Source organism: Cygnus olor, chromosome 1 (genome assembly GCF_009769625.2).
Source record: "Cygnus olor isolate bCygOlo1 chromosome 1, bCygOlo1.pri.v2, whole genome shotgun sequence".
Taxonomy (NCBI): Eukaryota; Metazoa; Chordata; class Aves; order Anseriformes; family Anatidae; genus Cygnus; species Cygnus olor.
In genome coordinates, this window is record NC_049169.1 from 181,037,337 (window position 1) to 181,101,542 (window position 64,206).

At 39.9% G+C, this 64,206-nt stretch overlaps 1 protein-coding gene across 7 annotated transcripts; it reads left to right on the top strand.

Annotated features, from left to right (window-relative positions):
• The first annotated feature begins 16,632 nt into the window (after positions 1–16,632).
• Positions 16,633–60,431, top strand: RNASEH2B (ribonuclease H2 subunit B). Of its 7 annotated transcripts, none has more exons than XM_040542682.1 (11): positions 16,633–16,787; positions 29,047–29,118; positions 32,083–32,190; positions 34,999–35,075; positions 37,647–37,767; positions 42,937–43,001; positions 44,221–44,326; positions 47,304–47,382; positions 48,066–48,108; positions 52,804–52,881; positions 54,833–55,532. In XM_040542682.1, the coding sequence occupies exons 1-11, from the start codon at positions 16,724–16,726 to the stop codon at positions 54,938–54,940; spliced, it is 921 nt and encodes a 306-aa protein (XP_040398616.1). In that variant the 5' UTR covers positions 16,633–16,723; the 3' UTR covers positions 54,941–55,532. The 7 variants fall into 7 exon arrangements, with proteins under 7 accessions (XP_040398616.1, XP_040398626.1, XP_040398636.1 ...); XM_040542692.1 differs by having other exon boundaries at positions 37,650–37,767; XM_040542702.1 differs by having other exon boundaries at positions 32,083–32,172.
• Positions 60,432–64,206: the final 3,775 nt, after the last annotated feature.

The following is a 64,206-nucleotide window of genomic DNA, read 5'->3' on the forward strand; positions in this document are numbered from 1 at the left end:
TGAAGAGCCAGATATATGAAACTTGGTTTTGATATTGGTTCTGATAAAAATTTTATTTATTATTCCATCAGAAGTAACCAGGCAATATTTTGGGGGGTGGGCTTTTAGTCACATGAGATGTTTTGTTTATTCTGAAGAAACTGAGAAGTCATCTTTATGGGAGACACTCTACTGGAAACTATAAATGTGCAACAGCAGAGTTCATGTGGCTGGGGTAGCCCCATAAATACACTCCCCATCACCTCACCGCAGGACCACACCAGCACAGGACTGGCCTGCTCCGGTGCCTCCCCCCATGCAGAGCTGCTCTGTGCAGCGACAAGAAGCTTCCCTGCTTCCTACTGTCTTGTAAACAGAGGATAACAGTGAATGTGACTTTCCCTGATTTCTGAGATAGACGCAATGCATATTTTCAAAGACGGTTCCTTCCTCTGGCCATCCATGCACGGTGTCTGAGAGAGTATTTATATCCGGGTGCGTAAGATCAAAGAATCAGGCAAACAAAGGCTTCAACAGAAAAATAATAAATAGAAGACACTTGCAAGAGCCAAGCACAGTTGAAAGCACAATGAATAAGAAGATAAATACAGGTTCCTGTGCAGCTGTATACACCAAGGGAGAGACCAGCCATGGATGCAACAGCTAAGTACAAAGGCAGAGCGCTACGGACTACCAAGTGTTTACAAACCCATGTTCGTCAGGGAGGGATCAGAACTGGGTACAGTGAAATCTTGGCATACAGGATCTCATCCAGCACTCAGAAAAAGCAATGTGATTTCCCACTGAGCTTTGGAAAGACCAAGAACAAGATTTCAAAGGACAACTCTTCTGCATGGTAAGAGAGCCCGTGGCATAACCAAGATGTGATCTGTCAGTGGATTTGCAGCAAATATTTGCTTGTTGGCTCTTCGCCATAGTAGTTTACCTCTGTCTCGGCAGAGTCTAGTTGCAAAGCAAAGCTGCAATGAAGTTAAACAGAAAATCAGTTAGGAGGAAAATCCCTCCAAACCCCATGTACATATTACATTACCCCTAAGCTACCTCTTAAGTTATAGTGCTTCATTCATCCCCCCCCCAAAAAAAATAGCATAACAATTTGATTCTCATATTTTTCTTGTTAAATCTTCCAATTCACTTATCCCAGAGAAGAAAAACTCCTTTGCCTTGGCAGTAAATAAATATTTTGTGTGTACCTGCATGGTAAACCAGTTCTCTGCAAATCTCTACCCAGTAAATTTTAAAGAATGTTGAATTTAGCATTAGATTAAGAAGAGGGATATAGAAATGCCTGAATTCATGCACTTTCAAGCTCATAAAGGACCAAGATGAACAATGTTACCAGAAATCATGCTTCAAACAGCAGTAACTATTTTCACAGAGCAAAATAGTGGAAATAAAGGAGCTAAAAGCACACAAAAGCAGACTGAGAAATGATTGTCCGAGTGAATGCAGAGCACAGCAAATAATGCATGTTGAACTGAGATATATACAAAAAAAAAAAAAAAAAAAAAAAGGGTGACCAGGAAACAGGGGAACAGACATGTTGCAGGAATTGTATATTTTCCAGCACAGGATCCTACACAGGTCACGTACCTAGGGGCTACATGCTTCGCAAGAATCTGCAAGCTCGGTGCCTTGATGCTGATGGTTCTTATCTACACGCTGCTGGAACGGCTGGTGGTTCTGGTTTTCAGTTCATAAAAGCAGGAACGCTGAGAGCAACATTTTATTTGTGACCTATTGTGTTCCTGTTTTCCCACCGAAAAAGCCTAAAAATACATTACGTCAATTTAGCGGGGGAAATTGCAATATCTAATCACCTTTATGCATTTTCGCTACCTTTTTTTTTTTGTTTTTTCTCTCAAATATCTTCTGTTACACAAAATGTTGTGAAAAATACCAACAGAATACAATTTAACAAATATTATGAAGTGTTCAAATAAAAAATACAATGAATATACAGCTCAGTGTCAGCCAAATAGCAGATAAACCCTGAAAAATATATGAGAGTAACTTAAGTTTTGGCTAGTTTACTGTACAAAGTCACTGAAAGTCCAGGCTCACCCAATGTGACCTCTTAATCAAGCCCTTTGAAACACTGCAGGTATGGGATTTGTGATATAGATGGGTGATGAACACAGTATTCTTTAACACAGTGTTCAAAACTCTTTTTAGTAACAGCCTCGTTTGCCATGCAGTGTAGGACATGGCTCCTACAGGTGCCTATATGCAGGTGGTTATCTGTGAGCATGTTGTGTAAGACGCTTTTAACTGGCCCAGGCTGCAAGGGAACCCAAAAGATCATCAGGCTCAACATTTCATGGGAAAAGGGAGCCTCGATGAGGTTATCTTGCACCCTGTCCAATTGCATCTTGAAAGCTTCCAGTGACGGGGCTTCTGCCACATCCTTGGGGAGGTTGTTGCAGGGATGGACTGCTCTCACTACACGTTCCAGCTGTAGTCAGCTGAAATCTACTTGGTACCATCAATGGGGCTTTTCTAAGTGCCTAAACATAGGGGTCTAATTGAGATCCCCCGGTACCATAAGGATTGCACTAGGCTGGGCTGGGATAGAGTTAATTTTCTTCATAGTATCTCATATAGTGCTGTGTTTAGGATTCATGATGAAAACACTGCTGATAACCCACCGATGTTTGGTTGCAGCAGAGCGGGGCTCACACAGAGCCAGGACGGTTCTGCTCCTCGTGCTGCCCTGCCCACGGGGAGCCTGGGGGGCACCAGGAACTGGGAGGTGACACAGCCAGGACAGGTGGACCAAACTGGCCAAGGGGATATCCCACAGCATGTGGCGGCATGCTCAGTGATAAAACTGGGGGAAGAAAGGAGGAGAGACTTTCGGAGTGGTGGCCTTTGTCTTCCCAAGAAATTGCTGCATGTGATGAGCCCTGCTTTCCTTGGAGTGGCTGAGCACCTACCTGCCTGTCAATGGGAAGCAGAGAATGAATTACTGCTTCATCTCAGCCCACAGATTTTCTCACTTTTACCCTTCTGATTCTCTTCCCCACCCCACTTGGGGATAGTGAGCAAGTAGCTGTGTGGGTCTGAGCTGCTTGCCAGGGTTAATCCACAAGAAGGAGGCTCCTGTACAGGGCTGGCAGATATGACAGACCGTTTTGATGGGACATACGGCAAACCAGAACCCTGCTGCAGCAGCAGCTGGATGCTGCAGGGATACCTTTTGCTATCTAAATCGGCAATTGACTGTGTTTCAGCAACTCCATGGAGCCCAGTGACTGATTTTGAGTTTACCTCAATCTAATAATTGCACTTTTGAGTGTTACACACTTTATTGCATTTATTGAGTCCCATGACCCTGATTCTGACATGCAGGATAATTCTGGAGAAGCTTTACAACAGCTATATGATACTCTGTGCTGTGGAGCAGGGAGTATGGATATCTCCTAACATCCAGAAAAATAAAAATAAAATCTCAATATTCCTTTAAACCAAAGGCTGCCCGAGTGCTGGTGGTGGTCCTGCTCTGAGAGAGAGTTTGGACCAGGCATCCTCCAGGCATCTTTTCCAACCAACATCTCTGTGATTCTGTGGGTCTGGTTTACTCAGTCCTACAACACAGAGCATCTTCCTAATCTCATTGTGAGGTCTGCTCTGTTCCTGAGTTGAACCAGAAGTCAGTATTTATTTTTTCCAGGGCTGTGTGAGTTTGAGTTGGTTCATCAATTCCACAGGACGTGGGCTGTGTCTCTATTTACATTTATAAAGGGTCCAGCACACCCTCTGTGCCACACAGAAATCAGCATCTCAAGAGACTGCAACTGTTCTTCAACCGTGTCAAATTATATGGAGGTTTTATATCAAGAAATTGCTTAATCTCATTGACTGAAGGAAAAGTTAAGAGTGAGTTAAAGCTGAAGATGTATTTAAATGGTTTTCAGAACACAGAAAAAAAAAAAAAAAGTGAGTATTGCTTTTCAATCAGACCAATACACTTGTTCTGTTCTCAGCAAAGCCTTCCTTATCGTGACAATTCATTGGATTCGTATAATCTTATGACAAGTTTGAGCTGCTAGGAAGTGTGGAGGTGGACTGTGCAACTAATGGAAGGACAGAAGGATGTGAGCTTGAGCACAAGGTCCCAGCTGTGCCCACTGCTTCTGTTAGCTCCAAACAGCTGTCCCCAAAAACAAACCTACAAGAGACAGGAGAGTTGTACGCAGGGGAAATTGGGGGGCACAGAGGGTTCCTCACCCTTTTACATTGTAGTGGAAACTACAAAGAGAGACTGCTTAGAAAAGTCTAGAGAAGGGCTAAGAGGTGTCACAGGAGTGCCCAGAAACCACAAGCAGCAGTGGAATGGGAGAAGGAAGGGATGGGTCACACCAGAGCAGCAGGTCTAGTAGGAGCCCCCTTGCACAGCATCACGGTGAGCGCTGGTACGAAGAAAAGAGCTGCATCAGCAGTAATGCAACAGAAAGGCCGAGACTGAGAGATTTATATTTCAGTTATCCTTTTCACCTGAGGAATTAATTGCAGAACAGAATGAAATAACCGTACGTAATTGAGCAGACATCCAGCTTTATACTTGTCTTTATAATATCTGATAACGGTATATTTTTTTGGAGAACATGGTGTTGGATTCTCAGTTGACTCATTTGTTGTGCAAGTATCTATTAGATTTCCAACCACTGAGATTTATTTCTTTTCATTAGAAGTCCGCATTATTATTTATATGGTCAAGAACATAAGTAATGTTGGAAAAAATAAGTATTAAAGTCTAAGAAAAAATATTCAAGTCAATAATAACAAAAGAAAAGAAAAATATGTAGTACATATTAAAAAATGAAAACAATTGTTATAAATATAATGGCCTTAAATGTTTGCTTTTATGTGACAGATGTTTTTAACAAAATGTCTATGTTGGCAGTTTGAGCACACTTATGATTTTAATTTGTGTAATATTCCGTTCTAGTATTGATGTCTATTTACAACATCTGTGAAGGGTCTGTAACCTGAATGTGACAGGGAAAAACTAACAGACTGCTATTGGAATCTTTCCACTGGGTCCATGTAACAGACTATTAACAAAAATCTTAAATAGCTCTTCTAATCATCAACAGCAATCTTACGCAAATTATATCAGACCCAGAGGACCCGATTAACTTTAAAATGCCTTGCAGACCTGAAACATAAATTTTGCTCCTCCTGCCCTCCTCTGCAGAGTCGAAATGGGATCGTACCATGTGCACCAGTTTCGGCTAGGCACAAACAAAATCAGCATGCAAGGCAGGCTGCAGGCGGGGTTCCACTTCTATGACAAGGAAAGCATGGTTGTTGGCGGTGTTTTTTTTTGTTGTTGTTTTGTTTTTTTTTTTTTCCTCTGTTGCTCTGTAATCCCCATTCTGCAACAACTCCTTTTGTCAGCTGGGGCCTGGCACGGGAGGCATTAACGTGTCGGCGCAGTGCTGCTGTGATGGTGGTGCCACTGGTAGAGGTAGATGCAGGCTCTCTGCTGGAGGGAAGCCACATCTTACTCACCGAGATGCTTTCCGAGCACGTAGCCTGCTCACGAGGAAGCATGAATGAGAGAACGTGAGCTGTCCTTTGCTATTAATTGCTTAATATTTGCACCAAAATTTTAAATGTTAACTATTATTCTTATGTCCCAGAGGCCTTATCCGGGGAGTTGAGCTTGTTCTCTCCTTCTAAATCAGGAGCCAAGATTCCCCCCACCTTTTGCCACTTAGGCCCTCTCTTCCCCTCCCCTCCCACACATACCCTTTGTTTGACCCCATCTATACTACAATAACTATTTAATTAACAACAGTTGTTAAATTTGCTTATGGCCTGACCTTATAACACAGTTTGGCTGGCCAGTTAGGATGGAGCCAAACTGTTTTATATCTAGGTTAAGAAAAAAAAAAAAAAGCCTAGGTAGAGACCTAAGCTAAAGAGCTTTTTTATTTTTTTACTTTTTATAATAAATAAAACCCCAAACCCAACAAAAAATATCATTCCATTTATATCACCCCTTAGCCTTGTCCACACCGGCTGTCCAGGCTGTGAGCAAGTCCTGGTGTAAGCAAGTCCGTGATGATGGAGGCCAGCAGCCATTGCTGATGCTTGCTGTTTTTCACACACAAGAGAAGAAGAGGGGACAGTCCATTGAAAGCTTTTATTTAAGGCAAAGCTTTTTTAGCTAGGTCAATGAGCTTTCTTCATCTTTATCGGTGTTTTCCTTGGCATCTGGAGGTTAGGTCCAGCTTCTTTATTTCCAGTTATTTTTTCCTTCCTTCGCTTTTTGTCCCTGAGGATTTCCACATTAACGCACTTAGAAGTAGAACAGCAAAGTCTTAGTTTAAATAATAATAATAATAATGTGTTAATTTTTGTTTACCACTCTACTTCTAAGTTCACTGAATGTGTGAAGCCCATGAGGCAGAGCTAAGATATCCCCCTAAAGGTTGATTCTGTTCTGGATGTATTCTATAGAAGTCACAAATTCCACATTACACAAATAAAACTGGGGATGTTTTCTGTATTACTTAGGTTTCCTTCTTTTTCATAAACACTTATATAATGTTTTTAGTACATTAGTATCTTTGGTACCTCAGTGCAAACACCTCTCTCTGAGTCCAGGATGCTTCCCCAGGCATTCTTCTGCTGAAACAAAACTGGCTTTAAAAGTTTTATTTCATCCCAGTGAAACAAAATGTAGATCTAGAGCCAGATCATGGCAGCTTCTGAGCACATTTGCACATCAGAGAACCAACATGGCCCCGCTGTGTGTGGGTGGAAGAAGCTGAAGGAGCTCACCAGTTTGCCCACTGATGGGAGGTTGGCTATTGGCAATGGGGAGGACTGCTCTCCATTGTTCCAATGTCACGACTGAGAGACATGGATGATTAATGATCACTTAGCATTTGTCATGAATGCATATCCTGGCCAAACTGGCACTCAATTTATTAAAAAAAAATATGAAAACGCTAAGAATGAGTGGACAAATATTCCGTACTCTAAATGTAAGGGTCTCGGAGTAAATTCCTCAAACATTCACCAAAGAAAACTTCATGTGCTCACTCCCAAACAGCCCACTTCTTTTGTCTGCACAACTGAGCATGAAATGGACTTCCTGCGAGATTTTTTTTCTACTTCCCATTCATGCTTGCTTTCAAGCTAGCACAGCAATGGAAGTGGTATCAGGGTATCTCCTCATCCCAGTTTCACTCCAACAGAGAAAGAAGGCACAAAACTGCACTTCAAATCATGTTCTTTGCTTACTCAAATGTGAAAAATGTTTTCAGCTTGAAACTAGTCAGATTTTTGGATATTGGTTCAGCCTGTTTCTTATTTTATTTGAACTGACTTATTTCAAATTCTGTTAATGTCCTTTTGAACTAGCTGTTCTCCTGCTCTCCCTGTGTAATGAGCTGTATGCATTCCAAAACAGTTGAGTGCAGTTAAATCACAAAACAATGGATCTCTGCTGAACCTGAGCGTCAAGCAAAAATTAAAAACATATTTCAGAGAAAGGTTAAGGGATCACATCGGCCACCAATCTGGGTAGATTCAGGAGATTGAGGAATATTAATAAACCTTCTGAGTTCAGTTGGTAATGCACAGCTTTTTTACAGAAGTTTGTGTTCAAAACAGTTTAGTCTTCTGTTCAATTCACTTATGATTTGTGCAGCAGAATTACTTCCCATACCTGAAATGAAATCATGGACTGAGCTTTTCTGTATTTCTTGAATTAAATTGTTCCAGGTAGACACAAGTTTTGGACTAATACCTGTTTATAAAACATTTTAATGGAACTAAATGAGAATTTATTGAATTCTTCACAATATTTTTCTACATTGGCCATATCAATATTAAAGCAGATAAATCACTATATTAAATACACATGCTCCCTAATTGTTATTAGTTTCAGCCTGATTTCCCGTAATTCTTGCCACTGGGCAGTCTGTCCTCCTCTCCTGACCTTCATGGCCAGTTTCAATCAAAACAGAAAAAATAAGGCTCAAACTGGAATCTTATCTTAGGTTCCTAACTTGAACTGAAATTTCAGACAAGTGGAGAAGAAGCCCTCCTAGAGAAAAGCTTCCTTCCATAGTCAGTGGAGATAGGTAAACATCTTTGGAAATCTCTAAAGGAAGACCTTTGCCAAATTTAGATGTCTAGTATTAATCAGACAGACATCAATGATGTTCTGTTGTTTGTGGAAGGGGACAGAAGCACTGCAAGAAGACTGGCTCACTAGTTTCCTTAAATTTAAGCTCAAGTTAGGTCCCTGTGTTGGGCGGGCTTGATCCCATCTTAATTGTCTATGGATCAAGGAAGATCTTCTGGAGGATGGAGCTCTGGAGACAATTTGCCTCACTGAGATGGAAATATGCTGAGCTCAGCTATTGCATGGTCTGTCTGTCTGTGGCCAGGGGGCCGAAGCACATGCACGGCTCTAGATAAGCTGCAGCGTGTGATGAATCTCAGCTGGCTGAAAGGCTGCAGAGAACCAGAGCAGGGGAGCTGGAGCTAGTACGATGGGGGCTAAAGAATGAAGATAGAAATCCATAAGATGCAATTTGTTCCTGTTAGGACTTGTTTGTATGCATTAGTTCTGCTGCTCACAAAACAGCTTCTTTAAGTATGCCATTTGCTTTTGTTTACTCTTTTGAACACCAAATGCATTCCAAATTCAACTGTGCTGGAGCAATGGGTAAGCCCGTCCTCACCATACCAAATGGAAATCCTGCATTGTAGGAACATATCTTTTGTGGGAGGATTTGCTGATATTGCAGTCCAAATGCCTAACTCTTTCAGGAACAACCATTGCACTGACTCTTACTTATATTTTTAATCTTTCTTTGGCCCCTGGCCATTTCCTAAATAAATGAAACATGTCTGTATTGTTCCGTCCAGCAGACAGATGATAAAAAGTCTGTTTCAGACTATAGGCAAGTCAGTCTTCAGCCAGTCACTTCTAAAGATATGGAACAAGTACAGCAGTCTTTAAGTTTAATACTACCCTTTCACATTTTAAATCAATTTACAATCTTTCTTTGTAATCAGTTTGGTTCCTTCCCAAACCCAGTACAGAAGATGCTTTATTGCCAATTCTTCATTTCTGGTATGATGTACTTGATAAGGGTTATGTCAAAGACAACACTTCTTGATCTGTACAGAATTTTTGGTATAGCATCTCACACAGACCCTTTGTTTAAATAAAGCCATGGATGGTACATATACCTTAACAAGTAATTTTTCTAATGATCGCCTTTGAAGGTCACAAAATACTGTTAATGAGGTTTCAAATAACAAGGACCTTTTGCCTTCTAGAGTTTCCCTTGAGTACATAGTTGGCTGAAATCAATTTTTATGTATATTAACAATATAGTCTCTTTGCAGCGCTCACAAAAATAATAGAGTTACTTATATTAGTGAAGACACAACACTTCATAAGCCAACATATAATTCAACTGAGAGCTCTGATTTTCAGCCTGATTTAAACGTAACTTTAGAATGCAGCTAGTTTCAACATGATTAACACATGTAGCAAGCTAAGAAGTCACCAAATACCTAATTACCACTAAGATTTGTTCTGCACATGAATTCAGAAGACTTTTAAAGACAAACGAAAAGCTTGTGAAATGAAAAGCTTTGTATACTATGGGAGCTGAAACCATTGACTCAAGAAGCAATCGAAAATCTTAAATATGTAAATTAGGTATACCTGATTTTTTCCACACACACACAAAAAAAAAACTTTTTTTTCTATTCTAAAAATTTTGTATTGTCAGGAGAAAAAAAGAAAACATGGTCATTTGTCAAAGGTTTCTGCATGTCTGGCCGTTCATTTGGAGCAGTAGCAATAGCTTTGCCCAGGCTGTCAGTTCTGGGCAAATGGTCGGCGTGCATGCACCAGCAGCCACACGCCAGTGCAGCTGTTAAGCAGCCTATTTGCACACATTACAGATGCAGGTGTGTGGAATGCCTTCTGCATGTGCAATAAGCCCTGCACTTCCAGAAATGTCAAGATCACACTGCATAAACTGGCCATCCCTACATGCTCTTCATCCACAAGAGACCTGGAGCAGCCGAGCCTCATAAGGTTTATTTGAATGTTGACTTCTTGTGCCTGCTTGCAGAAGAGACCTGTTTGGCAAAAATTCTCACTGGCCACAATGTGACATGCATACTGAAGTATGGCTGTGTCTATACTCATAAATAACTCAGGCCAGAGCCCCTTCCATTGTCCTAGGGGAAGAAACAGGCGTATATGTCCATGACGCCTTACTCTGTCCCCAAAATATGGTGGCCCTCTTCCTAACACTCACTGGGGGCAGTCATGTTGTCCCTTAAAGTGTCTGGGGGCATAATATTTGGCACAGGACAAAGCTGATCTTTCTAAATCCACTCATACGAGTGACCTCTGCTTACAGATCACCCTGCTTCTGCCTGTAAGCAATGCTCGGCTCTCCCACGATCACTACACAGTCAACATTTCTGGCCCTGTGGAGGTTTATGCATTTTTATGCATAACAACAGGTGGGATGCAAGCAGACAGACACCTTTCCCACTACATTTGACTTTTAGGGGGAAAAAATACAAATAATCTTCCAAATCTACCAGTGAAGCCTTATTTCTAGTGGATTTGTGTCCCATAGCTGTTTGAGTTTTCTTTTAATTATGGCATAAGGCCACCTCATAATCCTTTCCTCCCCCATGAAGGGCACTATCATCGTCTGAGATACCTTAAGATATCTGACAGATGCATATGGAACCAGGAGTATGAAAAAAGACCTGCAGGAGACCAGTGCCCTGCTGGGCCAGAAGTGGGTGACCAGGTGTTCCCACTCAGCAACCACATTAAACCTGCAGTAAGTAAATGTCATGAACTTTAGAGAGTGGTTGGGTTGTCCTTCTGCTTTGAGAGGAGCTGACTGGCTGTTGGTTTACTCTTGTATGGTTGAAAGCAGAAGTTAGCTACTAAAGTTTCATAATTAACCACAATGGACCTCTGTAATGATTCCTGGAATGTTCAGTTATTCCTGGATATTAGAACGATGGATGTGTTGGTTTAGTGACAGGATTGCTGTCAGGAAAAAGCAGGGAGGAAAAAAAATTTGGCAGAAATTAAGCCATTAAACCCACAGTGATTTTTCAGAGAGTATTCCTCAAAGGGGAAAAATGGGAACACAAAAGATCAAAGAGAGTTAAAGCTGTTTCAAGATGGATGAGGGGAAGGAGAAGAGGCATCTTCTGGTCTATCTAGATAGCATTTTAAGACAAATAGTACTGATCTGTCTGAGACGTCTAGGCTTCTATTCCTCAACATCAAGAAGATGAAGCCTCAGGTCCAATAGACTGGCATAGAGACTTCTGAAACATTTCAGTACACACAAAGAGATAGATATACACATATGCACATACATTTTATATCGAAAATATATAGATACATTTGAAATGGTTGTGCCTGAGAACACGTATTTTTTGAAGCATGTGCTAGCGTATCCTCTCCTCTCCTCTCCTCTCCTCTCCTCTCTTCTCTTCTCTTCTCTTCTCTTCTCTTCTCTTCTCTTCTCTCTCTTCTCTTCTCTTCCTCTTCTCTTCTCTTCTCTTCTCTTCTCTTCCTCTTCTCTTCTCTTCTCTTCTCTTCTCTTCTCTTCTCTTCTCTTCTCTTCTCTTCCCTTCCCTTCCCTTCCCTTCCCTTCCCTTCCCTTCCCTTCCCTTCCCTTCCCTTCCCTTCCCTTCCCTACTCTTCCCTACTCTTCCCTTCTTCTCTGCTCTTCTCCTTTTCTTTTTTTTTCTTTTCTTTTTCTTTCTTTCTTTCCTTTTTTTTTTTTTTCTTGCTAGTGTCTTACTCATAATCTGGAGGATATTTTGCAGTAACTCACTGCTGTGGATGAATGTATCACACACATTAAACAAGTGTTGCTACTGTTCACTTGAAGCCAGCTTACAATCTGTATACTCATTCAACTTTTTTCTCCAAACAACATACATCACTCTGAGCAGCTTCTATAAACAGACCAAGTTCAGCTTGCTATAGCAACACACCTCCAATAAGTGAATGTTCTGTCTGATTAAACAGAAGAAAAATAATCTTTTTCTGTTTTTCTGAGAGAAAATTGTGAGATCCCAGCATACTTGTGTCAACAAATATCTGTTTGTGCTAAACTCACAGTAAGGTCATCATCCATCCATCCTTAGGTTGTGATGGATGCACAAAAAGGGGGTGTTGGGAGAGGAATTAAGAGAGAATGATAACAACTATTTTTAAATGGGTTCTGTCCTGGTACATTAAAAATGTAATGAAGAAAACTTCTCACCTGCTGACCTGAGATACCTACAGTTTGCATATCAGCCTTTAGGTAGATGGGCTAATGCAGAGATAAACTTACAAAATGCCTCAGATGAATGCTAGTCTGATTCCCTCATTTAACTAGAAAAAGGTACTAAATGATCAGCCTGAAGATACTGAAGATAGGCATTTATGGTATAGATGTCTAAAATTAGGTGTTGTGAATTAAAAAAAAAAAAAAGAGAGATTGCATATTTCAGTTACAAATTCAAACGTAACTTTGAGAGTTTTATAAATCTGTAATATTTATGTTAGCGCACATATTTTCTGGACTTGCATCTCTATTTTAGAGTTCTGCATATTCTTTTGAGGTGCAACAGAACCCTCTGAGTTTGCTAGGATTTAAATGTAGGGATTTACCAGCTCTTAAGTACTTTTGAAGTCAAGAAGATTGAGATGGGGAAATCATTTTCTGAGGCAAGCAAACCTATTCTGTTGGACAACAAGGCTGCACACCTGGAACTACTTCCTCATATGTGCCAGCACGTGTGTTTCATGTGACCAAAATGGCAGTTTTTCCTGCCACAGAATGAGACTTTGCATGTGTGATGAGACAATCCCACCACATGTGATGAGATGATCCCCTTACCTGGACTGAGGGGGATGGATGGATGGATGGATGGATGGATGGACGGACGGACGGATAGATGGATGTCACATTTTGGTCACATCAGAGACTACTTCTGATCACAGAATGAGAAAGGACTATGATTTGTTTTGGTGGGTCAGAATGCACATACTTCATCCCCAGCTTATCCTCTGTTAAAGCATGCTAAGAATATACCATTTGTCATTTAAATGAACTTATTTTAATGTGCAATAAAGCATGATTCATGTTTCCTTATACAATTTTATTAGCCTTTCAAGTTTTCATATTTATCTGTTGTCTACTTTTTTTCTGTTTGTATCCACCATTAGTCATGAGAACGAAGGAGTGTGATTCTTGTCTAATAGGAAGAAAAATAAGAAAAAAAATGAATAAAATATTTTCAATTTGTTTCAATGCCAGGAATATTTTTGTTTTAAAGAAAACCAAACAAAACAATAATTTGACGGGTATGGAGAGCAATATTTCAAACTACATAACTTAAAATGAATTACAATTATTTTTATATTCTGGTACATCAGCTAAAATTGCATATATCAATAGAGGTTTTACTGGGATTAAATATAACACAATTGAGTACATACAGCTGACCCTTAAACATGCAGATCAATGGATTTAAAGTTATGCACGTAACTGAACCACTGAAGCATGAAATAGCTAAACTTGGCCATAATTGTAATTTGTTTGTTGAAACATTGTAAAATGAAACATAATCATAAGTGGAAACATTTTTGTCTTTTAAATGACAACCTTGACTTAAAAATGAAACACGCTTCATTCTAAATTTTGGTTCAATTCTTGCTCCAAGCAAGATTTAAAAGTTGCTTCACTTCAGCTTGTGTAGCAGAGGAGGAAGGGATAAATTCCACAGCTGAAGGTGGACAAAGGTAGCATTTCTTTGGCAGCAGAAAGTAATTTTTGTTTGGCAAAAAGGGATGCTTGCATTTGCACAGACATTTGGATTATTGGAAGCAGCCCTAGCAAAACTGAATGAATGGACAGCATGCAGGTGAAGTTTGAATGCATATCAAATGGCTCTGAAATGTGTAAAATGATTGTCCTCTGATAGGATGCAGTCCCATATTGCATGCATTTAGCTTTCTGTACGTGATGAGTCATATGGACCCAAATGAGAATACCCATGTGTGTAAAATTAAGATGTGAGTATTCACAATGATATCACCACAGCAGTTCAGACCAGTCTAGAGTTTTAAACTTCAGCTTTCTTTCTTTTTTTTTCTTTTTTTTTTTTTCTAGGCTATATCAGTAAGATTTAAAAGTGCTGGCAAGCCTGGAGGGAAAATATTTAAATCTTAAGCAAATAAGATTTTAGTACCATCAGTTCCTGACAGAAATCCCTAATTAGTATATCTTTTATTTATAATGATATAGTGTATCATTGGCTTATAAAGACAGATAGTATATCTCAAATGTGCATGAGTAGCAACAGAAAGTTTTAAATATTTAATATGTATAAATTACTGCATTATTTTTATTCCAAACTGATGTCATTTTAAAACCTTATTCAGGCCCATTTGAGAATTCCAGTTTGGGGCATTTTGAAATATCTGAGGAAAACATTTCTAAGCAGAAATTCCTGAAAAAATGCATTATATATCTCAGGGCCAATACACATCTAGAGATTGTGGAAGATGCTAATAAATCCAATAAATAAATAAACAAAAAGGACATCTGGAATATCCATTCAGTTCAAGTGATGCTAGGAGTACTCAGCACCTCTGAAAATTAGCTTGCTTATCAGCTTATCAGGTGCCTAAATTAGGATGGATTGGTGCTTTGAAAAGCACGAGCTTAACAAGTCGGTTTTGCAAATGTACAGCACTGTTTGCTGTAACATTTCCATCACACACAGTCTTGCACACACCACAGCCAGGGAGGAAATGGGATGTCTGGAACAACTGCAGGTGATGCCTCTGGCCTTGACCTTGACACACACAGCAGATTGGGGCTTGCAGGGCTGGAGTCCTGTCTTTTCCAGAGCCTTGTTAGGCTCGGCAGTGTACAACAGCCTGCCATGCATTTTCTTTTCAAGATTGGAAGCCAAACTGTTGTTATTTACAAGGAACTATTTCTCTGTATGGGAAGCTTTCCTTCTGAAAAGGTTTCAAACACAGGAACCATTCCTGCTCTGCTCTCCCAGTGCTTTTGCATGGATTACAGTGGAACAGTTGGGATCCTCTTTCTCTTTGTTAAAATAAGTACTAAAGAGGGTTTTACTACATCCATCAGCGAATGTTGCAATCCAGGCACATGCTATAGCAACTTGCAGTCATTCTGAAAGCAGAATTTCCCTGTGATTTCAGTGGGGACTTCTCCTTCAAAACACGTGGTGTGGTGTGGTCTTTGGCATTTATACCCTGCCCCACTTCAGGCAGGAGGAAAAAAAATCAGGAAAATTAAAATAAAACAAATTTAGATTAGTGTAATCTCAGAGTTATGAATGTATATGCTCAGACTTCAGGAAATTATTTTTTTTCAGCCTTACATCAACTCAGCTGTTTTGCATATGTTGGCCTTAGTTAATTCTGTTCTGTTTTGGAGCATAAATGTTAGTATGTTTTTAATATTTGTTTCATACCTCTGAGATTTACAATTGATATGTATACTTTAATACTTTTGATAACATGTAACGTTTGTCTTCTAAATCTCTGGGACATTGGCCATCAACCCATTCTTGTGTTGGTGAAGCTAAGTTTATGTACATGTATATATATGTATGCGTATGCATGGGTCTTACTTTTTATGTACATGTATATGTGTATGCATATGCATGGGTCTTACATTGGAGGACTAAACCAGGGGAGGTTCAGGTTGGAAATGAAGAGACATTTATTGTCAGAAAGAGCAGTCAGGCACTGGGACGGGTTGCCCAGGGAGGTGGTGGAGTCACCGTCCCTGGGGGTGTTCAAGGAGAGGTTGGATGTGGTGCTTAGGGACATGGTTTAGGGGGTGACACTGGTGGTAGGTGGATGGTTGGACCAGGTGATCTTGGAGGTCTTTTCCAAGCTTAATGATTCTATGATTTTATGACTAGAGCTCCTTGGGGGCTACCTGTAGATATAGGACACATTTAACATGTTATTACACACGAGCGGGGTGACTGCTAAGAAGAGGCTTTGGATCAGCCTCCACTTCTCAGGACAGCTTTTTCCAGTGTTTGACCACCCTCACGCTACATGAAATGCTTTTTATTATGCTTAAACACAATTTCTCCTATTTCAGTCTGCGCCTGTCGCCACAAGTCCCGTCAGTAGGCACTCCTGAGAGGAGCCGGACACCATCTCCTTCGCTCCCCCACAACGTGAGGCGTTTATTTAGCTGGATGAGATCCTGGCAGAGACAGCGGGCCGTGGGGCAATTACAGCCACCCCACAATACGACGGGCCGGGGGCAAGGGGCAGCCCTCAGAGGGCGAATGGCCAGCTGCCTACGCCAGGGACAGCCGTGAGCGTCATGGCACTCCCGCTCCCCTCCCACACGCCCACCTCCCGCTCCTCCCGCCCGCAGTGGCCCGTACCATTCCCCTCACACGGCCGGGGGTGAGCGAGGAGGGGGAAAAGGGGAGAGGCGGTACAGCCGCCGCTATGTGAGCGCCGTGCTGCCACCCGCTCCCCCCTTCTAGCACTCGCGCGGTGGCGCCGTCCTGCCGCCGGGCTCTGTGGCGGCGCTTCCCGCCTCTCCTCGCCGCACCGCCCCGGCCGCCATGTTGCGGCGGCGGCGGCGGCTGTGGGAGCTGCCGCCGGGGGTGGCGGAGCATGCACGGCACGAAGCAGCGTCCCGCGGCCGCGCACCCTGCCCAGTGGGTGCTCGTTGCGCCAGGTAACCCCGCGGGGCTCCGAGGTGGGGCGGGCTCCGCCATAAGCGCCCCGCTCGCTGGTCACGGCGGCGGAGCCGGGCAGGAGGCGGCCGCCTTCCCTGTGAGGGCTGCGGTGCGCGGCCGGCCCTGGTTTTGTGACACAGCCCCGACACAAGGCCCTGCAGGGGATCTCCCTCCTCCCCGGGGACCCCGTCTCCCTCATCGTCTTTTATTTTTTATAAATTTGGTTCACCCCTGGTTTGCAGGCAGCGCTGTGAGCCCTGCAGAGAGGAGCTGTGGAAGAGAGGTCCTGTCAGCAAGGTCCTCCATGGAGCCTCAGCATCGTCTCCTGGCTGCTGGCCTGCCTCACCTCTTTCCCTGTTATTTACTTATTTATTGAGGAAATGGCTTAATCCCTAAGCTTCCGCTTCAGAACAAACTCCTTGGAAAGCATAAATCCTAATCCACACTGAGATCTCCTCCGCTCTTCTTCCTGTAGGCAGAACGAGCAGACCTCCACGTGGCAGCTAGCGCACACGAGGCCATAAGCGCTGTGTAGGCTTAGCTTCTCTTGCTTCGCACAAAGCAAGTGTGAAGATGCCTTTCCCACCCTTTCAATTTATTTCTGGCTAGTATCAGCTCTTAAAGCCTTAAATTCACAGGTCACAAAAGGGTTTTGTGTTAAGGAGGATGAGGCAAACAGGTTGTGTTCAAACTCCAAGACGCTCAGAGGAAGGAGGCATTTCATAAGCACCTTTTTATAGCCTGATGTCATACGGCAGTGAGACTTCCACAACTGTTCGTGGGTCAGCCTCATGCTGTGCCTGTTTCTTGTCCTACCCAAAATTACAAGCTTGTTAGTTAATTTCAGCCAAACCTGATAAAAAGGGGGAGCTTTTTGGAGTATTTTTATAGTTTTCATGAAAATGTCTGTGACAATGTGATAAGTACTGTAAATGATACCACCAACGGAAAGGTAGAGAATCAGCTTAGTTCACCAAGGCTTGAAAATGAGGCGGGAGTTCAGTGTTGAGGCATTAAGAAACCAGGCTTCTCTAGTTACAAGAGCAACAGGACCAATTGTTATGGTTTCACTGATTCCTCGCTTCCTCTGGTTTTAGCTTTTCATTTCCAGCCTTTGGTATCTGACATGCTTGATGCCTAAGAAAGGAATTTATAAGCGAGGAATTCCTTTCTCTGCAGACTAGGATTTAAAGCTGAATCTTGTATCAGATGACTGGCTATGCCAACAGATGTCCATACTGTGCAAATATTTACAAATATGCTTAACTTATGCATGAGTAGTCAGTTCTGTGCAGTAAGTTAAATTCTTCAGTAAGTGTTTGCAGGATTGGAGCCAGAGCTTGTAACTTTCATGAAGCCAGACAGTTTGTATTACCAATTATGCCAGCACAGCTCTGACAAAATTTATATAGTACTCCAGACCCGTAAGAAAGTTTATTAAGCCTTAGTAGAACCTCAGAGCACACAGTGATTTTTAGAAAAAGTGTGTGGTTGATAATTTCAGAATTCCACAGCTGATGAAACTTGCATAGCATATAAATAGGACCACTAAAATTAAATAGATTTAATTATTTTAGTTTTCTTTTAACAATTTTTAAGTTAGTGTCTGTTGTACTTGTTAAAGTTTTATATTTCTGGACTGCTCTGTCTGATGGAGCTCAGAAAGTCTTCACTGGCCATTTAGCAGAAATTGTAATCAGAAGACCCGATTGCTCTTAGGAAAGAGGATAGACAAAGTTGTCTGTATAACCAGAGATGCCTTTTTCTTTGACAGTGTTAATTTTTATTTATATGGCAATCTGTACCTTCACAAGACCTGCATGGTATTATGCTACATACATGCATAAAAGCGACCTGCGTAAATAACTGTGGGATCTGGTTCTGGGTGGGAGTTTAGGACCATCTGTTAATGTCTGCTAACACCTTGTAGATGTAAATTGCAAGTTTATCTTCATGTATCCTGTGCATAGTGGCAGGAAAGGGAAAGACATGTTTTAATACTACGCATAGAGCTCCAAAACTTTTCATGTACTAAAGGCACTTTCTAAGGCCTACTTTCAAGTAATTCAGTTAGTTTGAGCTACTCACCAGAGCAGTCTCCCTAGAACAGCTTGTAAGGTTAATAATGCGTACCTTCCTACACAACTAAATAGCATTTCCGCTTGGATATGTCATTCATCTTGCATTGATTGTGACATCTTAAAAGTTCCTGTATGGCTGGAGATGATGACTAGCTCTGCAGAGAGGCTAGATATCAGTTTAAAAAAGAACGATGTCTGTTGGAAGGGTAGAAGTAAAGCTGAGAGAACTGAAACTTGCTTTCTTGACTATAGCATTTCTCAATCAGTTTGACCCAGAGCAAGGCGGGGATGTGGCTGGAGTTCTGGACAAGGATACATATGTTGCTCTCATCTCTTAATCATTGTGCCATTCTGAAACTATCAGAAGAGTCTGAGCCTCTCGCAGAAGTCTCGGAGCAGGGTTTTGTTACTTCTATGACACATAGAAACAGTTAAGTGTAAAAAGCTCATGCCAGGGGAAGGTGAGATTCTTTCTTATTTGGACTTCAGCAACTGGCAACATTGCGATATTTGCAACACAGCAGCTAAAAAACAGATGGATTTCATTTTCTGATTTGCCATAGAAAGTGAGCGGAGTTGTGTGCTTTGGGATTGAAGGCTCTAAAATTATTACTAATTTCCCTGCTTTGCTATACATTTATAGAATACATTACATTGTGTGGCTCTGTTGTTTGCAGTGTGTTTGAAATTGAGAAGATAGATTTCAATTTTGGTTCTGATTTCCTTGTTTTCATATTGATTTCAGTGTTCTCGAACCAGCTCAGAAACAAGAAATCTCCTCTGTCAGCTAGAACTGCCCTATGTTGTTTTTTCAAGTCACGATTATAGCTAGAGGAGTAATACAGCTGGAGTGGTTGTTTTACCAATGATGCGTGCTACAGCAGTCTCTTGAGTTGTCCTAGAGGGCCAGACTCCCTTGCTTTTTGTTACGAATCATTAACTATATCATTATATTTCCAGTACTGTAAAACTGTGACCATCGGTGTCCATTTCATGCCTACAAGCGGTAGGACAGCTACAAAACACGAAGCTCGTCAGGTATTTTGCCTAGATTATAGAGGTGGGTAAAGGTGGGATGGAGGAGGGTACAGCAATGCCTCAGTTGAGAGACAAGATGTCCTGATGTCCAGTCAGCCACGCACCCTGTGCTTCACCTCTGTCAGTCTTTGTCTACCTTCGTTCCTTTCTATGGCAAAGAAAGGGCTTTGTTCACTCCACTTATCAGTAGCACCTTGATGACAGAGCTTTGCCCTCACCAGCCCATTGCCATCCTAAGATGCTCAAGCCTGTTTGGCATGGGACAGTCACACAAGGGAAATCTCGAGTAGGAAGAGGGGGAAGAGCCTTGGACAGTCCTATCCGGGCTTGCGGGTATGCAACTTCAAGGTGAAGTACAAATCTTACATTTAGACAAGGTAGCCTGCCCTTGTCCTGGTGAGAGCTCTGGTCATGGTGTTTCTGCTGATACTTTCTTTTTTTTTTTTTTTTTTTTCCTGTGGCACAGGATGATTTGCTATGTCAAAACATCTTTTTCTTTTGTTTTTATAAGCACAGTTGTTCCCATGTGAGGGATTGAAGGACCAAGGGCAGGATGAAGGGAGAAGAGTTGGCTTGGGACTCAGGGACAGAGGAGTTAAGAAGCGTTGGTCTGGTGGAGAAGGTTGGACAAGGAGAGGATGGGAACCATGCTGATCACTCCTAAAGGCTGGGAGCCACTGCTGGACATCGTGCAGCCTTAACACAAGCGTTTAGAGGAAGGATGTGAATTGTTGAGAGAGAAAGCAATGAACAAACAGAAGAAGGGTAGGCAGAGGGGTTGGTCAGATGGAGTGAGGTGATGAGGACATAAAATTGGGTGAGGACAGAAGACTTGGGCATGCAGGTAGGGGTAGAGCTCTGCATGCTGGGCTCAAAATAGAGCCAACCCTTCAGGCAGTTTCTCCAGTTGCAGATTAACTATTCTGTGGATACACAGGCACCAGATTTGGCCTAGAGCAGACTCTGCTCAGCACTAGCACAGTTTATTGGTTCAAGTGCTGTGCCATGTTAACACATCTCTGCTGTTTCCAGAACCAGCTTTGCAGTGCAGCTGCTTTCAGTGTCTGAACTAATAAGTCCTGATGGAACCGAGCTGGCTCTGCACAGACCCACATGGGTGTTTCTGTGCTGTGTTCCACGTTCCAGGGGATTTTATTAGCTTGGCTGGAAATCTGGATCTGAACTTGCTTTGTTCGGGGTAGTTGACGTCGACCGTTAAGAAGACCTCCGGAATCTGGAGCACTGGAGGAATCGTGGTACAGAGGCACCACGGTGTTTGTAAGTCCCGAATGACCCACGTGGACTTCACTGGTGGGTGTCTGAGTTTGCAGATTGTGCTCTTCTGCATTTCTCATAGCAGTTGGATAATCTGTGATGTTTTGTTGTGTGTGTATCCACACCCTCCACTTACTCTTGAGAATGCAGAGCTTCCTATACAGGCTTCCTGTTGTATTGATCTACTGAGTGGGTCCAAGGGAAAAGAAGTGGCTCCTGAGGATTAGAGCCCATCTGTTTCATAGCTAGAAGGTTGTTAATGCTGGGCTTTTGTAGAAGAGATTCTGTGTTTACTGAGTATTTATGTTGTGTTTTATTTCAAATCATATCACCTGAATCAATGAGGTGCTTTTGTAATACACATATAGGATATTTCTGTTTGTTTCACAGAGCCCATGGAGCTACCGTTGTCAATGTTTTCTCTGAAAATTATAAGGACTAGAAATGATTTTTTAGAAAAAGAAATAATATCGAGACCCCACCTAACGGTAGGTTTACAAGAGTAGGGATCTGGAAAACTTTCAGATACCGTGGTGAAATCACGGTGTGTGACAGATCTCACCTGGGCTCTGTATAACAAAATATCTTATATAATGGCCTCAAACTGGTCATACCGACAGCGACCAACCTCTCCCCCTAGCTGCCTAGCAGGACGGGTGTGAAGGGCAGTCTCTTTTCAGTACAGTTTCTCTGGGATAGGTGTTATGTCGGAGCTGATACTATTTATATCCTTCGCTGGTTTTAGCAAAAAGGTCAGGAATTGAAGACAGTTTTCTAAGTTTGGCATTCCACTCAGCACCCAAGGTTAAGAGCACTGTATTTCATTTGTTCTGTATTAGTAAAAGAAGTAGGGGTTAGCTGTGAGCTGAAGATTAATTTCCAGCTCTATTTTTCTGAGCTAGACAAGTTTAGAAGACTACATTTTTTCAGTCTGTTGTTTTCTTAAACAGCAAATTGATTAGCTTTTTATTATTTTATGGGAACTGCCATTTTAATGGCACTGGAAGGATAGCAAGAAGGGAGGGAAACTTAACAATCCTATTATTTTTAGGAATTACTTATTTAAAAATAAAAGGAGCAGTTTCACATGAGACTTGGCAAGCTCTTCGAACAAATCTCATATGCCAAAAGTCAGATGGAGGCAGAAATAAATGGACTGTGATGCCAAACCATAGGGCATCAGCATGCATTAAATTAATCCTCCTTTCTTTCAAATGAGACTAAGGAACTTTTGTCTCCATGCAACAACAGAGGAAGCATTTGACTTGAAAATTTGGGGTCATATTGAGAGAAGATGTCATATCAAAAGAAGCTGTTGAATATATAGTGCATAAACGTAGTTTGCTTTAACATCTGAAGTAGGCAGTGGTTTTTTTTTTATTGTTTTCCATTCTCTTACCTTGTGCTTAAAAACACTTCGATACATGCTTTTATTTAGTGTTAAAGAAATAAATTCAGAGTATCTGCTGCAAAACAGACCGCTATGCTGGGCTGTTAGAAAGCTTATTTCAGCAGTTGTAGCGAATGCCAAAATTGAGCAGGACGTTTGAACGTTAATACTTCCAGAACGATTCAGATAAAGAACTTGGAAATAATGTTTGTAATTAAAAATGTGTGTTTTTAAGCAGCTGACTTGAAACATCAGAAAGATAATGTAAGTATACGTGCCCGTATTTATCTACCTTCTTAATAAAGTGAGCGTGGATACACTTATTGTAGAAGTCAGCACTCTGCGGGCATATTTTACTTAACCTCTCCCTAAACTGGCATTTGCATCTCCTGAACAAAGCCTTTTGCCTGCAGGTGATTTGCACTGTTTTTTTGCATGTCATCTCTTAAAAGGCATACTGAGCTCAGCTGTGTATAAAGCAGATATAACTGGCAAGCTAAGGAGCCAGAAGGAAGCATAGCAAATAAAGTAACTGAAAAGAGATGTTTTAATGTGTAACACCATCTCCTACTTCTGCTTTGTGCCATCTGGCTTGGAAGAGACCAACTTATGCCAACTTAGGCCTCTCTGCACATGGGAATAGGGCTGATTCAGCCAGTAATACAGCTGCACCAGTGTTGACCCTATAAATATTGAGAAGGGAAGTCTGAAGTTTTTATCCTTTCAAGTGATAACCTGTTTTCGAACTTCTCAAGATTGACTTTTCCTTCATTCAGCTCAGCCTCCTCTGGATGATCTGCCTAACATCGAGATTTCAGTAACAGCTGAATTAGTGATCTCCATTGTTGCCAGTGAGTCCATAAGCATGTGTTTTTGGCTTAAGAAGTGATCTGTGCCAGCATTAGGTGACGTTAAAAGATGCTCTTAGGCAGAAGTCTTAATATTAAGCGCAGTTGCTTGGCTGTGTACTGGGGCAGAAGACTACTTGAGCCATCTGGTAGTATTTCTGTGTCAAGTTTTGTTCAAGATAAAAAACTTAGTGCTATTTTTGCTTCTCAGTAAGTTTTGTTTTGTTTTTACCACAGTATTTGCAGGTGAAGTAGGAGCCAAAAAGGGTCTAAGGGGTATAAATTGCACCACATTAAACATTATTTGCTCAAGGCATCAAATAGTATATATTATAATTACTAAACTGATTGCCATCCTAGCTTTTACGACAGGCATCGCAGAAATCCCCTTGCTGAAGCCAGTACTATGTATGGTCGAGAGGGTGAGGGAGTGAGGTGACATCAAACTATTGTAACTGAGTAAAAACTAAGGTAAGATTTCCAAAAATGAAGTGGGTTCAAGTGTGAAGCCGTGCCTCCTGTGTAGGCATGTGGAAGGGAGGCTGTTTGCAGCGGTAATAGAGCTGTGTGCCATTTAGTGCTCTCCAGGGAGCATTGTCAGCCAAGGAAGCAAAGATACCTTGTGCTCATCTGTTGCTTTCCCACCTCTGTAAATCGGATATGATCTAGTTTTCTAATTAGCCTAAGCTGACCAAAGAGCCCATTGTCTCGTATGGAGTAGGTGATTTTCTGTGGCGTCTGCTGCTGTTGCCACAGGTTCTGTCCCTCTGTTCTGGTGATCATGTAACCACATGGTGGGTGGCAATATTTACTGATTTGGATGAAAATGAAGACTTTTTTGTGGCTTGTTTCTGCTCATCTAGGTCAGTGAACAGAGCTGGCTTGCCACAAGGCACAGAATTGCTGGTTTTAATGGAGAGAAAGCAGCAGAGGTGGGGAGCTCAGGACTGCATTTTTTAATGACCTGTGTGATCTTTGGTCACTGGAAGCCATTCATGGGACTGCATCCTCAGTCTGTGCGTACCTGAATTGATTCATTATGCTAATACATAATTATCTTGTAACTTACAATTTTTTTAAAAGCTTGTTTGATAAAAAGCCCTGGATTTATTAATTACTTTTCATTGGCCTTTTTTTTAGGGTGCACTGCAGGACAGAGGACACTTGGTTTATATAGCATTAGAGCGGGCACTGAATTAAAGCAGTTTACTTCAGGGTTAACTGGTTCTAAACAGAATGTAAAAATAAACAGTTATCAGATCTAACATATCTGCACCCCTAGACTATATAGTTTAAAGGCTTCCATAAAATGTCCATTAAATGAACTCCATCATCATCATGTCTCCATCTGACACACCTTTTTTGCATGACTAGAAGTTCAGAAGGGAATGGAAAAGACTTGTGTAGGTGACATGTGGTTTAATATCTGTTTTTAAATGAAATCTTAACTTTATATTTCCAGACTTTTAAATGATCCTGTTTTTTTGCAGGGTGGTGGTGGTGGGGAAATTTGTGCTCTCAAAGGGTTTTTTCCTCTTACGCAATTGACAGATATTTACAGCCTTTTGCTTGCTTGGCTGGCAGCTTTTTGCATGGGAATTCCATGTAACTTGATATTAGTCTGTTATATACAGTATTCTATAAGCAATTTTGGAAAAAAAAGGTGAATAGACCTTGCATCATTTCTAACCGTTTCATAGATCTTAGTGGAAGTTTTATGTTCTTTTCCAGTTTATTCATGTTGCAGTACCGGCTAGCCTTTTTTTTTTTTGATGGCCAGATTTGTTAATGCCACATATCTATCCATTGTGGAATAAATTATTGCTAGAAATCCTTTGACAGCCACTTCATTTTCACTTTGTTCTGTTTATACACTTTACAGAATTTGCCTGGTTGTACGTCTGGCCTCCACAAAATACGATAGGCTTTTCTCTTTTTGTGTAATTGAAGGCTTTGTAGTCTCTTCATCTCACCTTCAGGGTTCTGGCGTTCCCTCTGTAGACCCCAGTACAACTGCTGGATGTATCGCCCACATTTTTAGGTGGGCTTTGTGTGACTTGGTTGATCGTGAACGAGCAGTGGCCTATAAATAACTTAAGCAAAGTATACCTACTTAACAGCGTGGTGCTGGTGTTTCATTGTCCTGCGCTGTGCTTAACTCAGAACTCCCTCCACTGGCGCAGCAGCGGCGCTGCCTCACCCGGGTTGCTGGAGGTGTCGGAAAGGTTGAGGCAGACGGGAGTGTGCTCCCAGGGATGGGGCAGGCTGTAGGGGGGTTCAGCTGCCTCCTGGAAGCATCTGGCACTTTAGAGAGTGGCTAGCTAATTCACATGCCTCCCTGGGACAGGATTAATCGGGCCCTCCATACCTGTGTGTCTGGTTTTTGTATCCTTGCAGTGAACATTGTCCTAGGAGAACAGTGTGCTGTACTGACACATCTATCACTACGTTGACCTGTGCTCCCTGTGTGTTACCTGCCGCGTACAGCTGCAGTTGGTAGAGAACATAACAGTCAGAAAGGTCTCATCTCTCTCACTTGTTATTCCAGTAGAGTAACAGGTTTCTCAGAGCTGAGCTACAGAAGCTGTTGGAGTAAGTGTAGTGGCAATCACCTGATGTTTTCCATTAGGATTTAACAAAAAAGCTTTTCCTGTAATGTCCTTTTTGTCTGCTTATTTTCTGTAAGATTATTGCTTATCTGGTTGTGAATCTTAGAATTCAAAACTCCAAAACCCCTAGTTTAACTCTTAGTTTTGCTAGAAAATCACTACAGAACTGCTTTTAAAGAAGTCTTTATTTACTTAGCCAGAAGAGATCCTTGCCCAAATACGAGGACTGATAAATGTAATGACATTAAAGAAATCCAGTTACCTTTCCTGGCTGAAGGCCAGAACACACACAAGAAAGCGTTTGGACACCTAACTTCAAGAATCCCTTGCTCAGCGTTTTACTAGCCACGAAGTGTTTAAATTCAGATAAATAGGGCCTTCTTCGTCCGTAAGGCCACGTTACTATTGCATCCAGTTTTCCAAGCAGGCATTCTCCCAATTGCCTCTTTTTATCTGCCAACTTGACATCTAATAGAGCCAATCTGTAACAAAATATACTTCATCTGCCCGTGGAAATGGAGTGGGGTATTGAATGCATTTTGAAGAAATCCCAAGGTTTAAAACAAAACAAAAAAAATCAAACCACTTTTGCCTTTGCCCACACCTTCCCTTCTTTTTGTGTTTGCACACGTGCGTCCCTTATGGTAAGCTGCCTTCTGCAGCAGCTGTGGGGAGAACGGGGTGTTTGCTCTGATCCCGTGGGCACGAGATGCTGGGACTGGAACTTGGCCTCTTCTTTAGGGGCTAACTGGCATGGGCAGCTGCCTGCCATGCAGTTCCTGGGGAGGAATGCAGAGCTAAAAGGGGTAGAGCTGTGCTTCCCTTCCTGTGGGGACCCAGGGTAGATAAAGGGGAATCCGTCAGGGCAGAGGGTGATGGCGTGGGGTGGCCCTCAGTGATAGAAGGTGGTTATCCAGGGTTGGGAGGCAGCGGGGTCGCTGCAGGCATCTCCCAGGCTTCGTGGAGATGGATGAATCCAGCGTGGCACTAGAAGATTGGGAAAGGAACAGATCTACCGGATAAAGCTGCAAACTTCATTAAAACCAGCTCCATTAGGAAGGGTTGTCTACTTAATTGTTCGCGTTATACACGATGCAACTTCAGGCTCAGCTGGACGCCTTCCCAGTGTTCATAAATCTATGCATGAAGAAAGCAGAGCAAGTGAGCGCTAAAAGCTCCTTCGCTTTTTTTGTTTTGTTTTGTTTTGCTTTGCTTTTTGTTTCAAATTTTGAAACTCACATTTAGTGTGTATATTTTAACATGTTCATGTGAAACACATCAAAGTAAACACATGCAGTGTGTTTCTTTCACTGTCATTAATCACTGTAGTGTTTTAAAAAGTAACAAAAAATACACCAATGTTAAACTGCAGTCAAGAATTGAAATATACACGGCTTTAGAAATTTGAAGTTCTCCTTTGCCAGGACAAATGTAGCTTGACAACCGTGTGTGTTTATGTATCAGCATATGCAGTAAGTCTGGTTAGCAAATACAGACTTTTTTTTCCATTAAAAATCCCTAACGTATATTGAAACTTTTTCAAGCACTTTTTCAAGCCACCTGAAGACTCAACTGAAAATTCAGGGGAGGAAAATAGCGGCAAATTCTTCAAACAGCTCTAGGAACCGTTGTCTTCCAATACTTCACCACAAAATACACTTACTTGCTTTTTAAGCCCTGCTTATGTCTTCCTGTGGACAGTTTCTCTTTGGAGGTGTAGATGAGAAAGATGAGGGTTACCTGGGCCTTTTTTGCAACTGAGGTCCCTGTGAACAGCCTGTGAGAAGTCTACCTGTCCTTTCCTGAGGTGCTGGGGACAGGCTTTCAGCCAGAGTGGACACCGATTTCTGAATGTGTTTGAGGTTCCTACCTCCGTGTTTTTTATGGAGAAGGACTGTGCTGTCTCTGTCTCAGCAAGCCTCCTGGATACTACCAAAACTCTCCGCTTCCTGCAGCAGCACCATAACCCAAGCATCATCCTGGTCCCTGTCAGTCCGTTCTCTGGGGGCTGGATGCTGGTTGTGTATGTGAAATGCTTTAGCAATTTTTCTTCCTCTGATGAATGCCTTTGTGAGAGGAATTGGGACAGAACTGGCAGTCTGCGGGCTAAGAAGGATGATGCTGTCGTGTTGCTCTTCACTCAGATGTGGGAAGTTGGTTTCATACATATAACTTAGACTTTCCCAATGAAGAGAACTTGGATAGAATACACTTAACTGGGGATCCTTATAGACATTTTTTTCAGACTAGAATCAGCATCATTGTGGGAGCTGTTTCCTTTCTATTTTTTTTTTAAATTTCACAGAAAAATTGTACTTTTGTGGCTCTGCTTTTTGTCTGACTTTTTTGCTTAAAAACACAGAAAAGAGAACAACTGTCAGGAGCCTAAGCCAGAGGCGCTGTATTCTCTCAGCTTCTTTTTCCTGTGGGGAGAACGAAACGCACTCTTTGTTTTTCAAGATTATATATAACAGTTAAACAAGGGTGCATATTTTTCACATAAGTAACAACCACTCAGACAATTCCTGCCCCATATTGCTGCATAATCTTAGTTCCCGAAAGAAGACCACTGTTTGTTCCTACAAATATTTTACCTTGTGCACTTTTAACTTTTTAATGTCCACACCGTGCTTGGTCTAATTTACCAAAGCATTCTCTTTGTCATTGAGACTAATTGGGGTAACACGTCAGTTCATCTCACTTAACTGAGATGTCAAACTTGGGAGCTCTGTTGCCTGAGGCTCTCTGGGGGAAAGTGGTTTTCAAAACCTAAGTCATCCCCAGGTGCATATCTTTCCCATGGCAAATAGAGAGTGCCAGGAAGTCTGGAATCATAATTTAGGTGCCTTGATCAGGTAGGGTGAATTTGGGCTGAGGCATATAGCTTTTTAGGCAGAAAATATGTGAGCTTTCAAAAAGTGTCAATCCAATTAATTCTGAACGTCTTGGAGAAGCGTGGCAGAACGTGAAATGCTTCTCAATTTACAAGTTTATAACTTTTTCCTTTCTCCCCACAGAGGCTGCTACTGACCCCCCTAAGACACCTGACAGCGAACCTATGTTTACAAGACTACGCAGTCCAAGCACAGGCAAGTTTTGGAATAGTGACATGAGCCTGTTAATGTTCTGGTTGATTCCCTCCACTACCAAATGATTCGTGTTTTGCAAGCTGAAATAGTGATGATAATGTAAGTCTTATGTGCCAAAGATACTGCTGGTGATGCCAGATAGTTAATGCTTTGCAAACATTTAGGATTTCTTTTATAATTTTAATTGGTTGAAATGTTTATTCGTCAGGAATATTGGCAGCACAAAAAAGAGGTGTAATTTAAGTTGTGTTTTTAAGTGCATTAGTTTTGGGGAACTTGCAGTGTTGGGTGTTGAGCTTGGGCTTTTTTTTAATCCAAATTTAGGCTTCATACTGTTCATCTTATGCTGTAAAATAAATAGGCAGGGTCAGAAGAAGTGATTCAATTATACTTACCAAGCTTTTTGAGTCTTTACATTTTTAAATCTAATTTTCTTGTTTCCTTGGTCCAAGTGGTGGTGTCTCTTTTCCCATTAATAGATGATGAGGCACTTTGAATTCAAAATCCGTTGGAAAGACCAGCAGATGCAGGTGATATAATGACACCACCATCCCACACACAGTTACTTTCTTCTAGTCAGATTGCCATTTTTGTCAAGGATTTGTTATTTCTATATGAGTAACGTAATAATTGCGGTATAAGATACTGCAGCAGAAATCTGCAGCAAGCCTTGGTTATGGTTAGCATGTTTTGTTTAAAAAACATGTCTGGTGCTTGTTTTTTCTCTTTTCACCAGCTTGTTTTCTAAATTATATACTTTTGTTTTTGAAATTCACCATTCACTTTTATATATATTTGTAACTAAAGTCTTCAGGTACATTTTAATACCACAGTACTCTAATTTCTACTTGAAAAAGTAATTTAAAAACAATAGATACGGAATGTGAAATCATTTATTCTCATCAGGGTACTTTTTTTTTGATTGCTCAGGTTTACAGTGAGAATATACAGCCAGAGAAATTTTCCACCTGCTGTATTATATTGGCTTTGTAATTTATTATGTTTTAAAAAGAATAGATATTAATTTGCTTTTCTCTGTGGAAGAAGAGAACTATTTAGCTTGTAGAATCAGAGATCTTGGGAAAGGTTTCTGGGGAAAACCTAAAGTACAATGATTTGACCAAAAGCCTGGGTGTGTTCCTTTAGAATTTACAGAAGCTTATTTATAGACATGCATAAACTTTCAGTTATGTAGCCTATTATAAGTATAAGGTTTGAAAATGGAAGGACTGAGAACACCCTAATAATGTCTTTTCCTTATGTCTGGGTCTAATGAATGAATTGTTGATGCCAGATATTGTATAAATACCCACTGAAGGACTCAGCACGCTGTGGATAGTCATGCTAACCACTTTATTAAATAAAAGTACGCATGGTCCTTTTTGTAGTCAGGTTAAAAAGGACAAAATTTCTATCCCATACAAAGACTATAAACTAGTGTTTCAGCCTGTAATTCAGAAGTCCTACAAGAAGCATTTTTCAAAGTTTTAAATTAAAAGAAGGGGAGTACCCGTGCCACAAGACTTAATCAACTAATTGAAGTGGCAAAGTTAGAAGGAGAGCTACTTAGCTTCTCTCTCCATCTCCTGGAGATTCTCTCTAATGACATAGTTGGGAACCCGTGGTGACTGTCCTTTTAATGTAAAGAAATAAAATAAGGAGCTGAAGTTATGCAGTAGGAATGGGCTCTTTCCCGACATTTCCTAGCTCTCCACCGCATTTGGCAAGCATGCTCGCTGGTAGGAGTCTTTAAGCTGTTCAATGAACGTTTCCATGAATAGTCTGATGTCTGGCACTGATCAAACTATGGTGTAGACCCTTGTTAAGAAGCACATGGTAATGATTGAAACCTCTGCTCCCCCTTATATTTGCTGTTCACTCCTCTCCTCCCCTCTCCAAAAGAATGATTATCAGAGAATTGAAACTGTATCCTTAGGTGAGGTTAAACATTTGGTCAGCCTCTTGGATAAAGGGGGGAAAAAAAAGCATCATCAGTCATTTTTGGGAAAAGATGCATCTGCCCATTTTAGCTGACCTTCCTCTGCACCTAGTTATCTCATCAGGCCGGAAACAGTACTGCTGACATCAGCTTGCAAGGGCTTGCATTGACACTTTTTTGAGCCAGCATGCGATCTGCAAGTCAGTGCAGCTTTGCAATTTCTGTGTTTTGAGCAGGACCGCCATGTTGTAGTTGATGTTGTCTCTCGAAGATGCACAGATAACCAAGACAGGACTAGTCCAGCCAACAGACTCAACTAACTGGATGTCAGTGGCCCCTTCTGTAGTTCTGTTGACTTCTTGTTTGAGACACAGAAAATGCCAATTCTGTTTGTAGCACATTTGTCACCTTCTCATTAGAACCTAGAAACAGCAGAGCTGTGCTATGAGGTGGCTCAAAATAAAGCTTTTCTTTCTCTTTTCAAACTGTCAAGATTATGGTGGGCACGTTGAGGCAGCTCCTTTTAACTTCCTTGTTAACCTTGTTTGTCTAACCATACTGAGTTATCTGTTGTCCATTTTGATGCACACACACACACAAAAGATTTCAAATTGTCACTTGAAGGTTTGAGAGTTTTGTTCCCCTAACCCTGCATCTAATGTCTTGGGAACAAGCATGAGAGAGGGAAAGGAAATTTTCTGGTTTTCCACCTTCCTCCTTCAGTACAGACAAAAGCTAATTTCTTGTGTGATTTTGATTTGGGATTGGATCAAAGGCTTTGTGTTGTAAGATGAACTATTCACACATCTTATTTATTGATTCAAATTCAGTTTGGTTTATAGAGCTGGTAAATGAACATCTGTATATAATAGTTTTCTTTGTCTGAGCTTTCTTTGTAGTGAGTTTATGTAGAATGTGTGTATGTTTGTGTGTGTATGTATATAAGGCACATTCTTCAGATGTATTGGGTATTCTTTTGATTTTTGTGAAAGCTTACAAACACAAACCAGATTTCTCTTTGACAGGGGAAGCAACCCTTTACTTATTCAATAGTGGTGCACAGCAGCTGTTTGAAGTTAAAGCTTTTCATGAAGAATATCGTTCCTGGTTTATAGGTGAGACTGTTCAACAAGGTGAGTAATATAACATATCCTTCCCCCAACTGTAACTAATGTTCATAAACAGACACCTTCCCTCTCTCTTCTAGTAAATTTACAGGTGTTTCTCCTAGTTGTTTGAGGCATGCTGCATCACATCCCCACCTCCTGACACACTCGTTTGCCATCTGGATTTAACCAGGGCTAGGGGCTTTGTGGTCTCTCTTTAAAAGGCTGCCTTTGGCAGCCTCAATTAGACAGATGTTCGTTTGTCTTTGAGGAAGGGTATAGCTGGGCGGGGGAGTCATTCAATTGTATTTAAACTGAAGTGCCATAAAATACTTAGCTTGCCTTGTCAATCAGACCAGAAAGTCCTTAGTGTAAGTAAAATATGTCTTATCCTACAGCAGGGAAAAAGGGCTGGAAGGCCTGAGCTAGCTAAGCAGAGCAGCGTGTTAGAGCTCCAAGTGTTGGAATGCATGGTCTTGTTTTCTTTTAATTACCTCTGTAGTCCTCTGTGTGAGTGTTGTGATCTCAGGGATACGGCTGCTGTCCGAAGGTGCCGTTTCAGTGTTTTGTCTGAAGTGAGATCATCTATAATATCATAGTCCATGATATTTCTAAAAATGAGAAAGAAACTTATATAACCACTTGTGACAGCTTTAACGATCCTGTGTCAATAAGGGTGTCATTGGGGTAGTGTTTCTCTCCCAGGACGTCCACAGACCATACAATAAGTATCAGTTCAGGAGATGAAGGCATACCCTTTTTGTCCATTTTCAACAAGAAAAAAAAAGAGCATTTATAATAATAAATAAATAAACAACCTCAGACAAGGCAGACATATGCCTTCTTTAATGGTAATATCCCATATGCGTGTTATTTTTTAAACATATTTTGCAGGTGCGTATAGCAATGCAAACAGTATGTCTGTGAGCTTTTCCTTGCTCCATCTAGGGGGGAGCCAAAAGACTGGGTCTGCTCCCTGTTCCCAATTACATCCATGTTGTATTCTCCCCTTTCTTTTTCTAACCTCTGCTTTGGCCCTTTGGAAACACTTGCCTTCAGAAGCAATTGCTTCAGTTTCATTTAAAATATAAAGGGGGGATTTTTTTTTCCCGCATGTTTGGGCTGCTGCATCTCTGAGATGGTCAGATGAAAAACAACACAAAAAAGTTGTGTGTTTGCAGTTAAAGCAAATCATCTCATTATTATCTGCAGAGAAGGACAGAGGTCTTGACACACCTACAGTGAGTCAAAACTCCTTAGAACAAATAAAAATACTCTTCCTGGAGGTACAGTTGAGAGCATTTAAATTGAAACTTTAAGAAAGTGGCTAGTGTTTTTTTCCTCCAATTTTATTATCAAAACTTTCAGCTTTATGAGTAAGTAGTCCAGATACTTTCCACAGCTAACGGCTGTGGAGTTGAGATTAAGAGCTGTCTTTGCCTGGTTCTTGTCAGGGAAATGTATTCCCTTGTGATCTCGGTAGTTTTCTTCCAGGGTCTTAGCATGTGACAGTACCAGCTTACAAACTCACATAGCTGGAGAAATGTTTTGACCCTGAATGCCCTAGACTTGTCTTGGTTCTGCTTGCATGGGTTGATCTGTATCATTTTGATATAAATGCGAGTTGCCTTATGTTTGTTTGTCTTACACAGCTCACACAATACTAGAACCACGTTTTGAGGCTGTCACCTCTAGGTTTATCTTCTGATTACAGAATTGCAAAAGGAGGATGACAGAGTACAGTGTAAGAGCCCATTCTGCTCCAGCCAGGGGTTCATTTAGGATTCTTGAGGCTTGTCAGAAGCTGTACAAATAGTCCCATAATAGCCATGTCGTTGGTACTCTCTCTGGAAAGAAGAGTTGAAATTAGCTTTGAGATAAATGTGAACTGGATCCCCAGGCTGATTTGGTTATACAGATGTATTGTAGGGACTTCACACTATAATGCATCACGTTAACAGTGCAGATGCTAGATTGGGTATGAGCTTTGACCAAACCACCTTCCCACCCTATCTTTTGTTAGCCTTAGGGCCATTGCAATAAGATTTCCTTTTAAAAAAAATATCTTAATCACGTGAATTAAAAAAGAATTACATTTATTTGCCTTTGGTTTGCTAATTAATGTCAAGTTGACATCAATTATTATCTCTAATTAGTGAATTCTTTATTTCCAATTATCTACGATTATACAGAAAGACTGACTGAGCTGTTGTCCTGCAGTGGGCTTCATATGGGCAGAGGTGTCTGCTTCAAGGAGAGACCAAGTTCTTCCTTTGTAATTTTGAATAAAACACACAGAAACATTTCTGATCTGTTGCAGTGTATTTTGTTCTATTAGGAGACTATGTGCAGATTCTCCCCTTACAAATGAAACACAGCTCTAACTTAACTATCTCTTGAAATTATTTCTTGCATGGCCATCCTCTGCTGCCAGCATGGTGTTTTCTTGCACGGTGGTGGGAGTGGAGTATTCTGGGTCTATCTGGTATCCCAGAACAAGATTCTGTTACACCCAAATCTGCCAATAGAGGGCAGCTTTAATTTTGCTGTTTTTATTACAGTCCAGAAAAAGGGAAAATTGAGAGTGCTTGAAGCCAGAAGACCTGCAACAGAGCTTGTGCTTTTGTTTGGCAGAGTTGAGAATTGAGCTCTCTATATTTTTAACATAAAATCACAAATACTATTTTTCTTGCCCATTTTGCTGAAATACTGGATTACTTAACATAAAAAAATATACTCTTCTTGCCCACGGTCCTGACAAACATCCTAAAAAATGGCCAAGCATATACTCATACCTCTTGGTACTAAACTTACTTTTGTATATCTGTCACTTAGATGGGCGCCTGCTGTTCGTGACGCCGATGGACCCCTTATTCCTGATACTTTATTACCTCATAAAGGCAGACAAGGAGGTACGCCCGCTTAATTTTTCACTGGAATTCTCAGGAGAAAGCATTAGCTCTGTCTTCGTTTTCTGCAGAAGTTATGTTAATTTTACCAACAGGGACTTCCATATTATGGGAAATTTAATTTGCTTTTAAAACAGAGATGTCCACCCTAGACATACTTCTGTTTTCACCAATTTTTTTTTGGCCAGTGAAGTATATTCCAGGAGTCAGCTTGCAATCTGAACAAAACCTAATCCCCTCTTTGTAAGAGAAGCAGAGAATCTTTTGTCCTTTTGTGAGAACCGATCCTTGAACCATTGAATTTAGAATGATAGATGTCATCAGAATAAACAAACTAGAGCCCGTCCTAAGGAGTAGATGAATCACTCTGAGAAACAGGAGAAGAAAGAAAGATGATTTTGGATGCTATGGGAGATGAAAAAGAAACATTTCTGTGGCAGTTTGAACTTGAAAAGAAACATTGCCTTTTTACAAACAGTATTTGTAGAGCTGGTGTATCATGCAATAGCAAAGGGATGACCAAATATCCAAAAGATGAATAATAAATGGGTTAATCAATTTATCCAGGGTGTTGCAAAACCTTACTTAAATATCCAACGTGTATCAAAACTCCTAGGCAATATTATTGATTTATAGTTTGTAATGTGCCTGTGAAAAGAGAGCATAAAATAAAAATGTTAATCCTCGTTTTTTATTTCATGGGGTCAATAATTTCACTTTATGCATCCTAAGAGGTTTTCTTCTAAGAGCATTTCCTATCAAGTGGCTTGCTATTTTCTGCTTTAGGTTGCAGGTGGAGAATGCAGGAAAACTGTTCTTGTATGTTGAAGAAATAAAGTCCTACTAGACATTTGTAATAGTAACCTATTGTTATGCAATTACTTCTAAATAATTTATGGTGCAGGGTATGCCAATGTGTTCAGATGTTCTGTGGTCTGTTCCTGCTCTAGGGTGTCCCATCAGAAGAAGTCATTGCACAGGAATAGTTGAGCTGTTTCTCTCAGTATTGCACTCTGTTTGAATTCAGCACTCCTTTGAAAGCTTTACAAACCAAACTTAAATTAGGGAAACAGTAAATCTCCCGTGTCAATGTGACAGAGTGCTGAGGTAGCCTGAATAAAGTATGACTGTTGCTGCTGTTTTCTCTGCATTGGAAGCATCCAGTACTGCCATTTGCTTCTTAGGTACGTTGTTCTGGAAGGGTTTTCTAAACCAGGCATGGTGCCTGGTAAGTTCGTAGAGCTGTTATGGGTTCCTAATTAAGGACGAATGCATTCCTGCAGCGCCCTGCCTAAATTACTGTATTCTTCAGTAAAGTCAAGTCTCGAGGATTTTGTGGCAGATGTCTCAAGCAAGGCCAACTTGAATACAGCACAGTCACTTCTGGCTTGAACTAATGAGTAAGTAAGGAGGAGGTAATTAAGATACCTCCTGAGTATTGTAGAATCATTCTTTGCACCATCCTCCAGTTTTGACAGTGTGATGCAGGGTTGCTTAAGTGTCCCTGAGCAGAGCCATCTCCTATCCAGTCTTAGCTTAGGCTCTGTGTTGCTGCACAAGGTGAACATGGCTGTCTTGCTTCTGGACACAAAGTGGTTTGTGCAGGTAACTTATCCATGGGAAACAGTTCATTGAAGCTTTATTTCTGCCCCTCATAACCTTTTTGCCATTGTAATTGTACCTTTTCATTTTCAAGAGAAACAAATTGAAATTCATTGTTTTGTGTTTTTTTTTTAAATCTTATTTAACAGTGCATGGTTATTTTTATTAAGCCTCTGACTGTTTAGTAAGAGGATTAATTAATAATGAAAACAGTTTACCCAAGTGCTTTTTTCATACTGACCGCTGTAATGACTTCAGCCTTGGCTCCTGAGACCTTGCGCTCTCCAAGGATGGAGAACTCACTGAGTCTTTGTACTGATGCGCTAAAGGAGCTTTCCAAAGAGAAGGCTGCCAGTTGTGCCAAACTGTGCTGAATGATTATGCATTGTTTGGCAACGACAAGATTTGTTTGATGGTTCTGTCATGTGTGGGGCTATTTAAGTTGTGCCAAAATCGCTTTATATGCATACTGTGGCCAAACTGGAATTGACTTTGCAGAGGTGAAAGGTTAATACTGTGTTCCAGAAGCTGCCCTGCTCCTTTGAGATTTATCTTTTATGGAAGGAAAAGCAAGATTTGAATGGAAGTTATGACACTGGGTTTAATCCAACAGGTTTTGGTCTCTAACACTGTTGGCACACACTGACTACTGTGTCTTATGTCATCTTCCAAAAAATCTCGCTGTACTTCACATTAGCTTCTCCCCATGTTGTTTTAAATTTGGGCTCTTTAGTGCAGTAATTGAAGAGTTCAGCATTTTGCATATATTTACTGTTTTGAAGTAAATATTTATAGTTTGCTTTGTAATCAGTTTCTAAATGTGTCATGTGGTACCGTTCAAAATATGATCTTCTTTAAATACTTTATTTTAAAACTATGGCAATTGCATGCATATATATTTCTATACATGCGTATATGTATATGTCTTAACATTGTAATAATGCTTTTATTGTTCCTTTGATGTATTTTCAGCAGCAAGGAAAGTTCCAGCCACTGGATCAAGTTGTGCTAGACTCAGAGTACCCTCATTGCCCATTGCTGCTGAAGTGTGCAGATGTTAAACAGTCCATACATCATGTAACGGAAGAAAAAGGTGAAAAGATTTGGGCGGGGGAGGGAGGGAAGGTTGGATTTATTAGTGCTACTTCATTACAAAATAGATTTAAGTACTGTTTTTCACTTTACTTAAGGTGCTGGATGAAGCTGTATTTTAAAAGCAGAAGTTTAGGCTTAAAAGTCTTCTTTACAGTATTGTGAATAGTAGAATGTGGATCTCAGATTATCTGCTGTAACTCTAAAATAGTTGTGCAGTCTTCCAGCTTGGTGGCATAAAAATGATAAACTGATCAGAGATGGCTACGTGCTATGAACTTTCTTTGCCTTTTGATAAAAGTTTTATTTCTTCCTAAACTCTTTCTTTAGTGTAGCATAGTCTTCTGTGGAAGAAGTGAAACCAATGTCCATGTGGCTTTTTTTTTTCCCTTTGTAGCAAAGCATTCAAACAATAAGCAGAACAAAGCTCAAGAAGAGAGAATATACTGCTGAGATAGGAGAGCACAAGTTTTCTAGCTTTGCGTAATTTATTGTGGGATTAAGTTTAAAGACTTAATTTTATTTTTATTTTTTACATGCATACCTTGATTGGGATGCATAACTATGTGAGAGAAAAGCTGAATGGAAGAAAATAGCAAAGTATCAATTCTATACATAGTGCCCTCAAGCTTTGTCCAGAATTCCCTTTGGTACAGGGGGCTCTTATTTTGAGGACAATATATACTTTCTAGGGAAGAGAAAGGGGCATTACATAATAATTTTCGCAGCTTGGCAGACCTGCAAAAGATGCAAATCTTCAGTTTTTACGTTCAGTCCTATAAAGGGCATTATGCTTCTGTTTGCTGACTTTCTGATAGTGGAGATCTACCTGTACAGGAGTTTGAGAACACTGAATCTACCACCAAGTGAAAAAACGTTAACTGTCTGACCCTTTATGTGTACAGAGCACCTCCAAGTAGTAGAGGTACACAGATTAAAAGTCAGAAATATTAGGAATATGCTCTCATGAAGCACTCTGCCCTTGTTGATATATATATAAGAAGAAATATCTAGCTGTTCCTCTACAGATAGGCTGAGGAAGGGTGATAGAAGAAGAAAAACGCTGCTGAGTAAAATGCCAGACCTCTTTTAGGCTGCATAGAGCATCAAGATAGGGTACTGTGAGCTTTTCCTGAAGGATTTAGATGTACAAGCTCAAAATTTCCTGTATGATATGGTACATATGCATTAACACAGAGCAGTTACTTCCCCAAAAGAATCAATTTGAACTTCAGGGCAGGACGTGTTTCCATTGAAAATGATCACTTTAACAAGACAGCAGGAAATCTGGGCAGTGAGACAATTGTTACGTTTTGCTGGGACTGGGGTAGTTGGAGTTATGTGCTGTCCTGGATTTCCAAAAGAACCTTCGGAAAGCATTGAGTTACATTCAGTATCAGTGGGAGCAAGCAACCCTTTTCTTAGGGTGAATTCTGACTTTCAAGAAGGCTTCTTTAAGACAGATGTATCTGAACTACAAAACCACTTTTGCCTTCCCATGGAGTGATAAATGCTTCCAGTAAAAACTAAAATTAAACTTCTAGGCAATTACTGTCCCCTAGAACTTGTCCAATACTGGCTAAGGAGCCAGGGGGTGAGAGAGGGGATACTAAACTTCTGCCCTTCTGTCTCAGAAGGTGAAAAATCCTGCCAGATTCTCTTGACTGTCAAACTAAGAACTCTGCACAGGAATATAGGGCAAAGCCAGCGTTATTTTTCTGAAGAGGCACTTCCTCCAAACAGCAATGCTGCCTCTGGGCGGTATTAGTGTTTCCTTTTTAACAGCAAAATAATAACTAAGTATATAGATTTGCCATAGACAAGATCTTATATCTTAGTCTAACCTCTGTATCCATTCTGAAATCATAATTGCGGTTGTTGTCCACCAGAGCATTGTTTGATAAACTGTATTGGTAGATAGTAGTGAAAATTCTTTACTGCTTGGTTTTGGTTTTTGTATTGATGCTTTTCATAATGTATTATGTACACCAATCAGTTTGGGACATTTTGCCAGCAAATGATATTAACTGCTCAAGAAGTTACTTTCATTTCCTGTTTTTTTCGTTTGTTTGTTTGTTTGTTTTGAAACGTAATGGACAAGGATTGCTGTCGATATTAATGCTGTGTGTGCTTGCACGCTCTGGCTGTATGTGATAATCTTGGACGTGTACCTGCTGCTGCTTTTCTTGTTCGTGTTTGGGTTGGGTTGAAAGTAACAACATTAGGCCTTGCTCTTAGGATTTCTTTCGTTTTTTTAGAACGCCAAACCTACAGTTATGCAACAGACACATCAGTGCTTGCCTGCCTGTCATGCACAGGTCACCGTTCTGTTCATTCCCTTTCTATGTGTTTCATATTCACATCTCTTTTATTGCCTGTAAAAAATATCAATATTATGACTAATGTACTCTTTTCTAGCTCTAAGACTTGTCTACTGTATAGCCTTTCTCATTTAAGGAGCAGGGCTTTAGGGCAAGAAGTATCTGTTGTGTTCGGTCTTCTGCGACTCTGATCCATTTGGCAGAACCCAACAACATAATTATTTCACTCTTAATTTAATCTTAAGACTTTTAACATCTGTATAACAAATTCTTACCCTAGACCACTCACAGTTTACACTTACTGAATTAGCAGAAACTCTACTTTCCCTGGTCTCAGTGTTGAAGGGCACTGAAAATTCATTTTGCTGGATTAAATTCCCATTTACCTGCTTTAGTAGTTGGGGAAAGGGTGTGTTACAGCTTGCTGAATCTGGGTGAGGCAGGTTGTTTGCTAATGAATTCAAAGATTGGATAAAGAGTACAATAGAGAAGGATTAGGAAAGGGTTATGAACTCCCAGTTCTAGAGCGTTACTCTTTGTTTCATTTTGCAAGGCAAAAACTGCACTGTGATCTTGTCTGATGTGATTAACATGAAGAGCCAAGAAAACTTACCTGATTAGAATAACTAAGTAATATTGCCAAGCTTGTATTCCCAGAAGGTAGGAAAAAAGGGGCCATATGAGTTTCTGAGTTATGGAAAACACTGAGAAAATGGATGTTAAAATGTGCTTTAGGCAGTTTGCTCAACAATACATCAGGGAAACTTCCAAGTCTACATAGCGATTACCCGATCGCTGAACATATTATTTAATTGTAGAACCACTTATATTCCATCTGTATTTCTCAAACCCAATCTTTCCAGATGTCTCAGACCAGTTTTATAGGCACCAGACACATTAGGGAACAAAAGGCTTTCCAATATATACTCATATTATCAAACATAGTCGCTAACTCTCACCAATATCAAATGTGCATCACATGTTAAATCCACGTTCCAATATTGAATCCTTTTGTCAGCAGTTTGTGACTTTCATAACTCACTTTAATTCTTCAGAGGTCTCAAATATTGTCAGTTTCTAGAGTTTAATAGTCAAAACTGTCAAGCACACAAAATGTTTTCAAACAAAGTGATCTCTGAAGGGTTCAGCGTAATTATTTTTCACATGTTTTAATGAAAATGGCTTCACAGTTCTACGTTTCCTTTCTCTAACTGAGTCACTCTGAATCATGCTGTTGTGGGGGAGTCTGCCTGGGAATCTGGACTAGAATTACTTTTCATGGGCTGGGGGATGGTGGCAGGAGGATGTCCCTTCCTCGAACTTTCTCCGATAAGAGAGGAATCCGTGAATCGTACTCACTGTGCTTGGCCCAAACCATGTTAGCTCTTTGAGAAGCAGGTTCAAGCATACAGACAGTCTCCCCCAATTTCTGCTGCTCCTCTTTCAGAGCCATTTAGAAACTTCAAAGTCCTGAAGGTTGCAGCCAGTAATGTCACAGCTGCAACTTTACCTGCAACTCATCAACTTCACGAAGCAAAGTGTATATTAGCATTTTTTTCCTTTTTCCTCTGAAGAATTTTTTGCATTTTACTCTTCTACAGCTGTTGTGTTGAGATAGACTTAAACTTTATCTTGTAAACAGCTTTCCCCGACCTCTCTGTACCCCCTACCATGCATACACAAAGAGCACATAATAGTTAGATATTTGTATGCAATTTGGAAGAGCCAAGATAAACCCCAAAGAAGGAAATGCTGAAACAATCATAAATAATGTTGTTGTTTGCAAGGGGAGAAGGAAACTCCATGAACCTAGTGTTGGAATATGATACTGGGTCAGTAAATGACATGAAACAGATGTATGTATTTATGGGAACGGCATACAGGAGACTAAAAGCTATTGAAATACCTGTTAAAGAAATAGATTCAAACACAGTGGGCTCTGAAATCTCCTGTGTAATCTTACTAGGCATTTTGTTCTGTTTCTAAAATGGAGCACTGTGAATTAAAGCTCAATAATTTTTATCCTGAAATTTCCATGAGCTTTTGCAATTTTCTCTCTCCTTTGCCTCAGCATCCTGACTCACATATGTTTGTGGTACCCTAGTTATCACAGGGGAAACACTTTTTGAAATTCTTATGTCATCGAGTTAATTTATGTTGCTCAATAAATCATAAATGAATCATGTACTTCCTCCCACTAGGAGTGTGTTTCATTATTTTAGCTCTTTATTTTCCTTTGACACTGTATTAAAGTATGCAAAAGGAGGATAGAAGTAAACTTCTGCAATAGTCACCCTGTGAAATGAGAGCGGAGAAATGATAGGAAAAGAGATTATTGAAAGGGCAAATGGTTTGTCTTCCCTGCCCAACTCTCCTGGCCCCCTACTAGGTGCTGGAATTCATAAACCAAAGATTTAAGATACTGTGTTGTGGGTGCTTGTGTGTTTTTTTGCAGTCAGGCAAACAATGTTTTATGTTGCAAACTGTGTAGTTACAATGACCAGTCTGGTGACACAGGGTAGTGAAGGTTTGGCAAATTACAAGGGCTTGAGAAGAGCCTTACTGAATTCAGGCAGCCCAAGATTACCCATATATAAATAAAATATGAGCTTTGCTGGATTAGGGCCTAATTAAAGATTGTTAGGTTGTTCAAACTTGTGCATATCAGCTCAGTCTGTTTATTTTTCCATGTTTCCAATATTTTTGAAACTTTTTGCCCTGATATCAAACATGTGCAAGCTGCAAATTAACTTCCGTGCTCTGTCTACAACTCTGAAGATTTTAAGTGTATTGAAAATGCAATCTAAACCAGTCATGACTTTCTTCCCCTTTCTTGGTTTTTATCTCAGAGATTGGCAGTCACAAATTTCACAAGTACAGCCAAGAGAAGACATTGAAGTGGTTAAAGAAAAAGGTATCATGTTTCTATTTTGCTTTCTAAATTGCTTTATGTTTAAATTGAAAATGCAGATTAGCTTGTCCATATCTGTATTTGAGCCATGTGGCATCCCTCAGTTAAAGTACATGTCCTGTGCAAGAAGGATAGACAGCACACCACAGTTGCTGAATGCAGGAGTGGGATGAGATATTAGAGAAATGGCAGGTTTGTTACATTTCTCATTTTGATGGGGCTGGCGTGAAAGAGATTTGAAGTGGGGAGGCAGGAGAAGAAGCTGAAGTTGAGTTTATTGCTGTGCTCTGTAGGCTTTGCACGAAGTGAGGGGCTTATTTCTTGCCTTATCTGCTTTGCCAATGGACCAGAGGAAGGCTTTAAGAGTTTCTCCTTGCAACTTTTAAATTCTGCCATGCCCTAAAGCTGGACAGATAGTCCAGCTTGGTTTTGTGCTGTAAATGTGATCCCTCATGAAGTCTTGGCAGAGTCTTTCATAACAGTCCTGATACGGTTGCTGCTATCCTAATCCCATCACACTCTTCAAGAAGTCAGTACAGTATGCTGAAAAGAAATAACTTATGACTAAGTTCAGTGTTGTCTGTGTTTTGGTATAAAGAAGGTATGTCTAATTTTACACATAGATGTGCCTCTACTATGATGCTACTTTGTAGAAAAAGATTGTATGCATCATATGTGGCTGGGAAACCTTAAATTAGTCAACATGAGCAGAAAATCTGGTCTGCTTTCTGCAGTGATGAAGCTAGGGGTTATCTCCTTTCCAATGAATGCCTGAGTGTTTGAGCAGGCGCCTGTTTGTGTTGAAAATTTCCTTGCCAGTGATCTCTGTGTTAGGTACAGTATCACAGTGCCCTGTAATGTTCTTAATCTTTGATTTCCATCAGGGCTGCCTTTGCAGTCCAACTGGGTTGGGGCATTCTGTTCTTCCAGCAGGTGTATTTCTCACCTGTATAAGGGTGGCTGTTACATCTGAAAAGCTCATTGCATCTTAGGGTGCCACAAAACTGGTGCTGTGTTGCCAAGGCAACACGTTCAAAAATGGCCTAGCTTTGTTGCGTTTTTGAGCTCATATGCTAGTCATTACAAATGTATATTAAATTTCACCACAGTCCATAACTTGAGTGTTTTATATGCTTGAAACAAAATTACAAGAGCTTTGTCACTGCATTAACATGTGCATAACAACACTGATATAGACATTTCTTTCTGTGATTTCCTATAGGTCAATCAAACAGTGAAAGCACTTAAAAGCAACAATATATCTGTAGGTGAAAGGGTACAGGCAGCTACATTTATCAGCGGTAAACAGATCACAGATGCTGAAGAAGGTAAGAAAACTAACCATTGTAAGCGCTGTAATGAATTCAGTTTTTGTGAAACGGCATACCTGCAGATAAAACACATGATTAGCATCTAAAGTGGACTGAAACTGGTCTCTGCAGTAAATGTATTCCTTGCACAGAAAAATCCATACACGTTGTGGCTGCGTCTCTTGACGTTTCTTGAGTTCTTTGGTATCTTCATCAGAGTGGCATTGACATTAGATCTCAACTGGGGTTCTTTTAGCTTCTCCTTAGTTTACAGAGAAGATGTTTTCTCAGTGAAATATATGCTGAAGTGCTTTACTGAACTGAGACCATACGTAATATGTATGAGTATCCACACAATAAAAGTCTCTGTATTAGAAAAGACTATTTTTTTATTAGTATGCAAATGCTGTTGATAGAAGTCTCCTAAAAGAAAAAGGATGGTAGGAAGACACAGTCATAGACTAAACATTACTTTATGTGACAAATGGACAGAATACGTGTGCACACTTATTCAGGGCAAAAACTTCAACAGTGTATGTATATTAAATCTCTCTGAAAGTGACAGTGCTGGTACCAAAAAGTCTGGAGTGATCCTGCTTGCTTCTAGTCACCCTTTTGCTGGGGAGGGCAGCATCCTGAATGTCACTGGGATATGAAGTTGTGTAGAGAAACCTGAAAGTGGACGTTAATGGAAATTAAGAAAGGTTCGGAACAAAACAAACAAAGGCAAATTGTTTCTGATTACTAAGACATTCAGAAGTCTGCATGCCATTGAAAAATAAGGAAAACAAAGCAACTTGCTGACGAAGTGGAAAATGAGTTACCAAGTAATGATATCAAAGGAAACAACATAAATGAGATTTAAGAGGCAGCTCGACAGTTTTATAGAACAGGGATTGTAATATATGGTTTTTAAAGAGAGACAAAGCTGCAAAATTTGTAAGTTACTTTAACTTTACAGTAGCTTTTTACCCTTTTTCCCTACCCCTACTTCTTTAAAGAAATGGAAAATTGTCCTGTCCTGACACTGACAGTCTTGACTATGCCTAAATACTTTATCTCTGAAATGAGTAATCAAATAGCTAATCTGTAGTGTTTTTTCCACCTTCCTGCTTACTTACAAAAACATGCATATACTTTTCTTTTTAGATGTATAGATTTAAAAGAGCAGCATTCAAGTAGGGAATACCAGGGTTTAAAAATAGGTAAGTTTTGGAGGCAGTCCCACTGTATACAGCAAGGTGAATGACAGGAAGTCAAATGGACCTTACTCAACACTTATTTTTAATAAGCCTAATTTTCTTGTCTGATCCTTTCACTGCCATGACAGTGCAATTTATTTTGGTAGAGAATTTCTTCTTGCATAAGGGTATTATGAAATTTCACTACCTCATGAATAGATGGGTATTGTAGTTAGCTTTTACAGATGTTGTAGGGCAAAAACCTGGGATGATATAATGAGTGCAAGTGGGAAAGGAGGGAGGATTCAACATAGGAAACCTGAATATTTCGCTAGGAAGACAAAGAAGGGAGGTGTACAAGTATTCCTGGTGTTTGACAGGAGGTTAATAACAAAGCAAGGCTAAGGTGAGACCAGAGTACCTGGAAGGCAAACAGTGGTATTTTAAAATTGGTAAAGGAAGTCAGTGAAGATTCCTTCAGGGCAGAAATATAAAGAAAATTGATTTTGTATTTGGATTATAATAGCAGTTGATCTGGCCTCACCATTCAGTGTCATAATGCAAAGAGTGAAATGACGGAAGTATTTTTCTTAAGAGATAAATTGGTCATATTAAGTGCAGAGGTGAAGTTGTCTTGGATTGAAATTATTTATTCTTCTCTTCTTCTCTCCTGACCCTAAAATGGGCTTAGGGAGTGACAAAGTCTTGATGAATTGAGGCAGTGGAGGGAAGAGAAGTGCAGACAGGAGATACTGTGAGTTTGATGCTAGTCCAATTGAAATGCATATGCTGGTGTCAGTTTGTTAATGCTTTCTGCTTCAGTGCCCATTTGCATTGGGCTTTTTAGATATTCAAAAAAAGGAGGAAACTCTCTGATGCAGAAAAAATAGCTCTTCACTACCCTGAGGCCAGTTTACCATGTACCTCTTAACTCTCTAAGGGTGCAGTCATACAAAAAGATAGAGCTGGCCTATTGTAGATGGAATTTGGAGGTGAGATTTTAGCTTAATGTGTGTCTGGCAAATACTTCCTGTGCACGGATAAAGTTACTCCCTAGCAGCCCCAACAACAGCAAGTTTGAAAGTTCCAGCCCATGATCAGTAAGTGTGAGTGTAGAACGTGACCGGAAAAGATCTGGTGTAGGACTTCATGTTATAAAAGGGTCACTTTTTTTTTCCTGTCTCTCAGAAAAAAACATTTATAGCAGGAGTGCCCTGTACTGAAAACAGCTTCTAGTAGTTCATATTTCCACAGATAATTATCCTGTCCTGCCAGTGATGTTTAGATAGGCCTTGGCATTTTCCGTAAAGTACTGAAATTAAGTACAGGACTTTGAAATAGACTCATTGTCTCATCTAATTGTTTTCAGTTGAAGCCAGAAAATGTACTTTAGTACTGAAGCGCTTGCCAAATAATTGTAAGATCCAGATGCTTTAAAATTAATGATTGCATGTTCTGTTGAGTCAGCTTTTTACTTTTGCAGGTTTTTAAAATTTAATTTATTCGGAAAAATACATGATATCTAGTATTCTCAGAAAGTGAACAGCTTTTGTAAAGTACATACAGCAGATATTAATAACATGTGCTGACAAAGTGAGTGTAGTAAGTCTTTACTTTTTAAATAAACCTACAAGTGTCATGTAACATAAACTACTCAACACAGAGAACCATCACAGTGTATCCATTAGAAGTCTCTTACTGTTAGTTCAACCTTATGATTTATGGTAGTGCATACAACATGGCTAAGACAGCATGACTATATAATGTGAATGTTCTTTTTCTTCTTCTTTTCATTCCCTGTCCTGTTTCTGGAGACTATGTACGGTATGCCCACGGGTTAATATCAGAATATATTCCTGAAGATCTGAGTAAGGAGCTGTCAAAATACTTAGGGTAAGTATTGTTCCGGCTAGCTGCTAGTTTTATGTGGCATGCATTAATATCCTTTTGGTCACTTCTATTGAATGCTGATGTTTGGTCATCAAAGTTACAGTGAATAATACGATTTTCCCCATTCACTCAGTGGTGTGGGGTTTGAGTTCACGTATGTAACCCGTGCTAGTTTATACTTAAATCTGTAAGGTGAGCGTGTCCTCATGCTGGTGTTCTCATCCAGCAGCAGCATTTGCTTGGGGCATCACTGGGACCATGTACTTTCCCCTCCATTCAGTTCTGTTCATTGTGTTCTGTTGTTGTGGCCTACAGAAGAAGTGCGCAGTTTACACCTCAGAAGTCCCATATCTTAACAGTCTTAACGGTTTGATTGCAGAGGTGTTATGTGCTCTGTAAAATCATCTTACTAATAAAGCCAAAGTTTTCAAAAGTAAGGTGGGTTTCTCCTGTTACAGCTGCCCAATCTAAGATTTTTTTTTTTTAAAGAGCCCATCTTTCTTCGTGGTGCCTGGCTCTTTTCAGTTGTCTAAGTCAGAAATACAGGCAGGGTCCATGAGCCACTTTTTTGCAAACATATGCCATGTGTGAGCAGCTGATACACAAAGCAACCTTTGTGGGAAAGGAATTAAAATTTGGGCCATTCAGCTGTCTAAATTTATAACATAAAGTTTTTTGTTCTGCAGTCTCCCAGAACTTACAAGCCCTGCACCAGAGCCACCATTGAAGGTAGGAGAACATAAAGGAGAAAGATATTAAAAGATATAGTATGTTGTACGCTAGTTTCTCTGAATTATTATTAAAACTGAACTAGGCCAAGCACTGGGTGCAATACAATGAGTAAATTGGCCTTGTAAAAACACAGTCTGAAATAACACGAGAACATTACCAGGTACTTTTATATTTTATATTAAGCAATATTTTGGTTGGTTTTGCTGTTTAAAAAAGGGGAGGGAGAGAGACTTATTTTATGTTTTTGGTCAGCAGTCTTCTCTTTTGTGTTTTGCTCATTTAGTTTTATTGAGGTTGATGGGACACTATGACCTCATAGGTTTTCTTTCATATGTAATTTATGAGGACCCTGAAAGGGACCTCCTGGGTCATGGATTCCCAGACAACCATGTTGGATAATTTCTCCTACAATGACCATTCTCCACTGTAAGTCTCATTAGGATTTTTTGTTTCCATTACTTCTCTTGGAAGACTGTTGTATAACCTCATTCCTCTGATGCTCAGAAACCTTCCTGTAAATTCCACCTTGAATTTATTCGTGGCCAATTTATTCCCTTGGGGTTTTGTGCTAACATTATCATTGTTTGTTTTAATTGAAATGGCTCTTTTCCCTCCCTAACATAAGTTCTCTCAGTGTGTAAAGGGAAAATATATATCCTTCTGTTTTCATTTTGTGAAGCCAAACATGGTTGTGGAAGATGGTTCCTCCATTCCGTTATCATTGTGGGAACATTTCTTTGCACCTGTTCCAAGGTGAATTCAATTGTTTGAAAACAGGTGACCAGAATCAGATATAATTTTTCATGGTAACATCTTTACCAATACGATACGGTGGCATTAATCCCTTCTGGTCTTAACTAGAAGTACTTTATCTCATTATTTCTTAGAATCCCATTTGCCTCTCTTACTGCGTGGTGTAGCAGATAGTCATGCTGTGAACAGTTAAGACACACAGGTCTTTTTTTTTCTACACTGCAATTCTTAGGGGATCAGCATTCAGATTATACTAGAAGTTCATGCAGGTAGTTGCTATATACACGACCTTATACTTCTTTACATTTCATCTGTTTATAATGTTTCCAGTCTTAAAGGTTCTTTTGCTTTTCCTTCACAGTGTTACAAGCTCTTTAGGTATTCACAATGCTACTCAGTGGTCTATATTCAGTGAACGTTAGCATGCTGTTATCTTTAATTAACAATTAACGAACATTTTGAATAGGTATTGTTCATGGCACTCCACTTGTAATATTCATCCATCCCTATGACATCCCTTTCTGCATTACTTGCCTTTGTTTCCCTTTCACACAGTTTCTTACGTACCTTAAAATTCTTATGCAATCTTCATCTTCTTTCATTTCCATTGCTTAAGTGGCACCATGTCAAATCCTCTGGCAATCCCTTACATTTTCTGTCACCAGAAACTGTATTATCTTTGTGGAAAAAAAGAAGTGAGTAGGTATTGCCTACATTTAGTTCTCATTTACTCCGTGTCGTTAATTATTCTTCCTTCTTTCACACACCCACAGCTTCCATTCTGCTGAAGCCTACTATAACTTTTTCTTCCCCCTTACAAATAGATGGGTGTTTTGCTATTCTGCGGCAATGTGGTCCCTATCTAGTAAAACAGTTGCCAGGTTTTGCTCCTGGACTTGTGATTTCTGAGGCAGTCTCCCAACAGTGTCAGCATATTGAGTTTTACTTCTATTTTGAACAGAGTGATTTCTTTACTCTTCATCTGAATTTAACCCTGAATTTAACCTCTTCATCTTCACTGAAAATGATTTACTGAGGCAAAGGATTTATTCCATTTTAGGGCTAGACCTAGGTTAGCTTTAATATCTATTAATTTGTAGCAGCCTTGCTTTTTAGATTCCATTTTTGCTTCTGTGGCTAAACAACCTTCTACTATTTGTTTTAATTTCCTTTCCAAGGTCTAACTCAGCTTGACTTTTTGGCAGCTCTCACTTTATCCCTGTATTACCTGACGCCTAAAACAAATATCTTTTCTTTATGCCTTTTTTTTTCCCTGTTCATTTTAGATTTTTGCTTACTACTACTATCTTTTTACTTGAGGGGGATGGAAAATGTGTGCATCTGTGTGAGTGTATGTGTGGGGGAGTATTCATCTAGTTTAGTTTGAGAAGCTCTTTGCTTCAAAATTCTTCACTTTGTTAAGGTAAGAGATCCAAAATTACATATTTCATCTTTCTCTTTTGCATTCCAAGAGTCTTCCCCACGCATCAAGTCCTTTGCTTTGGCTTTTGAAAATAAGGCAAACGGTTTGCAAATTTTGCCCCTGTGGGATCAAGAGCCCCACTTCTGATTTTCCTTTTCATTTAATTTAAACTGAGGCACCCTGTGTCTACTGAAACTAGGTTACTTACTACAATGACCTTTCCTGCAAAGTCCCTGCTACTTACCGAAACACAGTCTAAAATAACCTCATTTCTGGCTGGTTCAGTGACTGTTTGTTAAGCCGTATGTCAGCTAGCACATGCAGGAATAATTGGGCCCTACTGTTATTAATAGCATTTGTTCTCCAATGTATATCCATGGATATAAGTTATTTCCATGTGGTTGGACAGTTGTTCTGGCTGCACAGTTACTTGGCCCTTTGATTCTGTTAAGAATTATCTTTATGTATTGTAAGAAATATTAAACACACATCAGGAGCCAACTGATATTCATTAGCTGTATAAGCATGTTACAACAACTATATTAAACGACATGTGATGTACATTACATATTCTGTATGAATAGCTTTTATACTATTGGGATAGTTCTGAGAATCTATTTTTAAAAATAGGTTTATTTCAGCAGTTGGGTTACAGAGGAAACGAGGCTTAGAACCGTTCAGTTGCTGGGCAGTGAAATCTTACTGAGTATCCCATTAATTTTCAGAGCACTGACCAAGGTGTGCATGATGTGTCTGAGTTTAAGTCTTTGCAACTTCAGTGCTTAAACCTCTCCTTTATCTTACAACCTCAGAGGAGCAAGGCAGACTTGTACACTAAAATCTGTAGTCTCCTTTAGACCATACTTACTCACTTTGTAATTTCTTACTCGCTTTGCATTGAGATTTCTCTTTATGAGGGCAAGGTATATCGACAGACATAGTATATGATTTTTGCAAATAAGGGTCTAACATATTTCCTCATATAGCAAAGTAATTACATGTTTAGAAATGGTGTTAAATTCTGAAGGGAGGAGAGATTTAGAAACTTCAATGTTTGACAGAAAAGCTATGATGGATTCTCTCTTGTAATATCAAGTAGACTGGGTAAAGTCTGGACATTGTGGTTTAATGATTAAATCAAAAATACATGTTATCTGCATTAATTGTAAGCCGTTGATCTTGTGTTGTAGTCATTATACTGTCCAGTTTGTCAGCATAGGCAAGTCTGGCCATTGGCAGACACTAACAGCTTACAAAGGATATGTAGGCTCTGCTACAACTGAACAGCAAATGCTTTTCCGAAATGCAAACATTTTATTGTAAGTTTTAAAAACTTGTTTATCAGATTCCAAAAAGAGGAGAATAGTCATTATTCATTACATTGTCATTTGAAAATATAATCACAGCTCAGTAAACAGCCTCCCAGAGAGACTGATCCAGATCCCATTGAAATCAGAAGAGAAGGCTGCTGTTGGATCTGGTTCTAAGAGCTGAGAAATCTAAGCTGCAGACCTGGCTTCTGTGCCAGAAGGGAGGGGGTTGGGAGGGAGATCACAAGCACCATAAACAAAATGAATAAAACAGGATCTTAAAATGGTACGGTACCATCCAAGTTGCTTGCAAAATCACTCTCTTTGGCACAAGACCTGGGAAGGCCACAGCTTAGATTTCACAGGATATTAAGGACAGGGTAGTAATATCAGATATATAATAATAATAAAAATACAGTGTTGTAAAATACTATATACTTTTTTTCCCTTTTGGAAGCATACCAAAAGTTTTCACCTTTAAACTAAACACATGCTCACAGTTTATGGAAAGAAATATTCATTCTTACAGGCTGATCATGTGAAGTGCTGAGGACTCTTAACTCCCATTATTTCTGAAGTTAGAAAGCACCCAGCACAAGCACAGTCAAGCTTCTCAATGTACTGTAGGATTCAAGTGATGAAGCAGCCAGCAGAACTGTGTCAGTGCTTCGTTGTGGCCAAGCTGTAGAAACTAATCACTTCTAGAGGTTGTGCACGAACAGGTAACTGCCTAGATGACGATCCACTCGTGCTGGCAGATGTAACACTGGAGTTGCTGGTCCTTCACAGTTCCATGAGTCTGTGGGGACCAGTGTCTGGGTTCCCTGGCTGCTAGACAATTAACTTCCAACAGCTGCTCCATAAAGGTTCTCTAAATATTTAGACTCTGACACCACAGACACAATCATGGAAATTAAAACTAGATTAAAGTGATTTCTGTGAAGTCATTCTTCAGAAAGGCTAGGAAGAAGAAAATGCTTCCTATGACATTGAGTGATCTCTTCTGAATACTTTAGGGATGGTATATAATCATGTGTAAAGAAGACAATTACAAAAAGAAACCTTCCACTGTTACTGTAGATTCCTCTGTTCATTGCCAGTCCTGTTTTGGTGCTATGGTTACTTTATAAAGCCAGAGCTTTAAACTTCCATGTGTGTACACATAAAAGTGGTTGACAGAGAAACTTCATCACTCTAACATTTCAGAAAAGGAAATTATCAGATGTCCCTGTGGAAGAAGAAGACTATACTAAGTTTAACAACAGCAATCTGAAAAACAAAAAGGTAAGCCAGCCTTGCACTCATGCATGTTTTGTTAAAGCATAGATTAAAACTCAACATTAGTACAGAGTCGCTTTTACTCTCCTCCAAAACACACAAGAAGGGGGGAGGGGGGGGGAAAGCCAAATGGCAGATTTCTGCAGTTGTATCATCTTGAACTTTCAGGTTTAATTTGATTTTGATGGTCTTCATGTCCCGTTCTGAACTCTTGTGAACTGTTACTGTTTGACTGTATTTTATTGGTGAACACACCAGTGAACCTTGCAGACTTTGACACGTTAAGATTCTCAGATAATGTTTGCAAAGCTCTTTGAGATCTTCAGATGAGAAATCCTACGTCTGAGTGATAGCAACTTGATAACTTTTGGTTATCTGAAAAAGAAACAATGATGGCAACATGCACTTAAATTCCAAGGGCTGCTGAGACAGGCTGTATTTTTACCTAGACATATTGCTTGTGTGCTTATTTATGTCAATTTAATACAGTTAAATCAACACTGAGCTTGCTGACTGCCAGCTCCAACACAAGTTTGGAGGCCAATTCAAATCTGAGTCCAGTGGTGCTTGCCACTGTACCATTCCTAGGAGAGAAACAGAGATGTGAAAAATAGATTGTCTGTATGTGCCAAGCTTATGAGGCTTGCACTGGGTTGTTTCTCTGAGCATTGAAAGAAAATGAATCTTTCTGCAGTCCATTGGGAACTAAAAAGGCCCTCTGTTCTGGTCTTTGACCTTCAGACTAATGCTGACTACTCCTTATCCTTTTGCAAAGAGAAGCAGCTGGTGACAGATAGATTCCTTCTTTCCCTAGCACCCCCCAGAATTGTTCATATCTGGGACACACACTTGTTTTGAACTTAGAGGATTGCCCCCTAAGTGGAGGTAATAAATAGTGTAAAATCTGCATGTTGTCCCCTCTCTCTATTATGTACACACAGGTTTTGAACTGAGCATAAAGATAGAAACAGACTGAGGAGAGAGAATTCCTTTTAATGCTAAATATGATTTACTTCTAAAATAACGAAGCACATTGATGAGAGAATCTGGGAAAGAAAAGATAGCTCTTGGACTCCGTACAGTTTACTACTCTTTTTTTTTCTTAATACTTTGGCAGTGTTTTTGTTTGTACAGTAACACAGACAGTCATACTGCAGTTGCGTATCTCCATCCTGTCCGTAACCTTCTAGCTGATCCCAAGTAGTGTAATTGTGAAGTCCTGTAGACTGAGAAATGTCATAAAGAAAGGTCAATGCAAAGTTTTCTTAATAGGTAAAACAGCTAGAGATTTAAAACACAACATTTTAAAATGTAAGAAAGAAAAGAGGTCAGCTCTATAAAACGTGGCTCATAAAATGTGTTTTAGGTGTAAAAGTCTGGGAAGTTGTCCCAGTGGCCTCAAAGTGCTTTGCAAATGTTGGTTACCTTCTTCCTTCTTAGCTCTTCCATCTCTTTTCCCTTTATTTCACTGCACATAGAGACTTTGATAATAAATCAGTGTGAATTATTCATCATCTGTAATGCAAGGCTGTAATTCAGCCTGCTGACAGCATAATCATGAGATTGAGTCGGAGGGTACAGTATGCATCTGTTATATTGCATGCATTATTCCTCTTAATGTACACTCAGGGATTATCCCAAAGTAAACGTTTGAGTTGGGATATCTCATTCTGCAGAAGGCAAAGATGTTTCACCTCCTTGTCTTTGTAATTGATTCTCTGCCTTTGTCTGAGGTTAAGCAATTTATGACAAGTACTTCTCTGATTGAATAATCTCAAATTTGTTTTGTAAGGTTTTTCCCCTACAATTTAAAGCCTGCATAAAATTATCTTTGCTGCTGTATACTAAAAAAGCAATTCAACTTCTTGTTTGACTTCTGTATTTAGAAATTTGTAGCTTATACTTCCCTCCTACAAAAATGCTTTTTAACTTGTTCTACTTCTCATTTCATTTACAGGCAAACAGCAAGATGACTGCAGCTCAGAAGGCTCTGGCCAAAGTTGATAAGAGTGGAATGAAATCCATTTCTTCTTTCTTTAGCTCCAAACCTAAGGCATCAAAATAAACACTTGTTTTTGGAAAAGTTTTATACGGTGTTTATTTTTACATTAAGCTAAAAATGTCTCTTGGAGTTTTTTTGTTACGTATATATGCAGGGCATGTTAATGTTCATGGTGTAGTGCAATGAAGAGATCTGCAAGCTAGTGTGGGACAGAGCTGTTGTCTCAGTGGGACAAGGTAGTACCATGAAGAAATTCCAGCCTGGAATTAGCATGTAGCATACAGCAAAGCTGTACTGCCTTGTATTCTAGAGCAAGCTCAGTCAAGAACACTGCAGAGTTTTCTCCATTGCACTCCGTTGTGGGCTGGAGACATGTCCTCTCCTGTGATAAGTTTTAAAGAAGAGGTTTTTTTGTTCTTTAGGAGTATTATTTTTTGAGACTCTCTGGAGATTTTTACTCAGTTTAACACCAGAATAGGATGGCATCATCAGATTTTTACGTTGACCCAAATCTTAAGTGCTGAGATAAGCACTGCAATTTATTGAGGCAAAGATATTGTCTATATTCAGATTTTGGTTGTTTTGAAGATGCTAGAAACAAATTGCAATAAATGTCAACATCCATGTGATGCAATAAAGTACTTTATGTAACAAATTCGTGCTTGTGGTGTTTGCTGTATGTTTCAAGAATTGGGTTAGGCTTCAGGATATTTCTTGTGGGCTTTTGGTATTTTCCTGTGTATAAATATTAATCCTTGAAGAATTACAACATCATTTCAGGCTTAAATGATAAATCTCTTAACACATAGCAATATAGAATTATTTTATGTTCAGTTCCAAGGTCAGTAGGTCCTTACCAAAATAATTAGTGAAAGATTTATTTAAAGTCAAAAGTGGGGGGGTTTAAAAAAGCCTATGTGGAGCTGGATGTGTAATTCAAAAGCTTAACTCTGAGTGTCTTAGGTAAGCATTATGAAGACATGCACAAAGTTTGTCTATTACTTAAAACATACAACTCACTCTTGGGTGTGTTCTTTCCTTATTAGAGAGTATTCCCATATATTCAGAGGTGTATAGGTATCTGCTATATTGCAATTTCCCTGATCACAGAATTGAGTTACTGGGATCATTTGTATAGACCTAGCCAGTCCTGCACAATACTAACATCTGATTTCCTCCAGGAGTTCTTGCACTGAGCCATTACTCTGTTTGCGCTACAATGTTTTAGAAAGGGAATCTTAAAATACATCATTCTTTGCTACTTAAGCTCAGTGGAGAACCTCCTTGCATCCCTTGATACTGGGGACTTTGAGAGAAACTGTGAGTTGATCCATTTTTGGTAACTATGCCATTGTTCCACTGCAGGCTGACATGCTTGCTGTTTAAAACCCTTGGATTGCAGTGGTGTCTGTCAAGTTAAAGAGCTCTGTGGCATTCTTTTCCAAACAGAAATGAATGAAAAAACATGCCGTGCCTTGTATGCTGTTTTGAAATTGCAGTTTTGGGAGGGGTCTGTATGCCTTTCAGAAGTGTTTTTTCAAAGCTATGTTTGTAAATGGAGAAGTCAGTACAGTTAGAATTCCAGATAAAGGAAAATATTTGGAAATCTATGGAATTATCTCTGATTACAGAGGTACTTAATTCTCAAATGTGGGTGCCTTCCCAATGAAACTGGACTGAGGTAGGAGCAAGTGTAGAGTTAATGCTTCCATTTAAAAAAAAAAAAAAAAAAAAAAGGTCTGAAGTGGTTTATCTAGACCCAAAATGGCATTCCTTAGGAAAAATGCTTTTCAGACATTCTGAGGAATCAATAGTATGTCTTCCCTATCTCTGGAAGTCCGTCCATTGTACTAGTGTTTGAGTATGTGATTCAGATGCAGACACTTTGTTGATTTTTCAGTTAGAATCATTCTCCCAAGTCATTTGGTGCTTTAATAAAATTTCACTCATGAATGTAAACTTTCTAAACAATATAAGGGGTAGAGAAAGGTAGGGAACACAAGTGGGAAGTGCTGTGTGGGGCCATAGAGAAACTCCTGCTATGCCACACTGCCTTGCTGTTCAGCTGTCTTGAGCAGAATTTCAGCAGTCCTGTCGATAGAATTTCCTGTTCTGATATTAACTCTGAGACAAGTTTAAAAAATAATAGAAGGCGTCACGATAGTTTTGATGTGCACTGCCTTTGGGATCGCCATCTTGCTTTTTTTCCTACCTTACTTGTCTGGGCTATAAGTGAAGACCGGTGCTGTAGTAGCAGTTACTGGCTTATCCAATGGGTTCTTCCTGTGAGTTGGGAAGAACTAGCATGTGGTGAGCCCAGACTGAGGAACTGCAGTCCTGTTGAAAAACACCAAAGTGCAGGATAATGTAATGTAATGAAATGAAAAAAAGAGCAAACAGGCACTTACTGTCGTGTTAATGTAGAAGTTTTGTGCAATAAGCAGCATCTTAGGGAGTGCTTTGGTAAATGAGATTAAAGGAATTGTGTATCTATTAACTGAAAGACAATTCCAAGCACTGGAAGGTGTTGGGAAGACAAGCAGGCGAGCATGGGATGGATGTTTCAGTGGAAAACCAAGAATGGGAGAGAGTTAGGGTAGAAACAGGAGCTGTGAGGTGGGACAGATGCATGTTTGTATCTCTCATTCTGAATATTTTAATGTGCTAGTTTCAGGTTTGGGGTTTTTAATAGTTCAAAGGTTTTGTGAAATTAAGTTTGGAAATTCATCTTTTCATTGACTGAACAGTTTGAGAATGCTTCTTCTAAGAAAAAAAAAAAAAAATCTGGTCAGAATTTAGGGCAGAAGGACAATCCTGATACAGATGGGAGGTTTTGTCATGGCTTCTGAATATGGGGTACAAATTTGTTCTTTCTTTCTCCAGCCATGACTTTCACATCCATCGCTACACATAAGGACTGGTCAGAATTCTTCCTCTGTGCATGGATACCTTGTGCTTTAGCATGTCACATCTCAACCTCAGCTGTCAGCTACACCGTAACTTACAACAACAGTAATTTTATTAGCAACTGTGTCTTTGGTTGAGCAGAAATTTGTGCATGACAAAAGAGCACAAGCCATTTCCAAGAGCCATTATAGCTTTCACGTGACAACAAAAACTCTTTTCCCTTTAGGAAAGAATGAAATACATTTAGTAACTTTGAAACTTCCTTAACATGTAGCTGTAAGATGTTATGAAGAACATGTGGTGCCAAATACATAAAACAATATTTCCTACCACAACGAGGATTTAAATATAGTTACTATGACTAGCCAGCAGTAGCACTAGGTCATTATGAAGTGCTGCTTTGCTATTTCTTGCTTGGTTAGCTTAGTATGAGACAATATGCCAGCGCCGTTACAGAAATATGGTCTTACTTTATTTCTTTTTCAGGATTAACATGCTGTCTTTACATGCTCATGTAAATAACTGATGAGTTGTGATGCTTTTATAGTTGTTGTTTTCGGATTAAGCAGCTCTTAGAGTCCAACTCTTTTAAGACTTCATGTTGCAAACAGATTAACATCACTGAGCATGGAAGACTTCATACGGAAATACCAGCACTGACTTGGGGATATGTCGGGGTTGGGCTTGCACGTCATTTTCAGTATTACATAGTAAAGTTAGTTCTATTTGTAGAAGTGACAATTGGTGATTTGATTTTTTTCGGTAGAAAAGGTGGCACAGTTGGCAGAATCTGCCTTCAGCTCAGAAATTTAGAAGCGTTCAGTGATGCTTGCTTTCACATGTTCAATTGCATATGACTTTATGGTTTTTAGAGGGAAACTAAAAGCATGGGTGCTTATTTGAATAGATTAATGCTTATGCCTAGGGTTTTCTTTTCTTTTTAGATGCCTGCACAAAGACGTCCAAAGAAGAAGTGAAAGGAGCATAAGGAGACTCGCTAATATTATTTTAACTTGCCATAATCTCAAAGCAGCTTTTAAAGGCTTTTTTTATGCACTTTCTGAAAATAAATGCTTGAAGTTAGACATGCCCTGTTCCAAGAAAAAGCAAATCTCAGCAGATTAACATTGTTAAATATGCGGTGTGTTAAACATACAGTGCTTCAAATTTTATAGCTTATACACTATTGGTCTATCGGGCCCTTCCAGGAAAGCACTTACGAGCATGCCTAATGTTAAGCACATGAGCAGTGTTCTTAAAGTCAGCAGTGTTGTTCGTGTGGGTAAGTGCTTTGCTGGATCAGCGCCTAAAGTCCTGTTAGGTGCTGAGCATCCTGATCCATATCCAGCAAAGCACTTACGTCCATGCTTATCTTGAAGTGGAAGAGCCGGTCTAACTAATATTTGTGCATTAGTGTTTGCCATAAAAATCTCTCTTGGCACAGAGACTCACATGCTTAAAATTAAGCACCTGCCTAAGTATTTTGCAAGGTCAGACCAACAGCATCCTTGAGCAAATCTTAAATAATTACTTGATTTTGTATTAATTTTCCTTTTTGTAGTAGTTGCTCTGTTTTTAAACAGAACATATGATTTTATTGGCTATAATTTCAAGCTTTAGAAGCTGCATAGCAAAATGTTTTATACAATTTTCTCCTTTCTTTTTCAAAATCTAGCGAAATGCTCTTTTGGACTAAAAGTACATTTGTTCAGACTTAGAATTATCTAAAATGAAAAAAAAAAAAGTTAACTTTTTCTTAGGACATACCCATTTTTTTGTAAGAACTATTTCACTGAGCTTGATTTGAATGGGTTTGTCCAACCCTGACCTATTGTCCAGAAGATATCACCTAGCTCTGGCTTGTGAGCAGTCTGACTCTCGAAGTAAAGTCAACTTCAATAAAAATGTCAAAGTTCACATAAAACATGGAGGAAATGGATGCTAATGAGATCCTTAACTGATCTGTCAGATTCACAGACTGATGTTTTTAACTTAAATAACGGTTTATCAAACTACCAAACTTTAGTATGTAACTTTTTGTTACAGAATTTTTAAAGTGATAATTTACATGATTTTGAACATAATAAATGTGTATTTCTGTAAATTTTAACTCAGAAGACGATTCACAGATACCTCAAATAGACGAAATGTTCTGTAAAATTTAAATATACTTGAAGCATTCTAGGTAAGAAATAAAAAAATGCTTTGCTTCCATACATTCTGCCTAACTTCAAGTCAAACAAGAACTTCCAGAAGAGTTTATTAGGACATTTCTGAAAACTAAATTCCAAGAGGAAGAGGCAAGGGCATGTTCAACTTTCTTTTCAATTTAAATCAACTCTTTTGGAATATGAAAGATCTGACCTGTTAACCATTTAGAAATCGTGTATGATAGGAAATGTAACCAAAATGCTTATTTTAGAAATTTGCACTGAATTCTTTGTTTCCTTTTCACTTGTCTAGTTAAGCAAAGTGCACTGTGCCTTTTCAAGGTAAAAATGTTTATTTTAACATAATTTTCTATGCAGTACTGCAGGAATAATTATATGGGTTCAAGATGAGATTTCTATTTTTCTAGCTTCTTATATTCAAAAAATACTTGATGTATAAATAAGATTGTATATTTCAATAAACTGTTGTTAAATTTTTATTTCAGATTTTATTTTTACTTCATGTGCAAGAAAGAAAGAAATACCTTTGGAATAATTTGTTGATCGTTACTTCATTAATCTCAGAGAGAAATACAAAGAGAAAAACAGTGCCATCAGACTACTAATTCCAATAGCCTCTGCAAGCTAGTCAGTAATTCTTAGACTGAGTTGAAGGAAAAAATGAATCCTGAGATAGACACAAACGTGAAGGTTCATTAAGAGAGATTCAGTGGTGCTAATTTTTGAGGAGCTTACTGTACAGATGCTCTAGTGAAAACCCATTGGTGTGTGCATACAGTTGGTGGCCCACATACTTTGGCCATTTTAATGACTGTGGTGTAAAGTCTCTGAGGGATTGGGGGATAAGGAGAGAAGAGGTGAGGAGAATGATGTGATATTCTTGTCATTTTTAACATACTTCACCATCACATATGTAGTACACAGGTGCTCTGTCACAGATCTACAGAATGGATAGCCTTTACTTTGGGGGGGGGGGGTTGGGGGGGGGGTGGGTTGGTTGGTTGGTTGGTTGGTTGGTTTGGTGGTGTTTTTATTTTGTAGAAGGCAGTTAATCAGACACAAAGAAATAGCCGTCCCTTTGCCAAAACATTATTCTGGTACCACCATGATGCTGTGCTCCGACACGAGGCTGCAGGGCTGTTAGGACTCATTGCCATTTCATTTGTGAAATCCAGAGAACAAGGGGAAAGCAAAGGTAGAGGGGTTTTTGTTTTTTGTTTTTGTTTTGGGTTTGGGGTTTTTTGGCAGTCAAGTAGGTTTACTGGTACTAATAAGAGCAAAGTAAGAAGAGTAATAGGGTTTATTCCATTTCATAAGCCCATCCCTCACCAGTACTTTTCTGTAGAAACAATTTCTGTAGAAACAACCAGTGCTAAGGACAAAGCATTGAGGCAGCTTCTATTTAAATGTGAAATAGCATTTACGGTGCTAAGTCCAATAAAGCCAACTCACAAAGTAACACTAAGACTGAAGAACTGTCATAGCTCAAGTGTCTAAGCCTAGTTGTCTAGTTGCCTCTGTGTGCACAACTGTTCTGTCTCAGTGTCTGTCACATCGCAAATGGCCCTGTTTTTTCCTAAAAAAACATGTTTTTTGATTTAGTAGGAGTAAAAAATAAATAGCTGATAGTCTTTTTGATCATCTAGTCAGACCTATGTCAGAGAAACTGAGCAGAATGGTTACTGGGGTTGGTAGCTAGTGATAACTGAAGCTTCTTTGAAGTAAGCCATTAATGACTCTTTCCACCTCATTTTTACAACCTGAAAGTTAGTACTCTGCACAGCCTGATTGTTATTAACGGACAGCATCCTGAAAAGATGATTTTTTGTATTCCAGGAAGAATCATCCACTGAAACTGCCTTTTCTCATGTATGACAAGATGAGTCTATACGGCCATGTGGGCTCGCACACAAAATTTGTAGGTAACTGTCTTCAGTGTCACTGTAGTGTCTTCAAGAGTTGGAGGGAATCCCGTGTTTGAGGAATTGAATTTAGCCTCCAGGCTGGACAGGATAGGTCAGGCTATGAAGATCCCTTTGGCTTTACATTAAGTGTTTTTCTCTCATCATTTTATAAATCTATAATCGTAATTTTTAACCTGCTCTGTTGAGAGGGGAAACGTCCCCTCTCCACCCTGCATATTTTCTTCTGCAGTGTTACCATATGGTTTTCTCTTACAGCCCACCTAAACTGTTGTTGAAATTGTACCCTATTACCTCCTTCCTGCCCCACAATCCACTCTTCTGTGATTGCAAGGGCAAAATTTGTTTGTGACCATTTTGGAATCCACTCTCCAATACCCGAAACATTCCCATTTGTCCACAAGGAAGTACTGAGAAAGTGGACTAAACTATCTGCTCAGCTTGCAAGCAGCCAAGGTAGGCAAGTTGATCCAGACCCCCTTTTCCAGATGTACTCTTGTGACTAATATTAAGGAGTTTTAGCCCCTTAATTTCCAGTTATTTTTTTCTCAGCTGTTAACTGCCCCCCACCCCTCTGGCTGCGACGCTGTGACTTATTGTGTGAGGCACGCTCAGCCTTTCAGTGTGAATTGAAACAGCACCCAACAGCCAAAGGGTAGTAACTGTTTAAGCTGTTAAGGCTCAACTGAAAGAGTATATCCAAGCGTACCCTTCAGCTCTCTGTCCCTCGGCCTTCAATCTATAAACTGTGAATTACGTCTCCGTGTCTCATCATGGCGAGCAGTGACAGTTACTAGCTCACAGGATTACATTTAAATAAAAATATATTTAAAGCTGAATCCAGTGAACTCAACCTGAACTTTTTTCAACTCCCATATGCCTACCACAAGGAAGAATCCCTCTTCAGAGAATGGAACTACGTGGAGAAACTGATTTCGGGAAAAGCAACGTGAGATTACCACTTGGTTCATAACACCATGCAAGACAGACAAGAGTAGCTGTGCCCTGACCTGGGCTCCCAAATCTTGATGGACAGAAGTTTTTCTCTGGATCCAGGTCATGAGGTGTTGGTTTAGGCTGGGCTCTAAGGAATAGAAGCTCTTTGAGTAGGATTTAATACTGCCATTTGTTCCCACAAGCAAAAGCCCCTACAGTCTTTGTGCTGCTTGGGTATGGCTTTGCCTTTAGTAAGTACAAATTAAACTTCTGGCCTTCCTGGAGTATGGTTGGAGCATAAACCCAGCAAAACCATGTTTGTAGGGTTGTAGCAGGATGATTACTCCCAAGATAACTCACAGGTTAACTGGGCAATCTGTAGGGTCTCTGACAAGACAAGGAGAGATTTCCCATGTGCATTCCTCCCAGGCAAGACAGGACTAACCTTTGCAAGTGCTCCACATCCATAACAGATAAAACATGTGCTCTGCTCAAGTTCTAAGTAGACAGAGCAGTGGCAGACCTGGAGTGTGACTGAAATGAGGAAATAAGTCTGAATGTGGTGGGGAAATGTGTAATGGATGTGCTGCCCCACAGCTGTCCTGAGTGTACTGTGCCCTTTTTCTCCAGATGGTTGGTTGGAGACGGTAGCACTGGCAGAGAGGAGGCATTCCGGGAGGATTGCCTGCTGTGGTTTTTGTTTTCAGGCCAAGTTGCCCCTGTGTTCATCCATGTGGCTCAAAGAGACTGAGATTTCCCTTTCAGGGCTACTGCTCAGTGACCAGCAGTGTAAGCCAAAGGCAGTCCTACGGGGATCAGAGTATTTCTGCAGGAAACAAAGTGGGGAGAAAGGGCTCACGATGGCAAATAAAGGAACAGAGGTAGGAAGTGCAGAGGGGAGAGAGAGAGAGTGCTTGGACAGCACAGAAAAGCAAAGACGGCCATGGTTCAACATCTTTCCAACCTCTCATTCTGTCTGGGAGTTGAGCAGTAAATACTCTTCTTTATTTGTGCCAATGGTGTGTGAAAACCACTAGGTATCAGGCAACTGCTAAAAAGCAGTAGCTCATTAGGATGGAACATGCTACTCCATGGCAAGAAGAAAATGTTACCGGACCTTTTTAAGGAAAACCACTACAGAAATGAGTTTGCCAGTAGCACTTACAAGGATCAGAGAGATTCTGTGTCCAGAGTTTTCCAGGGCCCTTTTCAACAGTTCTTTGTAGAGGACTGTTTATTTTGACAGTGTATGAAAAAGTCCTACTTGGCTTTGAAGACCCCTGAGAGATATCTGTCCCAGAGGATGTGCAGAGCACCTGCAAGCAGTGACATTCTCAGATGTCCTCATGTTCATGTCCATGTGTACACTCTCTGTATTTTTGACTCTGCCGAA

Coding starts and splice junctions, on each gene's coding strand:
- RNASEH2B (XM_040542682.1), top strand. CDS start 16,724: ATGCACGGCACGAAGCAGCGTCCCGCGGCCGCGCACCCTGCCCAGTGG. Junction 35,076..37,646: donor TCATAAAGGCAGACAAGGAG/GTACGCCCGCTT, acceptor ATGTATTTTCAG/CAGCAAGGAAAGTTCCAGCC. Junction 47,383..48,065: donor GAGCTGTCAAAATACTTAGG/GTAAGTATTGTT, acceptor TTTGTTCTGCAG/TCTCCCAGAACTTACAAGCC.